The sequence below is a fragment of the Maniola jurtina genome, chromosome W (genome assembly GCF_905333055.1).
Source record: "Maniola jurtina chromosome W, ilManJurt1.1, whole genome shotgun sequence".
In the NCBI taxonomy this organism is placed as follows: Eukaryota; Metazoa; Arthropoda; class Insecta; order Lepidoptera; family Nymphalidae; genus Maniola; species Maniola jurtina.
The window spans coordinates 250,625-322,713 of NC_060057.1; the positions used below are offsets into that span (position 1 = coordinate 250,625).

Here is a 72,089-nt window from a genome sequence, read left to right on the forward strand (position 1 = left end):
CAATCTATAGGTATTTAATTACCTACTTAGTGCTTTTCGTAAGTGCCTTTACCTAAATAAACATTTATTTTAGGACTTCTTTGCTTACGAAGCTAATAAGCACTGTCTTTCAAGCTTAATTGCCTTAAAATAACAATTAAGTTAATCCAAACTGTGAACTGTGGGTAATCTATACTTACCAACCTAGTGCTTTCGTAAGTGCCTTTACCTAAATAAACATTTATTTTAGGACTTCTTTGCTTACGAAGCTAATAAGCACTGTCTTTCAAGCTTAATTGCCTTAAAATAACAATTAAGTTAATCCAAACTGTAGGTAATCTATAATTACCTACTTAGTGCTTTTCGTAAGTGCCTATACCTAAAATAATATTTATTTTAGGACTTCTTTGCTTACGAAGCTAATAAGCACTGCCTTTAAAACTTATTTGCCTAATGTAAATAATCTATAGGTACCTAATTACCTACCTAGTGCTTTTCGTGAGTGCCTATACCTAAACAAACATTTATTTTAGGACTTCTTTGCTTACGAAGCTAATAAGCACTGCCTTTGAAACTTATTTTCCTAATAATAACAATTAAGTTCCAACTGTGAACACTGAACATCTATAATTACCTACCTAGTGCCTTTCGTAAGCGCCTTCATACCTAAATAATAATTTATTTATGGTCTTCTTTGCTTACGAACCTAATAAGCACCTATCTTTAAATTTTATTTGGTTTAAAACAACAGTTAAATGCCAAACTTGTTAAAATATACCTAAGTAACTACTTACTTATTTTGTTTTACGCCTCATTTGCAAGGCTTAGATCCATTTTATACATTCTTTATTTAAATTGCTCTTCAAATGCAAACATTAACGCAATTATAAGTAAATTAAACCTAAAACTCAATTCTATCTACCTACTTATTTTTATTGTTTACGAGTTACGACTACAGTGTTGCGTAATATCAATTTCAGCGATTCAGCGCTTCCTTTCGAACAACGTCTACGCGTACGGTGCATCTACAAGCGCGCTTGCAGCGGCTGAATTTGCATCGTGCGACCTTGATCGTAGCCGCGAGCCTGCCTCTCACCGGCCGGCTCGAGTCAACGCATCGAAGTATAGGAGCGTATCGTACCTACCATTTTTATATTTTATTAATAACACAGTAACACTACTTAATTAAAATGTCGCTAAACGAACAGAGTCTTGATACTAACCTAAGAGAATTAACAGCAAAACGTAGCTCATTTAAAGGCCGACTCACTAAGTTTAAAAATAACTTAGACATTTTGTCTAGTGGCAAGTCGATTTCGCCAGTCGAAGTCAGCAAATTATCAATTAAATTAAGCCGATTTGAAACATTGTTTACGGATTTCGATGAGCTACAAACGCAAATAGAGGTTCTTAATGTAGAAAACCTAGACGCGGAATTAAATATTCGCGAAACTATTGAGCAAGACTTTTGCTATTGCATCGCGACTGCCCAGCAATTAATTGATACTAATTCTACTCCAAAGAAACAAAATAATTCATCGCATTCTTGTCATGATCACGACGAATGCGACGGGTTGTTGGGTTTTAAGTTACCAACTATTAAAATTTCAAACTTTGATGGTTCTTATTACAAATGGCTGGAATTTAAGGACACCTTTGTGTCTCTAGTCCATGATAATACTAGAATAAAAGATATACACAAGTTTTATTATTTGAATTCATACCTAGAAGGAGAGGCCGCCCGCGTGATAAGTAATTTGGAAGTAAGTGATAAAAATTATAGTAAGGCATGGCAGCTTCTCTGCGAGCGTTATGATAATAAGCGCCAATTGATAAATAATCACTTAAAGGCTTTGCTCAGTGTAGATACGGTTCGCGAAACCGAGAAATCTTTTCGTTTTATTATAGACCATGTCACTAAAAACTTACGTGCCCTTCACACATTAGGGTTGCCTACTGAAAGTTGGGACATGCTTATAATTTTTCTTATTTCCCAAAAGCTAGACCCCACCACAAGTTTGAAGTGGGAAGAAAGCAGAAGCTCATTGAAGGACATCCCTACACTAGATGATTTCTTCCAATTTCTAAAAAATAGGGCAGATGTATTTGAAACAATTAAAAGTAAACGTCGCAGTTCCATAGAACCCTCACCAAAGGGTAAAAGGGAGTTTACTAAATCATTCTCAGCGACCAGTTCACCTTCTAAATCTAAAGTTAATTTTGTCTGTCCTGTTTGTAAAGGTAAACATCGTATTTACGAGTGCTTGACCTTCAAGAAAAAATCTCCAGAAGATAGATCTGCACTCGTATCTTCTCTAAATCTTTGCCGGAATTGCCTCCGCAAGGATCACACCGTGGACCAGTGCCGCCTGCCTGGTGGTGGCTGTAAGACCTGTAACCAACGGCACAATTCCCTGATCCACGTCAACGTCTCCGAAAGTGAAGAAGAACCAGCACTAGAGACTGTTACCATGTCATCCACGTCGGTGACTGAAGTTCTACTATGCACCGCACTAGTTGATTTGTTTAATCCGTCTACTAATGAAAAGGTCACAGTGCGTGCTCTTCTTGACAGTGGAAGTCAGTCCTCATTCTTGACCACAGCTGTCAAACAAAGTCTTGGCTTACCTTCTCAAAGGATTGATACCAAGATCATTGGTATCGGTGACACCAAACTAAATGTTTTATCAGAACGATGTTTAGTCCACATAAAATCAAAACATTCCTCTTTCAATACGACTGTATCTTGTTTAGTTTTGCCTAAGCTTACAGGTCAACTGCCTAAGATTGCCTTCGATATTACAAGATTGAATATTTCCAATTTTCAGCTGGCGGATCCAACATTTAACATTCCCTCTGACATTGATGTTATTCTGGGCGCAGAGCTGTTCTGGTGTATCATTGGCACTGAACAGCATTCTCTTGGTGAGCACTACCCTATCTTGCGTAGCTCCAAGTTAGGATGGCTAATAGCTGGTCCTATAGGCCCTAGTAAAAAGGCACATAAATCTAAGCCTGATCAAGAAACTTCTTGCAACTTAGTTAGTTGCGACTCAGATTTATCTAACGAAATTACAAAAATTTGGGAACTTGAAAAAGTGCCTACTAAGTCCATCTATAAAGAAGAGGAGCATCTTTGCGAACAGCATTTTCTCCAAAACACTTACCGCTGTGATGATGGCCATTTTTGCGTAAAAATCCCGCTTCGTTGTGACAAGGATTGTTTAGGGAATTCTTATGCATTGGCAGGAAGAAGTATTTTTAACCTTGAAGGGCGCTTCAATAAACAGCCTATACTCAAGCAATCATATGTAGAATTCATGAGGGAGTATGCAGACCTTAAGCATATATCTGTATACGACAAACCCCTATCAGAATCTTCATTTTATCTGCCTCATCATCCAGTTCTTCTAAAACTAACCAGGAAATCGACTATCACTAAAATTTCTGAACTTAATTCCCATGCCCCTACATCACAGAACCCAGCTTATTTAGTTTCACGTGGTGTGCAGCCCTCTTGCGTGAATCAATGTGAGTTATGGTGGCATGGAACAAATTACCTTTTAGAACCAGAAGCGTCTTGGCCCGCACAAGAACGTGGCATTAAAAACTTACCTGGAATCAGAACACTCGCAGTGGAGGCCCAGGAACCTTTCCTTGATTTAACTAGTATTTCAAAATTGCCTATTTTACAACGCATTTATACCTGGGTGCTTCAATGTATCAATAACGTAAGAAGGTCCAAAAATAAGTTGACTGGTCCATTGCAAGCTTCTGAACTTGATAATTCCATGTGTGCTCCAGTGAAGATTTCACAAGGTCAGTCTTTTGCAAACGAATTGACTCTTTTGTCTAGCAATAAGCAGTTTAAGGCAAGTTCACTTCTATCTTCATTGGACACCGTTATTGATGCAAAGAGTATACTCCGCGTAGGTGGCCGTCTTTCTATGTCCGATTTTAATTACGACAAGATACGATAAAATAATTACGAAAAAATGTCCAATTTTATTATATGCTGACAGTCATCTAACTAAGATTTTACTTCATAACGAGCGTGATCGTCTAAAATCTGGGGAGTTTCAAGACTCTGTACAAAACTTTGTATCCAAACAGAATATTGAGTTTGAGTTCTCCCTCGTACTCGTATACGCTCTTAACTTCAGTGGTTTGTGGGAGGCCGGCACAAAGGCAACCAAATTTCATCCAAAAAGAGTAATGTGCACATCCAACTTAACTTTCGAGGAATTATCTTCATTGTTTGCACAGGTTGAGGCGATCCTCAACAGCCGGCCCCTCTGTCCTCTCAGTCCTTCCCCCAATGATCTCCAGTGTCTCACACCCGGGCACTTTTTGATTGGCAGGCCACTTACGTCCTTGCCGAGTCCACCTCAACTGGAAATCAACACCAACCGACTCGACCGATTTCAACGGCTGGAGCAGGCGCGCCGGCACTTTTGGAAGCGATGGGCTAACGTTTATGTGGCCGAACTACAAAAGCGCACGAAGTGGCGCACAAGGTGTACAACAGTACAGAAGGTACACGACCTAGTTTTGCTGAAGGAGCCAAGCGCGCCTCTGCTGGCGCCTTAGCAGAGTGACACAACTGCATCCCGGCGCTGATGGCGTGCCCCGCGTTGCAGACATCTCCACCGCTCAGGGCACTGTGCGACGGGCCCTTAATCGGATCTGCCTGTTGCCGACTTCTTGCTCTTGAAACCATCTTTCAAGGGCCGGGAGGATGTTCGCGCCGCTAGGATGTGTGCGTACCTATATATATGTGTCGAGTGACGTGCCGCGTATAAAGTGCTCAAATGAGAACCCCGACATTCGAAATGCGGCCAGAAAGACAGAGACGCGCGGCCTGTGCGTCCACCATGTTACTTATTCTCAATTCTGTACAGTAGTAATAAAATGCCTTTTAAACAACATTAGTTGTTATTCGAGCTTGTTCGACACCTATCCTGAACACACATTATAAGTAAGAGCCACATCAATTTCGCAAATCAAATTATACTTTTTATCTCAGTTCACAATCAGGTGATAGAGCCTAAATATGAAGGTTAAGTCGAAGTACATGAAGGTTGGACTGTTTAATGCAGGCTCACTCGGAACCCGGCACGATGAATTCCTAGTGGCAATGAGTGACATCAAAGTAGATCTAATAGCTATTAATGAAACCTGGCTGAGGGAGGGGGAGGAAGGGCTTGCTCCGCAAGTACCGGGCTACCGCCTTCTTCACACACCGCGGCCGCCACATATAAAAGGAGGACGAGGAGGTGGAGTAGGATTCTATATAAAGAAGGGCTTAAGGGTCACTATTTGCGAACATCCAAATCCTCATTCAGTTGAACAGATGTGGTTAAGTTTAAAAGCCGGTAGTAAAAAGATCATGGTAGGGACAGCGTATCGTCCACCGTGGCAGGATGTTGAGATATTTATTGACTCTATCACCCAATCACTGACTCTATTCTCAAGCTATGAAAATATAATACTCTTGGGAGATTTTAACATCAATCTACTAAACCCGTTAGATAGCAAAACTAAATTTTTTAATGATTTCTTAAATTACATAAACCTTAACCAAGTTGTCACAGAGCCAACTCATTTTACCGACCACAGTGAGACCTTGATAGATTTAGTCTGCACAGATGCCTCAACCCGGGATGTAGAGGTGAGTCATGTAAAAGAATTAGGTAACCATGCCATTATAACACTCTTATTAAACCTAAAGAAGGCTAAAATAGCTCCTCGATGGATCTCCATTAGACCACTAAAGGATATTATTGCCGAAGACTTTAGTGAAGATTTAAATAGAGTTCCATGGAAAACTATTAACCGGTTGGATAATATTGAAGATATGGTGTCAGTATTTCACAATTATATTTTAACTTTATTTGACATGCATGCTCCCACAAAAAAGATACAGTTAAAGGAACAATCATGCCCCTGGATAACTCACACTATTAAGAAAATGATTATGTTGCGCAATCAAAGTCATTCTCGATATAAAGCATCAAAAAAGGAGACACATAAAGAGTACTATAAGAATTTTAAAAAGATTGTTTGGGAAGCAATAGAAGCTGAAAAAAGTGCTTATTTTAAATTCTATATAAATCAATGTATTAATAAACCTATGTTGTTATGGAAGAACCTAAAAAAAAATGTAGGGATAAATAAAAAACAGGAGTATGAAATACCAACGAATTTATGTGACCCGGAGAAAGTAAATAATCATTTTTTGAACATACCATATAGTGAGAGACCCACACTGTCTAACCTTACATACTATGAATTCAACAGGTTTGGGCCAAATACTTTTAACCTAAAAACGGTAACTGAAGCAGAAAGTATAAAAACCATAAAAGGATTAAAATCGAACGCACAAGGCATTGATGAAATCTCGTTACAAATGTTGCATTGGACACTTCCACAGAGTTTAAGTACTTTAACAGCTATTATAAATAAATCCATCACAAGTAGCACATTCCCAAATGCATGGAAAACTGCAATAGTTAAACCTCTTCCAAAAGTAAATATTCCAACCAGTATGAAAGATCTTAGGCCTATCAGTATTTTGCCATGCATATCTAAGATCTTAGAAAAACTTGTATGTGCCCAAATGACATCATTTGTAGAGGAAAACAACATTTTACCAGCTCACCAATCAGGATTTCGGAAATGCCACAGTACTGCGACCGCAATGATGGATGTAATTGATAACATCCTGACAGCGCAAGATCAGGGCATGGGAACTATGCTGGTGCTGCTTGATTTCTCTCGAGCATTTGATTCGCTCGATACCACTCTATTATTGTCAAAGCTGTCTTATTATGGATTTGGAACGTCAACCTTAAAGTGGTTAAATAGCTTCCTCAGTGATCGGGCCCAATCGGTGCATATAGACCAAAGTGATGGTAGTCAATTGATTTCATCAACGTCCCCAGTTCTACGAGGAGTGCCTCAAGGATCTGCACTCAGTCCGTTGCTTTTTGCTGTATATACAGCAGACATAGTTAACTGTTTCTCCAACTGCAAATACCATCTCTATGCTGACGACGTACAACTATATTTCTCATTCAAACCACAAGACGCAGCAGACGCAGAAATCAAAATTAATGAAGATTTAAAAAGAGTATCCATCTGGTCAGATAAAAACTCTTTATTATTGAACCCTCTAAAGTTTAAGTGCATGATACTAGGAACTAATAAGATGACGAAAACGATCGAATCTCTCAATCTACAAGTTAAAATAGGAAATATTAGTGTAGAAAGAGTAACTGAGGCAAGAAACTTGGGAGTAATCTTTGACTCAAACCTACACTTTGAATCACATATCTTGAATATAGTCAAAAATTGCTTCTACAGATTAAAAGTACTTTATAAGATAAGACCTTACTTAAGTGTAGAAGTTAGAATTCGGATATGTGATTCACTAATCTTGTCCAAGTTAAACTACGCAGACACAGCATACGGGCCTTGTCTGCTTGGAAGAACCAAGAAGTTAGTACAGAGAGTCCAAAATGCATGCGCTCGATTCTGCTTTTCCATTGCTCCTCGTTCTCATATCAGTCCCTATCTCAACAAAGCAAACCTATTAAATATGTCAGCTAGAAGAAATCTGCACTTGGCTACTTTGTTGTTTGGGGTTATTTCCACTGGTAAACCAGAATATCTTTTCACGAAGATTAAGTGGGCAAGGCAGCACAGTAGGTATGCGCCAAGAAATTCGGCGTGTCAAATAGCCGTGCCAAGGCACAGGACCGCCGCATTTCGAGGGAGTTTCAGGCTTGCTTTCTCCAGGATCTGGAACATTATCCCACCGCCAGTGCAGAACCTCAAGTCAGTATTTGCTTTCAAGTCTAAGCTTAAAAAGATACTATTAGAAAAGCAAAAGAGCTTGGAAGCACTTACTTGAGTTTACTTTTTTATCATCAATCCGGTATTCTGGAAAGTAGCCTGAAAAATAGCGCAGGGAGTTTCTTAGACTTTGGATCTACAAATTAGTTGGAGATAGAGATTATAAAGAAGTAAATTTTACGGCTATCTGCGGACTTAGTCAATTTTGCATAGGGAGGTCAATCGCACAGGTCAAACAGAATAATATCTAGACTGATCCGGGACGTCGAGCTGATTTTTTTCAGGGGTTGCCTGAAAAACAGCGCTGAGGTAGTGTATCCACGTACACTACTACAGCATTATGCTGAGGCGATTCCCTTTTTGGGACAGTTTGGCGCCACAGACACGCATTCTGTTTTTTACTATTATTTAGATTTTATAATTGTTTATTTTTAGATTTAATATAAGTAGATATAAGATTCATTGAAATTCCATGCAATTCGGCTCAGAGGATCACCGTGCCTTTGCAGTACAAGTTTATTATTTATTAGAACTACGAAATAGCGGTGGTCGTCTCGGCCGAAATGCATGGAAAGCTCAGTAAGTTATGTTTTAGATAAATATTTGGGTTTTTAAGTTTAATTTATTAGTTTTTATGTTTTATCTGTTTTCATTCTATTTACTGTGTTTGCGCCTAACTTTATAGTCCCGAATAAAAGTATATTTATTTATTTTATTTATTTATTTTTTACTATTTTAATATAATTTTTTTAACACTTTGGTGTAAAATCTAGAGTCGTTACAAACTATTGCCCGAACTAAACTATTGGCGTTCCATATCCTAGCAGTTCCAATTCAATACGAGGTAAATCGCTTGGTACCGACGTTGACTACATAGGGTATGAGCATGATGATGCCTTGTCCTTGACGTGCGATGGTTCGTCAGGATGTTTTTAAAACTTCAATCCGCGTGGGATAAGCTAGTAGCCGGCAACAAGCTAGTAAGTACTAAGCTTTGTAACAGCAGGTGCGTCGAACAATTCCGTAGCAAAATTAAATATTTTCGCGGATAAAAAAATATCGCACGCAAACAGTCGGTGGAGAAATAGAGATCGTGAATATCTTCGGTATGTGAGCTCGCGCGCCCGCAAGGGCGCGGGAGAGGCACGTCCGAGGCAATGGCCTCCTGCATGCGGGATCTTCCGCCTGGCGTGACTACGCCAGGTTCCTTGGGTTGGCCCATGGGCCTACGGGCTTTCCTCCTCAGTGAGGAAGAGAGAGTTGAGAGCGGTCCTCACGCCGTCGTGGTCCGACCTAGCCGGGTGGAACCCGCTTGTGGGAAGCCCAGCTGGGTCGACGTGTGCGGAGGACGCGCTCCGAGGCATCTATGTGGCGCGGTTCTCTTCTTCCTCCTGTCTGGCGTCCTTGGTAGGCTAGGCCTCACCGGTGAAGGCGGCGAGTCGTCGCAGTCCCTCCAGGATGCGCAGGAGTGGGTCTTCCCCGCCATTTTTAATGGCGTGGAAAACGTCCTCTAGTGTCTCAAACGCCACGGCTTTGATGGCCGCGACGCTTGGTTCGGCGGTCCTCTTGGGCTGGGGCGGGATCCCCTCGGCAGGTCTGGGTTTCTGCGCAGGCGGCGGCGAGGGTGCGCGGGTTGGCGATGTCGCCTTCCTGCGCCGACGACCTCTCCTCTTCCTGGCAGGAGCTCTCTCCGTGGCCTCTCGTGGCTTCGGGTCGTTCGCAGGCGTCCGCACCCTGGAGCCGGTGGTCTCGGTGCGCGGCGGCGGTCTAGGGACTGTGGCCGCAACGGTGCCCGCGCGTCTGTTCCGTGCCTCCTTGCGGAACACGGGACAGCCCACGTGGTTTGCGGGGTGGCTGCCTCCGCAGTTTGCGCAGGTCGCCGGGTCCTCTCGGGGTCTTGGGCAGTCCCGTGCGCTGTGCTCCTGTGAGCAGATCACACAGGCCTGGCGTCTGTGGCAGTTTGTTGAGGCATGGCGGAAGCCCTGGCATCTGTGGCACTGAGCGGGACCCTTCTTCCCTCTCCAGGCCTCGACGCGGACTCCCCCCATGCAGAGCAGCTCGGTAATATCGTACACTGCTGGTATCGAAATGTATGCCACATACTTTTAGTATTCAAATTCAATACCTTGCAACAATTCTCAACTGAACTGGATGAGTGCCAGAATTCAGACCTTTGCATTAGCACAGACAACTTTACTGAATGTAGTAAGTATATTAATGTGAAAAATTCACTTAAAATAATATCATTAAATATTAGAAGCATTCATAAAAACTTTAACCAATTGTTAGTTTCCCTAGAACTTCTTAAAATAGCATTTGACATATTAATTCTCACCGAATGTAGGATTAAGCATCATACGTCCAATCACAACCTACCCGGTTATAAGTCGGTGTCCACCAAGATAAATCCAGTTCAAAATGATGGTGTCATTGTTTTTATTAGTGATACTATTGTCTATAACTGTACAGAACTAGTGGTTTTTGGGTCCAATTGCTTACAAATTGATTTAAATGATGAGCTCACTCTCATTGCCCTGTACAGATCGCCTTCTTGCAGTAACATCGAAATTTTCCTCGACTCCCTGGATCATAAACTTAAGCAAATAGGTCGGTCGAGAAATATAATATTAATGGGTGACACGAATATCAATATTATTGGCAATGTACACCCTCAGTCAAACGATTATCTAGCACTCTTAGCCCTTCATAATATAGACGTTGGCATCGATGTACCTACCAGGGATAATAGTTGTCTTGATCACTGCATGGTTAGACTAAAAAGAGATAAAACAGCTAAATTTGCTGTGTTAAAAACTGATATTACTGATCACTATCTTACTTTTTGTAGTGTGAACTCAGAACAAAAATATTCTAACCCTGAACAACGAAAGCTTCCTTTCCAGAAAAGATGTATCGACTATGAACAGCTCCTCAAAGATATAAGTAGTCAATCGTGGAGCGAAGTTTGTAAAGAAACAGATATTGACAAAGCCTTTCAACTATTTCATGATATTCTTAGTACACATATAAGCAATAACACTACATTCAAAACAATACCTCACTCTAAAGTTAAATTGAAACCTTGGATTACGGATGGACTTCTTAAGTGTATTCAAAAAAGGAACAGACTTCATAGAATGCACAAAAAAATTCCTAGTGAATCTATTGTTAAAGCCAATTATTTAAAGTATAGAAACATTTGTAATAGAATAATAAAAGAAACAAGAGAAAAATACTTTAGGAAAAAAAATTACAAACACTCAGGGGACTCTAAAAAAATATGGGAAATTCTGAATGAAGCTTCTAATCGAAAAACTAAACAAAAGTTGCCAATTAAGGAAATGTTAATAAACAACAAAATGGTAAATTTTTCGTCTGACCCAAATAACATAACAAATGCTCTTAATAGTTTTTACTGTTCAGTAGGACATGACCTTGCTAAAAAGCATCTACACAATATAGGGGTTACAGAGCAATACCTATGCAACAAAATTAATTTCTCCCATGCAGATAAAACTTTTTATTTAAGACCTACAAATCCATCTGAAGTAAGTAAATTTATTAACTCTCTAAAAAATACGGAATCCTGTGGACACGACGGCATTACCTCTAAAATATTAAAACTTATGAATCGTGAAATAGCTGCTCCACTCTCATCTATAATTAATTTAAGCTTTAAAACAGGAATATTTCCACAGACCTTAAAAACTGCTATAATTATGCCACTACATAAGAAAGGGCCAACAAACCTAATGTCGAACTATCGTCCTATTTCACTTTTGCCCACTACTTCAAAAATTGTTGAAAAAATAATGAAAACCAGGATTGTCAAGTATACTTCCGATATTCTATATAATAATCAATACGGGTTTAGAGAGGGAACAGGGACCAATGATGCAATAGCTGAATTAACAAAGCAGATTGTTGTAAATCATGAAAATAAAAATAAAACAATTGCTGTTTTTATAGATCTAGCCAAAGCTTTTGACACCATTTCACATCAATTATTACTAAAAAAATTAGAGAGATACGGTTTTACTCGAAATGCTCTTAACTGGTTCAGTAGCTATCTTAAGAACCGGAAACAATTTGTGCGAGTTGAAAATCACATTAGCGCTGAAAACAGTTCAGAAATAGCATTTGGTGTCCCTCAGGGAAGCGTATTAGGCCCTATTCTATTTAATATATATCTTAATGACTTTTGTTCACTACTGACAGACAGACAGACGGACTCTAAGTCTCTATGTTTTGCAGATGACACTGTTTTGTTATTTACAGCCTCCACGTGGGATAGTACCATCCAAAAAGCCGAATATGGCCTTCGCCTGGCTAAAGGGTGGTATGACAATAATCTGCTAACGTTAAATGATGAAAAAACTGTATGCATGTGTTTCTCTCCGACAAGTGCCGGTCTTCCGACCGAGACTCCGAAAATTAAAGTGCACTCTTGCTTGAATAAGTCTGACTGTGTAAACTGCAAAACATTATCATGTACCAATAGCACAACTTATCTTGGTATTATTGTTGATCAACATCTAAGATGGGACGCGCACGTAGACATGCTGACTAATAAAGTCCGAAGTTTGAGCTATATATACAATGATCTAAGAAATATTATGAGTGTCAACCTACTCTTAACAGTGTATTGCTCTTTAACTCAGTCGTTAATATTGTATGGCATCATAGCATGGGGTTCATGTGGATCAACTTTATTAGACAAACTCAATAAGGCTCAAAAACTCAATCTCAAAATTATTTTAAGAAAAAATCGACGATTCCCTACAGAAGAACTATTTAAGCTGAGTAAAGTACTAACACCAAGAAAAATATACATATGGCAACTAACAATGTATATGGCAAAATATATAGACGACTTTACGTTTGAGCAAACTCCCAGTCACCTCAGGCAAAGGCAACAAAGATGTTCAGTTCCCCGACGAACATCTGGATTTACGAGTAGACATTTTACAGCTGCGGCGCCAAAACTGTTTAATAATCTTCCTTTGGAGATATCCAAACTGCTTTTATATGCCCAGCGTAATTCCTTAAAGAGAAAACTAAAAATCTATATAAAGAAATTTTTGCTAGAATCCGGTTTTGAAAGTTTTAAATGCCTTTATGACAAGATCTGTTGAAACTCAATGCTATAATCTAAACTTTATCCTATCCTATCTTTATATATTTTTTGAAATATTATTATATAAACACTGTTGCACAAAAAACAAAAAAATAATTTATTTTTTTATTCTTTTGTTTGTAAAAAATGGAAATATAGGCTTAACTCTTTTTTTTTTTTTTTTTAAATCGTAAAATCATAAAATAAATTAATCTTTTTTTCTTTTTTGTCAGCCCTAGCACAGACTACGGTCTATTTGGGCTGCAAAATTCCAAACACCAGTCTGTTTTTTATCTAGTGCTTTGGTCTATAAAAAATGGTGAAAAATGTTTCTCTTTAAATTAAGTCTATTACTAAATAAATAAATAAAAAAATAAAATAAAAAAAAATCGTGTCGGCTGTGCGGCGAAGCATGGCGAAGAAAAGGCACCCTGGTCTGCCTTTCCTCGCCTTGATCTGGCGCACGTACTCTGGCTCGAACCCCAGCTGGCGGAGTTCCTCTTCTATTTCTGCCGGCTCGGTGTTAAAAGGAAGGCCGCGGATTGCGACCTTCAGACTCCTCTCAGCCGGCAGTGAGTAGGAGAACCAGGACACGCCCTCCGTCTTCTCCAGGGCGGTGAGGTATCTCTGGACGAGGCGGAATTCCTGGTCCTCCTGAGGCGTGAATCGGATACCCTTTCCGTATGGGCGGGCTGCTGGGTTTCTGCCCAACTGGAGCTTAATTTGTTTGATGTGGTGCGTCCAGTTGGGCAGATTTTCCACGATGAGTGGCGGGTAGCGAAGCTTTCGTTGTTTCGTCGGGGCTGGGCCGCTCGGTGGCGCGCCGCCGGAAGGGGCGGCGGCGGCGGGCTTCGGCGGTGGCGCTGCTCTCGCGCGGTCGGCGCAGGAGCGTGGGGCCGGCGTCGGAGCTCGGGTCGCTCCGGTGTCGTCCGACCCAGAAGCTTCGGCTGTGCGTCGGGGCATCTCGTGGCGGGAGGGAGGGGTGGTCTTCGCAACCCGTTTCGCCTCAGCGGGCGCGTCCTCCTCGGAGTCGGTGCGCTGCCTGCGGCTGGGGAGCGCACGGCGATCTGGGCCTTCCAGGGCCAGGATTGCGGCATAATAAGCGTCATCCTGCCGAAGTCTAGGCTGGACCGTTGTCTCGCTGTCCGCCACACTGTCGTCGTCGAGCAAGGGCATCGACAGCGGGCGCGGCGCGGCGGTTAACGCGGCGGGCGCGGGTGCGGCGCGCGAAACGTGCGGGGCCGGTGGCGCGGCGTACGGCGCGAGAGCGCGCGTGACGGAGCCATACGGGGCTACAACGTCGGGCGCACTCGCGGGTGCGGCGCGTGATGCGGGTGCGGCGCGTGGTGCGGGCGCGGTCGGAGGCGCGTTGTGAGGCGCGAGGTCGCGCGTGACGGAGCCGGTCGGGGCTGCAACGTCGAGCGCACTCGCGGGTGCGGCGCGTGATCGCGGATCACGAGCATGTCGATGGTGGCGGCCCTGAGAAGGGCCTTTGGAGGTGGATGGACGGTTGTCCATCCTCGCGCGGCTCTAGCGGCGCGTGGGAGCAGTCGTCACGCCACCCAATCGATCACCGGCTGGTGAGATCGGGCATCTCCGGGGTTCGGGCTTCTCCTCCGCGCAGACAGAGCGCGCGGGCGAAAACTGACTGGAACTTTTTCTCAAAAAAAGTCTTCAGTTTTCTTCGCGGAGTGGTGTAGGGTGCGTGCGCAGTGGACGACTGTAGCCAATCCGTGAATATCTGACACAGTTTCGAATGACTCTACAGTCTTCGAAGATTAGTTTTATTAGGCGTGTCATAAACGAACCGTGTGCCACCATGCCTTTGTTTGCTTTATTCCGTAGAAGCTAAGGTCCATTATTGTCTGATTCGCGATGGTGCCGACGTTACGCCAAGGGACAAAGTGATCGGTCTGTAATGCAGGGGATAAACTGCCGTTGTCTTGTCTGAGAATACGTATAAAATTAAAAATAGGTAAAAAAAAAATAGTTGTCGTCTCTATTTCAATGAATTCCAGTGGAATTCTCTAGGGCCACGGGTTTACTTTTGTTGCAGAAGTATAGGGACAGGTTTGAATAATAGACACTTTCCATTTTCACTTCACTGTATTTTTGAGAATAGGTTTCGCTTACAATTATTATTTCTCAATACCCGTCTTTATTCGATTCCTCGCTATTTATATCAGTTTGACAGATATATTTTTAAGGTAGGTAGGTACTAGTTTTCGGGAAGCTATTTGACAAATTACCACAGAGGTAAACCATGGTGATGCAATAGATAATTAACGTAACAATTATATCAGCTAAATGTAAAATACGACACAATATGTATTTATCTAAATAGTTAATAACTAAATGTGATTTATAATCCATTCCCGCCAATTATTTATAAATAATAATAATTAATCTGATATAGGTCTAGATGTCTATGACTCATGATATAAGGCAGCATCTTGAGGTAGTTGTTAACACTTTGTAAGCGAATGGCGGTTGCCCGGCATCAAATATTTGAATTCGAGTCTGGATGATATTAATCATTATCAAACATACAAGAAAACTGCACTTACTTTGAGATTGTGTAGGTATATGCCTTTCCACCTAGATGTTAGGATTCTAGCTCCTACAAGAACAAATGGCGGTGCCCTCCACTGTAGTATTTTTTATATTTTTGTCTTATTGGCTTTACACCTGTATGTTTGTAACGAATTTCATAAAATAAATTACGTATAATACTTTAGGATCATGGTCAAGAACTATCTATGTCAAAACCGGCAACAGTCTTTTTTTGTAGAAGTTCTGTCTGTATGTCTGTCTATTTTCATCATCAATCATGATCAACCCAACGCTGGCCCGCTACCTGAACACGGGTCTCCTCTCAGAATGAGAAGGGTTTAAGAGTGGTCTCTCCGTCACTCGCTCCATACAAACGTAGTTCCAATTTCATTTGAATATTATGCAACCAAAGTCCATGAAATTTTGCAGACATATTCTAGAAACTAATATCTGTGTCTTGTGGTTTTCCAAATTTCTGTTAAAATATTCGGTTTCAAAGTTACGCGGTATTAAAAATTCACATACAAATCTTTGAGCCCCTGTAATTTTAAAACTACATATTTTTAGAAAAATCTAAAACACCACAGGCACAGATATTAGTTTCTAGAATATGTCTGCAAAATTTCATGGACTCTGGTTGCCTAATATTCAAATGAAATTGGAACTACGATTGTATGGAGTAAGTGACGGAGAGAGCCCTGTTAAGTCTGTCACGCTAGCCTTAAATTTACATACTCGTAGCTCCGAAAAGTTAGAGGTGCACCGTGCATGCCCGGGATGCCCCGACTTCGCCAATAAATGGTCAACGTCTTAACCAGTAGGCTGTCGCCGCTTTTTGTCTGAGTTTGACGGAAAAACAAGTAGCCTGATTTTACACACAGTACCTATCTATAAAGCAAGACGTGAGCCACGGTTTACTCAGGAAGGCGGCGCGGCTTACCGCCGAGCCCGTGGCCCCGGGGCAATGCTGTACGTGTATGTTACGGGCAATTTGATAAGTCCGGGCACTATTAATAATGGCCGGTCTGTATTAATAATGCCCGACTCAATTGGGCGATGTGATTAAAACAGCATGATTAATCACTTTTCCCGGCCATTATGAATAATGCCCACCCTATCTTGGGCAAAGTAATAAAATATGTGAACTGTAGTGTTTTTGTTTATTAAATGAAAGAACCTAACCTAACCTAAGCTTTTCTTTTATACGTGGGAAAATCCTCATGGATACCACCGGGGAGGCGAGGTGGCTATGTCGGACTCTTACTGACTAAAACCCCACGGCTTACCGTCTCAATCGTTGTCGCTGGGCATAAGAACACGAACGTATTGAACTGCGACCCGGCTAACGGCGCCCGCCAAGGCAGGCCCAGCTCTGGGACTAAAAGGGGTCCCAACACCGTTTAAGGCTCGCCGGAAACAAGGGCTTGCCTTCCAACTCGAGGACCTACTCTCCCGCGGGTAATAGACTCCCCGTGTCTATTACTCGGAGGCCCTACTCAAGGGGGCAAGCGACGGTCGTGTGCAGCTCGCCTGCGCCCGATTCTCTTGCAGCTCATGGGATGAGAGCTTTCGGCTTCCTCTCTCAGCCGCTCCGCTGCCTCCTTCTGCGTCATTACTTCCTCGCTGAAGGAGACCATCGCTTGCCAGGCCCTCTCACTGTCCACCATGGATTTAGTCACGACGGGCAAAGAGAGGTCCTGCTCCATAATATCCACCAGTGACTGGCGAGGCTCCGACCACGCCGGGCACTCTGCCAGCGTATCTTCCAAAGCACCCGTGCGGGTGCTTTGGAAGAAGAACCTGTACAAGGTGGAACGTGAGTGCTCCATGCTTCCTCTTCGTCCAATCCTCGAGGATGGGACGGATAGCTTCGATAATCTTATGACCAGCAGTGGGTGACTCGAGCCTCCTCCGCCAATGGTTTTCCATTGGCGGAGGAGGCTCGAGTCACTTAACCTAAGCTAACTTAACCTAACCTTAGCTAACCTAACCTAACCTAAGGCCCTCCCCCCCGCACGTACGCACCCCTGCCAACGGCCGCGGTCCAATTTATCACATTGCCCGGCTACAAGTAGGGAATTATTCATACTGCCCGGTCCAAGTGATAAATTCAAGCTATCTCAAACACTGACTTATTACATGGACCACGGGCCGTCGGGAATTATTAATAATGGCCGGTCAAAGTGATAAATTAATCACTTTGCCCATCGCTCTTGGGCATTATTAATAATGGCCGGTCCTTATTAATAATGCCCAATTAATCACGTTGCCCGTAACATGTACACAAGTATTCTGTGGGAGTTACTCGTGACTTGTGTAAAATGTGAGTCATGTGATTAGCTTGGCACGTGCGATGGCCAACCAACTGGCCAACGTTTGGACCAGTGTTCTCGCGGCTTGACCGGTTAAATTATTTGTGCTGGCAGTTTTGCGCATTACTACAATATTTGCTTTTAATGTTTCACCTTTTTAGGGTTCTGTAGTAAATAAAGAACCATTATATTATTTTCGCCATGTCCGTCCGTCCGCGACTTACCTCAGAGACTATTAGCTATCAGTATAATTGGGCATGGGACGGGTATTACTTAAATTAATCACGAGGACATAGGTACCTACGCAGAGAAACTTTCAGCTTCTATAAAATAATGAACCTGGCCCTCGCTGGCTCTCTCTATAAAAACCATATGTTGAAATATCAAATTGGTTTTCAATCTATTTCAAAAGCTTCCAAAAGACGCTAAATGTTTCATATTGTACTAAGTAGGTACTATTAGGTATTGTACCTAATTAAAAAAAAAATCAAAATTCAAAATATTTTTATTCAATTAGACTTTTACAAGTTCTTTTGAATCGTCAAAAGCATCTACCACTGGTTCGGAATGTCTTTCCTACCGAGAAGAACCAGCAAGAAACTCGGCGGTTGCTCTTTTCAAAGATTTGATATACAATATTATGCCATGTATAAAAGCAACTGAAGTCCCGCGCATTGCTGGAGCGAATTGCAGGTCAGATCCACGCTCTTTTATCATCATTTACATAATCTTCGATAGTATAATATGCTTTTCTCAGGAGCATATTTTTAATAGATTTTTTGAACCTGTGTAAAGGCAAGTCCAAAATTGGCTGAGGAATTTTGTTATAAAAGATTATACCCATTCCCACAAATGACTTTTGGACCTTCCTGAGGCGGAGCGTAGGAGTCGCAAGCCTGTTACGGTGTCTAGTCAGCCTGTTGTGTAGATCGCCAACTCTCTTGTAACTAAGAATATTTTGTCTTACAAAAATTATGTTGTAAATATATTGAGAGGCTACTGTAAGGATAGCTATTTCCTTAAACTTTTCTCGAAGTGAATCGCGTGGTTTTAAGTTATAAATTGCGCGTATTGCACTTTTTTGTAATACAATAATTCTCCCAATATCTGCCGCTCTACCCCATATTAAGATTCCATAAGACATAATACTATGAAAATAAGCAAAATATACTATCTTTGCGGTCTCCACGTCAGTTAATTGTCGAATCTTTCTAACCGCGTAAGCAGCAGAGCTTAGTTTGCCAGCAAGAGTTGATATATGGATGCCCCATTGGATGTCTAAAGTAGTGCCTCTGGCCGTCCGCGTCCGGTGCTTATTTAATAATAATAATCAAACTGGCAAATATCGAATTATTTGGGGATTTTCAAAAGTTCTTCAGTAGCTTCCTAAGATATATGTCGCCGCGGAGGCTTGGCGGGCTTTTATTTCATCACTCCATTAAACTACTTTTATTATAAATCTATTAAGTTAAGGTTAAACCGTATAGTTTTTAATCAAGTCATGCAATTTTGGTGTTAATTTTAATATAAAAATGATGCACGTTGATTACTATTTATTTTTATGTAAAAGAATGTTTTTGTATGCTCAGAAGTAAGTAAGTACTCGTTATGTTTCCTATTTATTTTTGTGTAATGATTTTGCTGTTCAAATTGCTGGAGAATCTATGTTAAATAGTTAAGATAATTTTAGAAGCTTATTTTCATTATAATTTTAACCTTAGTTTATTTAAATAGTTTGCTACTATCCAAACTCTGGATAGCAACAAGAATTTCCGAGCGCGTACGACGCCGGCAGCCAATAGAAGTTGTTGATATGCAAAGCGAAACAGTAGAACCAATGGGAGCCAAGTATTGCTGTCGCTATGATGTAAAAGTGGGGGCGCTGCCGGCTTGGACTTGTTCGGAATTACGAGAATTTATTATTAATTTTTCAACACGCGCTAGAGAAAGGTTGTAGGGGTAAACTCTGCCCAATTTTAGTGTTAAAATAGAAGGCTAGGTTGGCTAGGTCTTATTATTAGCTGTAAAATAATATTTACAGAGTAGTTTCGAGTTCTGGTTAATATTAGTGAATTCTTATAATCGTTTAAGCTAAATTCACAAGTGATGTTTCGTTTAAATAATCGTTATGGTAGTGAAATGTTTGTGAAAAGTAAATAACGCACAGAATTGCAATAGCAATTGCAATTCATGCCGAAATATTGTAAAACGAGTGTTATGGTAATAAGGTTCACTTGAATTGGCTTTCAGAAGAAAGGAAACACGTCTACTTTAACTCATGGTTTATTGGCTACTGAATCATTATTTGACATGCACGATTAATAAATGCAGTTTTACACATAACATGCCGCCCGCCAAAAGGGCTCTAAGAGACCTTTTAATTAAATAATTATTCTTTAAACATATTAAATGATTTCACGAAATTAGGTCCATTACAGCATGTATAAATCATCTAAGCAACTATTTTATCGCTGACAATAAAATGGTTTTCTCGCATCATACTTAAATATAGACAAATTAATTTTTAAATTGTGTAAAACAAATAGGTATACGAAATTCATTAATTCATTACTTAATTAAATCAACTGGTATAAAACAAAACATAGAAATAGATCGGTTTACATTGCTGTATCCACTTTTCACACTATAAACTCTAGTGAGTCTATCGGGATCAGGATGTATATTAACTATCTGTCCTAAACGTCCCTTTCCTGGAGGCTTTCCTTCAGTTTTTTTTACAAACTGAAGTGATATCTACAACCTTAACACTCAGCTCAAGTACGTATCCATTGTTTTTACCTTCTCTTGTTCGGTATCTTCATTATTTAATCTTTCTACAGCTAAATTCTTCTGTTTTGGTATTGCATGTGGTACCATTTATTTTCAACTTTCTCGAGTATTGTGATCGCCCTATTTCTAACAAAGATCTGGCCCGTCTATTAGGGTCTCCTTGTAGCTCTGACAATACGATCATAGAGTTGGAATATTTGGGTCATATAGATTCGCATCGCCTCGCTGATTTGTTTCAGTGACTTGAAGAGGAGAACGGCTTCCTCAGCCTTCATCGAAGCATCACAATATTCAAGTATAGTAACCTCCTTCAAAGTTTTTTGTAAAGTGTCTAACAATCTATTCGCCTTTGTATGTGTAACGCCATTTAAACTTTCTCTGACTTCTAACCATTTATTTTTAATTTCAGGTTCCGGTTCTTCTTCCCACTGTAAATCTCGAAGCCATACCTTTTGTATAATTAATTTTGCAGGTACAAGTGAAGGAGCCAAATAACCAAGAGGAGTAACCTAGTTTGTATATCAGACAATATTTTTCTCTTTGTTATGATAAACAACACAGGCGGTAATTTTATATGAAACTTCAGCATGTCATCTCCCAAGTTAATCTGCTTTTCATCACTGGGAATTTGGTGAAGAGTTTTTACCGCGAGATATGGTGCACATGCAGTACTAAACGTCACCATAACGATACGGTGCTCCTTAACTGGATATTGGTTGTTAGGGTGCCAAAGAATGCGTTGAAAATCCTTATCTTCCTTGGTGGTTGGTTGGAGAATCTGTCGATTTATCTTTTGTATGTCTGAGACATATTCTACATTTTTCAAACGCAATTCGATGTTGAGTGTTACATTATATTTTGTACCTATATATGAGGTATCGAATATCGAACTAGTCTGCGTAGTTTCAATATCGTATTTAAAAACTGGATGATGAATCAAAAGATAAAAAATAAAATAAAAGATAACTAGATAAAAGCCTGGATTGTTTCTTTCGTCTTTAGGATTTCGTTCTATATTATGTCTCTTTTCACCGTATTCATTCATTGTTTGTGTATATTTAACTTTTAATTTCTTATCCTTCTTGGAACACCTTTCTAGCTGTAATAGTCTGTTTGATTTTGGATTTTCTGTTCGGTATCGCCCATCTTCATTTCTGTTACGTGTTTCCTTGTATATGTTTCCACAATCTTCTTTATCTTTAGTGTACATTCTTGTTATATCTGTATCTCCGTCCCTCATGTCATCTACCTTGAATTCATGATGCGTTACAAGTATTTGTTCTTGTGAAGTTTCTTCATGTATATCTCCGAATAAAATCCAGCCGAGGCATGTATACTGAGCACATGGAGAGCCTGGAGGACCATTCAGAATATCAGCCTTCAATATCTGAGCATAAACTTCAACTCCTAACAACATGTCGATTCGCCCTGGTGTGTTGAAGCTTGGATCAGCTAGAGTGATTCCTTGTATATGTGACGTATAGACTGTACTTGTAATAGGTTTTGATGGCAATTGGGTCGTTAATCGCGTCGGCATTATGTACGCATTTATGCTAAGCTTAAATTCCTCCTCATATTTAGATAAGATCTCGAGCTGTGCCATGTGATTAACTGTTGTTTGTGTATTACCAACCCCTGTGATTGTTCTCTTAGCTTGTGTTCTTTTTATCTTCAATAGTTGTGCTGCTCTCTCGGTAATAAAGTTGGCTTGGGAACCCTGATCCACTAAAGCTCGTAAAATTGTCTTATGACCCTCATCATCCTTTACTATGACTAAGGCAGTAGGTAGTAGTGATGTCGACTTTCCGGAAGCAAAGTGTGTAGATATTGCAATGTCTGATTCCTCTGGTTTTTCTGATTTAGGTTCTGCTTCTTCTTCTTCTTCTATTAGACTGTGATGTAATTCTACATTTTCAGCTGCTCCGTCGCTAGTATGTAATAATGTGTGGTGTCGGCGATGGCATATCTTACAAGATGTCGGTACCCTACATCTTATCACTGAATGTCCCATCATCATGCAATTGTAGCAAAGCCTATTTTTCTTAATAAATTCACATCGTTCTGATGGTTGTAAGCTACAAAATTCTTTACAGTGACATAGATTGTGATCAGCTTTACACATATAGCACGTTCTTGGTGGTGAGGCAAAGTCGTTATCTTCTGAAGTGGTCACATGGAAAGATTTCGCCTTAATAGTTGTGGGGTTCACCATCTCCAATGATCGGAATTTTGTCTCCAGAAATGTCCTTAGCTCAACCCAGGTAGGTAATCTATTCGTGTCTTCTCGGAATGAGTACTCTTCCCAATCTTTGTGAGTGTCCGTATCTAATTTTTGAACAACTAGATAAATAATAATTTGATCCCAGGAGTCAGTAGGTATGTCTTGATTTTTAAGATTGTTCAGACACTGAGTGGTGGTATCCAATAAGTTTTTTAAGTGGTTAGCGGAGGGTGAAGTGAGTTTCTTCAAATTAAATAATTTGTGCAGTAAGGAATTTACGATTAATCTTTTGTTACCATATCTATGGTTCAGTATGTTCCAAGCCTGTTCGTAATTTGACTCCAATACGTAAACATGTTTAAGGAGTTCAGCAGGTTCACCGACGACACTTGTCTTAAGGTAGTGTAACTTTTCAACCTTACTTAATAATGAATTGTGAACTAATGATGTAAATAGGTCTCTGAATGTAGGCCAGTCTTCATAAGATCCGGTGAACTTTGGTATTTCTATTCGAGGTAATTTCACAATAGATTCATTGTGTTTCATACTTGCTGTTGGTTGTGAGAGCTGTGACGGCGATGAAAGCATATCCCTTAAATCCCCCACGGTGCAAGTGTACAAATCTTCGACGACAAAGAAATCTTCGTTGAGGAAATACGGAATTTCGTTCCTTTTGCACTTTGGTGTACATTTCACCAGTTCTTGATGCGTAGTCTTAAAACTTTGCCAGTATCCTTCAATACTTTGCAGACGCGCCTCAATGTATCCTCGCGTTAATCTCTGCTTTGAACATTTCTTTAAGTTGGTTTGTGCCTTTTGTAATAAGTTATACGTGTCTTCCAATGCATTTACCAACTGTTGTTGCTCATTACTTAGTGGTACACTCATTGTATTTCACTACAAACACACGTTCACTTTAAATTATCTTCTAAAACAGCATAATTTTTGTATAACTTCGCAAAGTAATGAATGATAGATTACGTAGGTAAGTAAATGTCCACGCGTCGAACAAAAATGTATTATCGCCGGTCACTCAGGTAGGAATGTATTATTAGAATCGTAACTCGCGAATTCGATCCGGCTCGATTTCAACCATATGTTATGGTAATAAGGTTCACTTGAATTGGCTTTCAGAAGAAAGGAAACACGTCTACTTTAACTCATGGTTTATTGGCTACTGAATCATTATTTGACATGCACGATTAATAAATGCAGTTTTACACATAACAACGAGTCTTTTCCTTGAATAACCAATTAATAACGTAATAAAGTGATTGTGATAAAGTGATAAATAACGCAAGGGATTTCAGTTATTTGTATTCATGGCATAATATTGTAAATCGAATATTTGAAAAGAGCGACCGCCGAGTTTCTTGCTGGTTCTTCTCGGTTTAAGGAAAGGCATTCCGAACCAGTGGTAGATGCATTTGACGATTCAAAAATACCTCTTAAAAGTTTAGTTGAATAAAAATAATTCTGCTCTATTCTATTCTAAATCTACCTACAGTTTCGTAATAAAATAAATTCAATTAGAACGTGTTTGTTTGCAAAATCCCCTTATAGATTTCACCCAGAGTTTTAAGTGGGTAGGTAGTGAAGTTATTGCAGGAATTGGTAATTCCTGACAATTATTATAAATCAAGATCTAAAATTAAATGTTTCATTTTCTTGATTAGTTCATTAAAATATTACAAACAACAATCTTAGTTCATTGTTTGGTTTTCTTGAGCAAGTACCTCCAGTACCTTCCAATACCTTCAGTATTAAAATTATTTTACTATCTACATCAGTGTTGTTTTAAAAATAATTTATGGTGAAATTTAATCGTAACAAAATGCTTTGATTCTACCTACGGTGTTAAATAAGTTGACTACCTACCTACCTTTTCAATCCAGTGTTTCTTTCAATTAATTTAGTTCTTTCTTTTAGTTTCTTTAGTTGTTCCGTTAAGCTTTGTGGGTAGAGATTTCATAACAACAATTTATGAGTAAAATTGATGGTAACGTAAAGTTAAATTAGTTTTAGATATTCAGATCAGGTTTTGTTTAGCTTTTGCTCCTGGCTTCTATTGTGGATAGTGATAGCAGAACCGGTGACCCAAGTGAGATCAACGGTTCTGCTCTTTTAAAAAATTAATAACGAGACCGCTTTTCCGATATCAGAAGTGGGATCGCTCCAGCGATCCCTTTCTGCCGCTCAGTATGTTACAGATCCTGGCCTTAACGATGTGAATCCAGAGGTACTGCTTGGTGGTGCGCATGGCCGGAGTTCGCCTGCGCCTGTTATGCAGAGTACGAATAGCCCAGCTGTCCTGCTACCGCAGCCGCTCCAGACAAGCCACAACTAGGTGACAAAGTGAAGATAACCGATGTCTTACGACTCGGACGGTAACGTGGGAGTACGTGAGTGTGTGATTATATTCCTACAGCTAAAAGTAATTGTCACCACTGTGACTACGAGTCTTTGCTCAAGTCGTGCTAAGATTTGGATAGACAACCGGCTATTTACTACGTTCGAGCCTAATTACCGTAAACTCACAACATACTTAGGTTTAGAGAGTAGTGTGTTAGTAGTTATTTTACAGATTTAGCACAAACACGTTCGTAGCTCATAATGACATTGCATCACTGAGCAAAAATTGGTAATATTGATGCCGTCCAGCCAGGCATCGAAACAGTAAGTGATGAACACTAATTGTTATCTTCTCTACTTGACTACTCACACTAAACCCTCTAGTAAATCAGATGTTTTAAACCAGCTCCCAAATTTTAAATTTTTATAAAATAATTCAAAATTTTTATTTTTGACAATCATCAGAATAAATTTTTCTATGCAATTTAATAAAATAAATTTAAACAAAAAAAAAGTCTGGGACACGATACCTATAAAACTTTTACTGGACACATCAAAGATGCTTTAAATATTAATTTGAATGATTAGTGGGAACGCCAATAAATTGACAAAAGTAATGAATTTTTAATATTTTATTTTTAATTATTTTTCAAAACCTGGTACCTTCTTTGGAAGCGTGCATTTATCATGAAGTCCTGATTATCATGAGTACTCTTACTTTAATTTGAGTTGCAAACGTTTCTGATGTAAAACCGATTTGTGTAACAATTTCGTCTCTATTACGCGTCTCTTCCTTTCATTGGAGATCAGAGCAAATCAAATCAAATCAAATCAAATTTCTTTATTGCGAATTTGGGTAAACAGTGGAGATGTTACAAAGACAAAAAGGTACAGCCAAATTCTGCTTATATGCATGCAATATGTTACATTAAATTAAATTACATAAATTTACATTAAATAAAAACAATTTAGCAACCAAATTAACCATCAATATTCTACAACGTTTAACTCAATTCCTGTCAGCTTCTTCCTCCAGTCGCGAGGAAATCGACTTATCTCTATCAACATCTCTATTGGCTCTAGCATCTCTATCGGCTCTAGCATCTCTATCGGCTCTAGCATCTCTATCGGCTCTAGCATCTCTATCGGCTCTAGCATCTCTATCGGCTCTAGCATCTCTATCGGCTCTAGCATCTCTATCGGCTCTAGCATCTCTATCGGCTCTAGCATCTCTATCGGCTCTAGCATCTCTATCGGCTCTAGCATCTCTATCGGCTCTAGCATCTCTATCGGCTCTAGCATCTCTATCGGCTCTAGCATCTCTATCGGCTCTAGCATCTCTATCGGCTCTAGCATCTCTATCGGCTCTAGCATCTCTATCGACTCAGAACCTCTATCGACTCTAGAGCCTCTATCAACTCTTTAATCTCTAACGACTCTAGAGTCTCTATCGACGATAGAATCTCTATTAACTTTGGAGCCTCTATCGACTTAAGTATCTCTATAAACTCTAGAAACTAGCATCTCTATAAGTTATCTCATCCAATTTTTACTTAGAAAGTCATAATTTATTTTAAACAACCTTTCATACTCGTATAACTGGTTTGTATTATTTAATACCAATAGTTATCTTTCTTCTGATCACTGCTGAAATATCGTGATAATTTAATAGATGATTTCGTCTAACTTAGTTCCAAAAGATTGAAGCTCTCATATCCTTTCGATCGATGCCTCATTTGATAGCCTAGCCAGATATTTTCTATTCTTTATTGCTCTCCCTTTTAACTTATTTAAGAAGAGATTATTCCACCCTTACACCAGCGTTTACAATACCAAATTCAAAAAGGTAAGCTATTGGATTTTACATTCGTGCCAGAAGCGCAAGTCTTAGCTTTGACTGACCCAAAGACAACAATGGTTATCAGCACGTGATTACGGATGCTAAACATCAGCTGTACCTTTGGTTTAGCACTTTTTGTTCTTGGGCGTAAGTTCACGGTAATAGGTAATTGGTAACTGACTGTAAAGCGCTGAAGGAGTCCAAGCAAGTTCCACTACGCTGGGCGTATCTTCAAAACTTCGAGTATACAATACAGGATGGGCGAGCGTACCAACATGCTAAATTTTTAAGCACAAATTTAGAGCAATGATTACAGTTAGCGTCAATATTAAGCAGCAGAAATGTCTTATTTATTCTCTTGTCATGAATATCTCCGTGCTATCCTAAAGTGTAAAAAAAAAAGAGAAAAGAAAAGAAAATTAATTCAATCGTGGGCACTTGGCACTAGAAGGCTTCTAACTGACCTTCAAATCGTCGGAACTGTGTACCTAGTACCGGGACCCCTGAAACTCGTCAAGTTGTGTAACTTATCGGTAAATAGTCTGCCAAAGGTTTGATAGAGCGGGCAAAAAAAATTATAATTTAAAACAATTGGACTATATTAGTGCCAAAATAGCTGTTGTTACTAAACAACTGCAAAAACCAGGCTTCGCTTGGTTTCAGATTTAGTTTATTTATTATTCTTGCTTAATAATAACCACAGAAACAAGGCCTCGCTTGGCCTCGGGTTTAATGAGTTTTGTAAAGATTTACAGAGTTTTCTCATGTGCTGTACCCAATCAAGATTTAATCGATTGTCATGGGCGGCTAACCAAGGGCAACCCTTCAGGCGGCCGTGTCGCCTCAAGATGATCAGCAGCAACTGGCTTCGCAACCCTCAGCTGTGTCATCAATCGTTGTGCTGGGTAGATGACCTACGCGATGACCAAAGCAAGCTTGGATTTTATGCCCGGTGACTGTATAATTTACTGTCTTTCTCAAACTCTTTTTCTTACTCATATCACATGGCAAATTTAAAATAATAAGTAATAATAAAATAAAATAAGTTATGATGATATTGACATTCCATTTTGATGTTGACTTAGACTTTGACCTTGACTGAAAAATAAAACAAAAATGTTAAAAAAAAAACATAAAGAGGTACGTTGACGTGTGGAGCCGATCAACGACCAATCTATTTAAAATAACTATTGACGTGTGGAGCCGATCAATGGTTAATCCTATCCGAAAAGAAATATGGTCCCCTGTGATACACGGCGCTCAGGACCGCTCAGAGGCACAGCATCGACCTTTCCAACTTCCTATCCATTCTTCCTTCTTTTAGAGCCTTCTTCGTGGACCTGTCCCCCTCACATCCTGCCCCTTAACACTTCATATAACTGTATTCATAGCAATTATGAGCAGTGTTTTGAGTGTTAAAAAAAAATCGCTGTTGTCATGTGGAATGAGCAGCTACGCATTATGAAATAATTTATTTACTTAACTGTTGTCATGTGGAATGAGCGGTTACACATTATTACATAATTTATTTACTTAGCTGTTGTCATGTGGAATGAGCAGTTACATTTTATGAAATAATTTATTAACTTAACTGTTGTCATGTGGAATGACCAGTTTAGACATTACATAAAAATAATTTATTTACTCAACAAATGCCATGTGCTATGTGTAAGATTATTTATTTCACTGTTGTCATATGAGTATGAACAGTTAAACACAACTTAATTTACTTTGATCTATTTTCGCGTAGAGCGAGCAATGTTAATATTATGCAATAATAACTTCTTTCAAAAATATGAATTAAGTTTCTTAGGGTTTCCCTTGGTCTAAGGAAATCCTACATTGCAAAAATCTTGCTTCTAAATAAATAATAAATGAGAATTTATAGGTATAGGTTAACTGTGGAAGTGCCTAGCCTCAAAGCTAATTTCTTTGCCTACAGAACTGAACCTCAAAAGTAAAGCGCTGCAGAGCACGCATCGCGCGCAGAATGGCCGTGTCGCCGCGGAGGCTTGGCGGGCTTTTATTTCATCACTCCATTAAACTACTTTTATTATAAATCTATTAAGTTAAGGTTAAACCGTATAGTTTTTAATCAAGTCATGCAATTTTGGTGTTAATTTTAATATAAAAATGATGCACGTTGATTACTATTTATTTTTATGTAAAAGAATGTTTTTGTATGCTCAGAAGTAAGTAAGTACTCGTTATGTTTCCTATTTATTTTTGTGTAATGATTTTGCTGTTCAAATTGCTGGAGAATCTATGTTAAATAGTTAAGATAATTTTAGAAGCTTATTTTCATTATAATTTTAACCTTAGTTTATTTAAATAGTTTGCTACTATCCAAACTCTGGATAGCAACAAGAATTTCCGAGCGCGTACGACGCCGGCAGCCAATAGAAGTTGTTGATATGCAAAGCGAAACAGTAGAACCAATGGGAGCCAAGTATTGCTGTCGCTATGATGTAAAAGTGAGGGCGCTGCCGGCTTGGACTTGTTCGGAATTACGAGAATTTATTATTAATTTTTCAACACGCGCTAGAGAAAGGTTGTAGGGGTAAACTCTGCCCAATTTTAGTGTTAAAATAGAAGGCTAGGTTGGCTAGGTCTTATTATTAGCTGTAAAATAATATTTACAGAGTAGTTTCGAGTTCTGGTTAATATTAGTGAATTCTTATAATCGTTTAAGCTAAATTCACAAGTGATGTTTCGTTTAAATAATCGTTATGGTAGTGAAATGTTTGTGAAAAGTAAATAACGCACAGAATTGCAATAGCAATTGCAATTCATGCCGAAATATTGTAAAACGAGTCTTTTCCTTGAATAACCAATTAATAACGTAATAAAGTGATTGTGATAAAGTGATAAATAACGCAAGGGATTTCAGTTATTTGTATTCATGGCATAATATTGTAAATCGAATATTTGAAAAGAGCGACCGCCGAGTTTCTTGCTGGTTCTTCTCGGTTTAAGGAAAGGCATTCCGAACCAGTGGTAGATGCATTTGACGATTCAAAAATACCTCTTAAAAGTTTAGTTGAATAAAAATAATTCTGCTCTATTCTATTCTAAATCTACCTACAGTTTCGTAATAAAATAAATTCAATTAGAACGTGTTTGTTTGCAAAATCCCCTTATAGATTTCACCCAGAGTTTTAAGTGGGTAGGTAGTGAAGTTATTGCAGGAATTGGTAATTCCTGACAATTATTATAAATCAAGATCTAAAATTAAATGTTTCATTTTCTTGATTAGTTCATTAAAATATTACAAACAACAATCTTAGTTCATTGTTTGGTTTTCTTGAGCAAGTACCTCCAGTACCTTCCAATACCTTCAGTATTAAAATTATTTTACTATCTACATCAGTGTTGTTTTAAAAATAATTTATGGTGAAATTTAATCGTAACAAAATGCTTTGATTCTACCTACGGTGTTAAATAAGTTGACTACCTACCTACCTTTTCAATCCAGTGTTTCTTTCAATTAATTTAGTTCTTTCTTTTAGTTTCTTTAGTTGTTCCGTTAAGCTTTGTGGGTAGAGATTTCATAACAACAATTTATGAGTAAAATTGATGGTAACGTAAAGCTAAATTAGTTTTAGATATTCAGATCAGGTTTTGTTTAGCTTTTGCTCCTGGCTTCTATTGTGGATAGTGATAGCAGAACCGGTGACCCAAGTGAGATCAACGGTTCTGCTCTTTTAAAAAATTAATAACGAGACCGCTTTTCCGATATATATATCTATATCAGGGGGCACGGTAGTGCCCCCGCCAAGACGAGCCAAACGGCGGCCGGGGCGATACGTAATGTAACGCCACGCCGCCTCAGCCAATCGCAACGCGCCAACGCCAACCAGACTATCCGAGTCAAGCCAAGCTGGCCAATCACCACCTGTTACAGCCGATAACCGCCAAGACGGCCAATCATAGCCTACTGCCGCCATGACAGCCAATCAACGCCAGCGCCATTGACAGCCGAACGCAACTCCGCCACCACTGCCGAATCCCTTCGGTGGGGATAACGCCATATAAAGCTATGCGAGCTCATTTTTAGGATTATTGTTCTATCGTACGCATTGTAAGCTGAAACTATGTCCATTTGTGTAAACAAGTGTAAATTATATAAATAGTAACAAAGTAACATGTAAGGTTATTTTTAAAAATTGATTTGAGTTGTCAAAAATAATATAAAATTATTAATTTATCTAATGCAGGTAGTTTGATAAAATCGATATTTCGCTCATTCGATGTCATACAATCTGTTGCTAGGAGGCCAACAAGATTGAACTTGCATAAATACGGGTGTTTCGAAGGTTTTAGTGCAGTCTCCTTCTGAGATTCGGAGCGATATCGCATATTTTCGGTATTTGGATTGTGAACTGGATAATTAGATGTTGTGATAGCAATCACGCTCTAATTAAATTATTTATTTTGGCATTAATTTGTTTAGATTAAAACTCTCGGATAACCTCTACACATTGAACCTGGTGTTTTTTGTGTTGGTTTTGAGAAACATTCCAATAATTCGATAAAAATATTTAAATAATACCTGCTTTTCTGAGTGACGCCAATAATTCAGAAGCGGGACGTGTCTCACGTTGCCTTAATTTTGCTTTGGTATCTTTTTTTAAACAACCCACATTTGATTAAAATTTTAATTGAGTTTGATTTGGTGATTAAATTTTTTAGTTTTTTTTTAAGAATTTAGTCTTTTGTGAAGTGGAAAGTAATTTGCAATAAGTGGTTCAGATTTTGTATACATCGAATGAGAAGTTAGTCGTTAGGATTTATTGTTGACTGGATATTAAAACTGAGAGTTCGGCAGTTCAAGGGTAGGTTTTAATGATTTGACGGAGGGCAGGATAGCCCATGATTTGGATTTGACTTAGGGCAAGGAAGCCCGCGACTGACATGACATGATTGATTAGAAACACGAGGACGTGTTAAATTCAGGACGGCCGAACTGTAAGGTTATTTTTAAAAATTGATTTGAGTTGTCAAAAATAATATAAAATTATTAATTTATCTAATGCAGGTAGTTTGATAAAATCGATATTTCGCTCATTCGATGTCATACAATCTGTTGCTAGGAGGCCAACAAGATTGAACTTGCATAAATACGGGTGTTTCGAAGGTTTTAGTGCAGTCTCCTTCTGAGATTCGGAGCGATATCGCATATTTTCGGTATTTGGATTGTGAACTGGATAATTAGATGTTGTGATAGCAATCACGCTCTAATTAAATTATTTATTTTGGCATTAATTTGTTTAGATTAAAACTCTCGGATAACCTCTACACATTGAACCTGGTGTTTTTTGTGTTGGTTTTGAGAAACATTCCAATAATTCGATAAAAATATTTAAATAATACCTGCTTTTCTGAGTGACGCCAATAATCAATAGTAATAAAGCAATGAGTGATTTGTATTAGTGTGTTTAGTGAAGTGATATAATAAATTTGGGCGATTATACTGATTTGCTCTTTTTATTTAAACCCACTGTTTCATCTCAGAAGTGGGATTAATAAAGAAAGTTATGATGCATAATCGCGCCAATTAACGAGTCGGCAAAGACATGCCATCTACTTTGTTCATCCGCAAGGATGAAACGAATCATCGTGTAAAAATCAAGCGACAATGAAGATCGTCCACTTCTGGGGCCCGGAAGGTCCTTAGAAGAGTTTTGAACCGGAGGTACATTCATCTGCAGCGTGCATGGTTTCTACGCCCGATGGCAACCTACCCTCAACTTCTACGCGTAATAACTGAGGTATGATCCATCCATTATTCCATTTCAAATAATCCCGTTTTTAATGATATTGATGCATAGTGTAATGAGGTTGATCGTGTTTGTAACCTCTATTGATGAGATGACCGTGAAAGGTTAATATTGCTAACACCCTGTTTGAGGTTATGAAATTAGTATTAGAGCACGCGGGTTATGATAGGTGGTCATTATACGCTCGCGGATAGTGAATGGTTTGAGTGATAGCTGAAGATAAATATAACTATAATTTGTGGCATATCTGACCGTCAAATAAAGGTTTAGGTTTAAAGATGTTTAATTCTCATAAAAACAAAAAAGTCATTTACATAAGAACTTAATTCTAAGAAAATAAAGTTTACAATATTCGCCATTTAATTAAGTACTCATTCAGCGCATTTGTTGAAGTAATTCGCATTACTCATAGTGTGAGCAGCTAATTCAGTTTTAAATGGATTGAATGAGTGTACATTTTTTTTTATGTGTGCAGGTATTTTGATGTACAGTTTAGCTCCTTCATAGGTAAGGGTTTTTCTGCCATAAATTGTTCTAGTTTTGGGTAAGGCAAGGTAACTAGCTCGACGAGTTTTAGTTTTAATTTTTGTAAATGTGATATTTGTGTGTATTGTTTTATTTATAGTTTTCCTAACAAAAATACACGTATTGTATATATATAACTGATAAAATAATGGCGGTGAATACTAATGCTAAAATTGCAACCGATTGATTTAGTCAACTTTTTATCGAATCAGGTAAAAACCCGCTCAACCATCCACTTTTCACGTTGCATCTCGCCGAGATACCCGCAATTTGAATTCGCAGTTTAATTCTAGAAAACGTACTTAGTGGGTTAGTAGTAGTGCTTTCCAGTATGTGGAAATTATGACCAAGTGCTACCGGTACGAAAAAGTTAACAAGTAATTCAATAAGTTAAATAATAAAAAATAAAAACTCCCGACTGCAGTTTGCGCTGCATATTTTTCGGCTCTTACATTAAATCGTATAAAATCCACCACATTGATTGTTTAAAGAATTTTATATATCCATTGACACAGACGCCATCAAGACGAATGACGTATCATTTATCAAAATCGGTTAAAATTGTTGAGTGGTTATGAACTGACACAAATACATACTGATCAGGAATTAATTAAAAAAAAAAAGATCTAGTATATCGGATGGTAACAATAGTTCTCAGACTACCCGCAAATTTCAACCAGAAGTTTTCAAGAAACAAGCTTTGACGCTATTAGTGTTTTTATTTGCACAAGGCTCAGTTATAGTATAAGGTTCTATAAACCTTTAAGGTTATTTTTTTCGCGTCGTCGGTGATATTCCCGCTGCAGTCATACAGACAACACGGGGTACGTGTGGGGTACCTGTGAATTATTTTTAAGGGTACAATAATATCATTTACGTCAGAATCGGTTGATGAACACTTTCAGTGTGCTCAAACCCAGTTTTGCATATAGCATGGCGATCGCAATTTGAATGTAAAATCGAATTGTTTTATGATGTTCACTTTTGAGTTTCTTGTGAAATTGATTTTCATGTGGTTATATGATTGTTATGTAATATGAATATAGATCTTCATAATTGGGGCAGACGTACTTTATAAATCGACTGGGAGCTACTTGTAGTCAAACAATAATATTGTGTTTATCTTTCTTTTCTCGGAATTTTTGGTGAGTTCGTGTAGTGCAAACGTCATCGCCTACGATGGTCACCACTGATGCTTTGCTGTGTGCTGTGTGCCTGATGCCGAGCGCGTCACTGCGAGGCACCACATCGTGGCGCGCTAACGATGCAGGGTTGCAGCCAATGGGTATCTATAAGCCGCCGCATTGTTGCCTATTTGGGGTGACATAAGCGCTGTTAAGCGTTTATGCTGTATGGTATGACTGTTCTTTTATTTTTAACCGACTTCCAAAAAAGGAGGAGGTTCTCAATTCGTCGGGATCTTTTTTTTTTTTTTTTTTTTTTTATTTTTTTTTTATATTTTTTATGTATGTTCCCCGATTACTCAAAGGCCCCTGGACCGATTTGGAAAATTTTTTTTTTGTTTGAAAGGGTATACTGTGCAGGTGGTCCCATATAAATTTGGTGAAGATCTGATGAATATCTTCGGAGATGGAGAACAGAACTCCTCAATGGATAAGAGCAAATTGCTCGCGATCACTGTAATAGCTTATTAAACAGTAGGGTTTTAACTGGGCATAGCATATTATAGTACAGTGGGGCCACTAAAAATTGTGAAATAAAAAATTTTCAAAAGAAAAATAAAACCGACTTCAAAAACCAAAAACACTAAAAAGTAGAAAATAATTTTTGTTTAGCTACACATGTAATGTACCTAGGTATGAAGTCGGGCGAGCTTCACTCTTGGATTTCTAATTTTGTTTTAATATGCTCGCTCGACTTCATACCTAGGTACATTACATGTGTAGCTAAACAAAAATTATTTTCTACTTTTTAGTGTTTTTGGTTTTTGAAGTCGGTTTTATTTTTCTTTTGAAAATTTTTTTTACTAAAAGTTAGTGTTTATGAAGTCTGTACGTGTTGTAACTTGTAGTTTAAATCACATTCTTTGAATGATTGAGAGCATAGTAAGTAGATCTTACTCACGGCTTTGGAACTGTCTCGTATAATATACAAGCCAGTGGCACAGCGTATGAGTAAATACAAATAGGTAGTGTAATGTAGGCAGAATTGGGCACTTGGAGGAAACGTAATAATAACTATTACCAGTTAGATATCCTTATGATTTTGATAATGCTTTTGTCATTTTAGAAAAAAAGTAGTGCTTGTAGGCAGCATGTATGTTACGTACTTTTGCCAACAAGCTTTCAATCGAGTCAATTTCATCATTCTACCTTAAGATTGTCGGTCCAATCATAATGTAAGTAGAAAGTTCAAGTGGCACTTTTAATTATAACCATGATATAGCTTTGTGCCGTTCATTGTTAGTCAGGTGGACCGGACGTACCGTAAGAATTTTCACTAAGCCGACTAGACTGACGTTTTACATAATATCTTGAGTTCAGTTGGTGTTAGTATGCCTGCCTGGTTATGTAGCTTACATAGTAGGGAATAGGAATGGAATAGAAAACTGTTATTTGACTGATGATCCTGTATTACTTAAATTCAATCGTGAACTGTTTTCGGAATTACATAGATGCCGAAGTGAAGACAGTAGCCAAGTCTTACTTTCTGCAGCCAAGTCTTACTTTCTGCAGCCAAGTTTTACTTTCTGCAGCCAAGTCTTACTTTCTGCAGCCAAGTTTTACTTTCTGCAGCCAAGTCTTACTTTCTGCAGCCAAGTCTTACTTTCTGCAGCCAGGTCTTACTTTCTGCAGCCAAGTCTTACTTTCTGCAGCCAAGTCTTACTTTCTGCAGCCAGGTCTTACTTTCTGCTGCCAGGTCTTACTTTCTGCAGCCAGGTCTTACTTTCTGCAGCCAGGTCTTACTTTCTGCAGCCAGGTCTTACTTTCTGCAGCCAGGTCTTACTTTCTGCAGCCAGGTCTTACTTTCTGCAGCCAGGTCTTACTTTCTGCAGCCAGGTCTTACTTTCGGTAGCCAGGTCTTACTTTCGGTAGCCAAGTTTTACTTTCGGTAGCCAAGTTTTACTTTCGGTAGCCAAGTTTTACTTTCGGTAGCCAAGTTTTACTTTCGGTAGCCAAGTTTTACTTTCGGTAGCCAAGTTTTACTATCGGTAGCCAAGTTTTACTTTCGGTAGCCAAGTTTTACTATCGGTAGCCAAGTTTTATTATCGGTAGCCAAGTTTTACTTTCGGTAGCCAAGTTTTACTTTCGGTAGCCAAGTTTTACTTTCGGTAGCCAAGTTTTACTTTCGGTAGCCAAGTTTTACTTTCGGTAGCCAAGTTTTACTTTCGGTAGCCAAGTTTTACTTTCGGTAGCCAAGTTTTACTTTCGGTAGCCAAGTTTTACTTTCGGTAGCCAAGTTTTACTTTCAATAGCCAAGTTTTACTTTCGGTAGCCAATTTTTACTTTCGAAAGCCAAGTTTTACTTTCGATAGGAGTACTTTCATCTCGTTGCTCGTTGAGAGATCTCCCTGCAAGGATTTAAGTGAGATTCCTTTTCAAGTCAGAGTAATAGCATTCACAGCTTCACGAGAGGCTATTTACAAGCTATTTTCCTTTCTACAAGCCAGTCTGTTGACGGTTTTTCTTTCAAAAATGTCTCTAAAGTAAAACGTGGAAAAACAGTACAACTGAAAACGATAATAATTTATAAATTAAATAATGTTCTTTTGTTTCGTCTTGGTTTTAAAGTAGATAAGATTGCCGCTTAGATCACAGACCAATGGCATTGGATTAGAATTTTGTAGAGTTCATACAGACCACATTTTGTAAAACCATTTTGTAAGACAGCGATAGGATATCGCTCATCAGTAGTGTAGGTACAATTTGATTATTACAGATGCTTTTGCAAAATTTGTTATTAGCCGAAAACGATCAGTTTCGTAGAATATTATACATAATTTGCCTTATTTGGACATCCTAGTAAACTTATAAAGTGAGCATAAGAATGCTTTTACTAGTAGACATTTAAGAGTTTCCGAGTGTCGACTGATTAATAGTTAGGTATGTTTTGACCTTCATGATACTACCACGAGTCAAGTGCCTAGTCAAGCCAATTCAAGCACTAACCAGACCATGTTAAACGCGTTGTGCCACAGGTCCTAGCGAAACTGCGAATAAAATGATTGGACAAACTGTTAACTGATATTATTTGGACTACTGACAATACTCTCAATTAATGTGATATCCATAATTTGGTATTTACCTAGGTCACGATGCCATGTTACTATTAATGTAAAATTAGCGAACTCGGGATGGTTATGCGTAACAAGGCAAATGCTCGGTAAAGGATAGCAAGCGATAGGATAAAGCTAACTAGATAATGTAACTGACAAAATTAATATTTCATTTAATTATAACAAAGGAATTTAGTTATTTAGTGGCAAGTTCCCACAAGCATTGCGATAGAAGTAAACACTGATAGCATTTACTCAGGTTCATTTTCGTAACCAAGCTGGTAGGCATTAAGAGAACTCGAAGTGTTAAGGGGTTTCGAGGCTACGAAGCTTGTACATGCCTGAGCAGACTCTTTAAAGCCATATCACAGCGCCTACGGCTCTTATATCCAACAGTGCTAACTGTTCCGATAAATAACTTGAAACCGAAGACCTTGTTGAGCTATTGTCTACCAGAAAGCTAACCAAGCATTTTCCCATTGCGGGAGCAATTCATTGTTTCAGGACGGCCGAATGTAACGCCACGCCGCCTCAGCCAATCGCAACGCGCCAACGCCAACCAGACTATCCGAGTCAAGCCAAGCTGGCCAATCACCGCCTGTTACAGCCGATAACCGCCAAGACGGCCAATCATAGCCTACTGCCGCCATGACAGCCAATCAACGCCAGCGCCATTGACAGCCGAACGCAACTCCGCCACCACTGCCGAATCCCTTCGGTGGGGATAACGCCATATAAAGCTATGCGAGCTCATTTTTAGGATTATTGTTCTATCGTACGCATTGTAAGCTGAAACTATGTCCATTTGTGTAAACAAGTGTAAATTATATAAATAGTAACAAAGTAACAATAGTAATAAAGCAATGAGTGATTTGTATTAGTGTGTTTAGTGAAGTGATATAATAAATTTGGGCGATTATACTGATTTGCTCTTTTTATTTAAACCCACTGTTTCAGTACCTTTTTCTCGAAGTGTTTCGCCGTATTTTCGACCCGTCATAACTTCGGTCTGGATGACGCTAGAAAGCTGAAATTTTCAGTATAAGGTGCCCTCAGCAAATTTACCAAATATACTAAGTATCAAATATCTAGCTTTTATGGTTACAGATTTATTGATACCTAAAATACGCCGTTTTAGTCCCTCACTGATGATCATCACAATTCATAGTCTGTAATTCTAGGGTACTTCCAGAAGTCCTAGAAGGCTGAAATTTGGTATGTAGACTAGAAATTGCATACAAACTACAGGAAAATTGAGAAATTGGAATTTCCCCCCCTCTACGCCTCTTATGAGAAAAGCAAATCTGTAAATTCTGTCGCTAGAATGCTGATATTTTCAGGATAAGATGTCCTTAGCAGATTGATTAAACGCATTGAGTATCAATTGTCTAGCTTTTATAGTTTCAGATTTATTGACTGTCAAAACTTCTAGTCTGTAATTCTAGGGTACTTCCCGAAGTCCTAGAAGACTGAAATTTGGTATGTAGACTAGAAATTGCATACAAACTACTGGAAAATTGAGAAATTGGAATTTCCCCCCCTCTACGCCTCTTATGAGAAAAGCAAATCTGTAAATTCTGTTGCTAGAATGCTGATATTTTCAGGACAAGATGTCCTTAGCAGATTGATTAAACGCATTGAGTATCAATTGTCTAGCTTTTATAGTTTCAGATTTATTGACAGTCAAAACTTCTAGTCTGTAATTCTAGGGTACTTCCCGAAGTCCTAGAAGACTGAAATTTGGTATGTAGACTAGAAATTGCATACAAACTACTGGAAAATTGAGAAATTGGAATTTCCCCCCCTCTACGCCTCTTATGAGAAAAGCAAATCTGTAAATTCTGTCGCTAGAATGCTGATATTTTCAGGATAAGATGTCCTTGGCAGATTTATTAAACGTATTGAGTATCGATTGTCTAGCTTTTATAGTTTCAGATTTATTGACAGTCAAAACTTCTAGTCTGTAATTCTAGGGTACTTCCCAAAGTCCCAGAAGACTGAAATTTGGTATGTAGACTAGAAATTGCATACAAACTACAGGAAAATTAAGACTTTGGAAATTCCCCCCGAATTCCCCTCTACGCCTCTTATGAGAAAAGCAAATCTGTAAATTCTATCGCTAGAATGCTGATATTTTCAGGATAAAATGTCCTTGGCAGATTCATTAAACGCACTGAGTATCAATTGTCTAGCTTTTATAGTTTCAGATTTATCGACATTCAAAACCTCTAGTCACAAATTCTAGGGTACTTTCTGAAGTCCTAGAAGACTGAAATTTGGCATTAAGTAGGAATTTCAAGAATTATGAACAACAGATAAATTAAGAAATCGGGTCCCCCTTCATCCCCTCGTATATGAGATGCATAATTCTGTAAAATCTGTTGCTCGAATACAAAAGTTTACGTGATAAGATGTCCGTGGCAGATTTATCAAACGTACACAAAGCAAAACAAATCGGTAAGCAGGCAACACAACGAAGCATTATGTGTGTGCATAACTCGTTTACTTATTATTTTACACCTATCTCTCTTTAATGAATTGTCGGTCTCTTTTCACCATACCTACTTGCAATAATTACAAATTACATATTTCGCTGATTTCCCCACAGCAGGCACTAGGTAGTATTGCCGCTTACCCACGCTGATAGAATCCGATCGTCGAAGCACAATTATGTCAGAGTAAAATGGCCTTAAACCACCTTGAGATAACGTCTAAAATTCACGACTTTAATTAGCAGTTTTCACTTGCAGTGCTGGCTGTAGATATGTGGACGAATTTAAGCTTTAAAACAAGACAGTTAAGGTCTATTCATCACTGAAATGTTTCGAACCCACAAAACGATAAATTATGCGGTGTAGGTATACCTATAGATTACAGAATGGCAATATCAAGTTGATGTCCCATTTTTTAAATCTACCCTACCTATTTTATAAATTATTGTCAAATAGAACTTGAGCACGCGGATTAATAGATCCTAGTAGTGAATTCATTTATGGTGTATTGTGTTATTTTTCACACTGAATAACTACTGAACTTCTCACCACCATGGAACATTTATTTATCTTTGTTTAAAAAGCAGAGATTGTTATTTGAGCGGAATATTTCGATAACCGAAATCGATGATATCGGTAAGTAAACAAATATAACCTACTCGTATTGAAATTATGTTTATGGTTTTACTTATGTGCATTTAGTATTTTCAAAATGTTAGCGTAATGTTTTTAGTCCATTTAATACTTTTAATCAGACGCATTATAATATAACAATGTAACCAATATACTAAATACTAGTTGATGCCCGCGACTTCATTCCCGTGTATATAGGTTATTAAAAATCCCGTGGAACTCATTAATTTTCCGGGATAAAAAGTAACCTATTGTTGCAGAAGTATAGGGATAGGTTTGAATAATAGACACTTTCCAATTTCACTTCACTGTATTTTTGAGAATAGTTTTCGCTTACAATTATTATTTCTCAATACCCGTCTTTATACGATACCTTCGCTATTTATATCAGTTTGACAGATATATTTTTAAGGTAGGTAGGTACTAGTTTTCGGAAAGCTATTTGACAGGAACTTTGCTGGCGTTTGTGTTATTGAAAACACGTGTTAGTGAGGTTTTGCATAATTTTAACTGTTGTGTCAATTTATTAGTTGGTGTCTGGACGTGAGTATTTAGATTAAGTGTTGGTGAAGGGAGAAACCCGAGTATGGAGGTCGATCCTCCGCCTGAACCTCCTGATCCGGGTGAAAATGTAACCGTCATGTCAGACCCCATTGAGAGCCCGCAGTCCATATCTATGGACTCAGAATCAACCCATCGTGGTACTAAACGAGCAATCCCGATAATTGATAACGATCAAGTTCCATCGTCCACTAAAAAAACTGTAATAGGGCCAAGCTCGACAGCCCCTTCAATGCAATCCGTTTACCTCCATCCTTCACTCTCAGACTCCCCAAAAAAATATACAAAAGATGATAAAGGTCCTTTCGTAGTGTACGTATCCCGTGAAGTGTCCGACCCTTCAGCCGGCGCTTCTATGAGAGCGATCAAATTCGGCCAGTTCCTTCACAAGAACAAAATAAGGTCAGTTCTTAACGACGGCGTGAAGAATGTTGGTAGAAACAAAGTTTCAGTTGAATTTGCAAATGGTCAAGCGGCTAATGAATTCTTAGAAAACCCTATACTTACCATATCCAAGCACATTGCATATATACCCACATTTAACATCACTCGCATGGGATTAGTCCGAGGTGTACCTGTAGACTGGCATCTGGACGAGTTTATTGACTCTGTGGAGCTCCCTGTAGGCTGCGGGGAGATCCTTAAAGCCCGACGCTTAAATCGCAAGAACATATTAGACAATGTTATGACCTGGGTTCCAACCCAATCCATTGTTTTAACATTTAGAGGACAAACTCTCCCTCCTAGAATTTTCTCCTATCATACATCTCTTCCCGTGGAAACCTACCGTCTCCCCACCATCCAATGTATAAATTGCTGCCGGTTTGGTCACATAAAAACTCAATGCAGATCAAAACCTCGTTGCTTTAAATGCTCCCAGCCTCATTCAGGTGAAACTTGTGAAGTACTTATTGAGAATGCAACTTGCTTACTCTGCGGTGGTAAACACATGGCTACAAATAAGAGCTGCCCTGAACACTCTCGGCAGCAATCTATAAAACTTGTCATGTCCGATGAAAATTTGTCCTATCAAGATGCCTCCTCCCGCTTCCCTCCCGTTTGCCGCTCATATGCCGATATGGCTAAAGAAATGTTTACCGCTCCTGCATACTCTCCCATTTTTAATCCTGTCAGACCTCGTCCTACACAAGCCCCGTCCAAATCTTACAAACAAACTGTCACCCGCTCCCCTCGCCCCAGACCCCAACCTGCAAAGGGGTACGATAGGCAAGCCCATCAGGACATCATCCACAACTTTCCTTCTTCCACACCTAATGGTTGCGCTCTGAATGCAGAACGTGATCACTCTTATGCTCAACCACCCAATGATAATAATATATCTCTCACCAAATCCCTCACCAATATTCTTGAAAAGATAAACCAAAACCCTCCACCGTCCAACGTTGCTGAAATTATCATCAAAATCGCTTCTGTATTAAATAATGGCCTCCCTGGAGATACTCCAGTGGAATAGCCAAAGTATACGACGGAAAAAACATGAACTCGTTCATCTCCTTAATAAACATAAGCCCGCTGTCGCTGCCATCTCTGAGACATGGCTCCTGCCGGACTCTCGTTTCAGGGTGTCAGGCTTTGCCTGCCTGAGGGATGACAGGGATGACGGATATGCAGGTAGTGCTATTCTTGTTAGGCGCTCCCTTGCATACACTTCTATTTCCCTCCCGCCTCACTCTCATCAGCTCAATGCTGTTGCTGTGAGAGCCCTTGATGTCTCCTTTCTATCACTCTATATTCCACATCCTCATTCCTCTCTTATCCCTGAATTAAAATCTATTCTCTCCTCTCTTCCCCCCCCGGTACTAGTGATGGGTGATTTTAACTCCCATCACACGTCCTGGGGTTCCCATTCCTGTGACGGATTTTCCACTCTCTTGCTGGATGTTTTTGATGAATTAAATATTTGCATTCTTAACGATGGCTCTCCAACAAGAAGAGTGTATCCTTATCAAAATCCTAAAACTGCTGTCGATCTATCTCTTTGCTCTCCCTCTTTGGCTTCTCTTACCTCCTGGAAAACCCTCCCAAGTACCCACGGTAGTGACCACTTCCCTATTTTACTCAACATAGCACAAAAATCCATTCCACAGTATAATCCTAATCCCCTTCTTAAACACAAACTTAACAAGGCCAACTGGTCTGCTTTTGCGGAATCAGTTGACCTTCTTATTGATAACTTATCAGATGAAGACAGTACAGTCCTTTACTACGATAACTTTGTCAAAATTTTGAAATATTCAGCCGACCTCCATATACCACTCAAAACTACTAAACGTGATTTTATGGCATCTCCTCCCTGGTGGGATGAGGAATGCACCAACCTAATAAAAAAACGTAAAGATGCAGAAATTTCCTACACGATGTTAATGTCCCGTGAAAACTTTTTGGAATACCAGCGCACCGATGCCAAAGTCAAGAGATTGGTATCAAAAAAGAAAAAGCGAGGTTGGATTACTTTCTGCGAGTCTCTGGATCCCCGATCCCCATCTACCTTGGTATGGGATAGAATGAAAAGATACCGGCAATCTGTCTCCTCTAGTGACCCAACTTCCAATAACGCATCTGTTTGGTTAGATGCTTTTGCTGACAAACTTGCTCCACCATTTGTTCCATGCGAATATTCCTGTCCTCACCTAACTCCACTTACTTCCTCAGACACTATGGATGCCCCATTCAGTTTCTTGGAGTTGCAGTGTGTTCTCTCGGACCTTAAAGACTCAACTCCAGGGGAAGATGGTATCCCATATTCCTTTATTGTAAAACTTAACAATAAAGCGAAACACTGCTTTCTTAACATGATAAACAGGTTTCTAGAATCAGGAATCATCCCGGGACCTTGGAAAACGCAAGTAATAATCCCCATTAGGAAACCTGGTAAAGATCCTTCTGACCCAAATGCTTACCGCCCGATTGCCCTATCTTCAACTTTGGCCAAAATTATGGAGCACTTGATTAAAAACCGCTTGGAATGGATAATAGAAAGCAGAGGCTTAATTGCCAAGTCTCAATTTGGCTTTAGAAAGGGCCTTGGTACAATGGACAGCCTTGGAGTTCTTTCAACAGACATTCGAATAGCCCTAGCTAAAGGAGAGTACCTTGTGGGTGTATTCCTAGATATTGCAGCAGCATATGATAACGTTCTTCGTTTCGATCGGGCTTAATACTAAAATAATTAAAACTTGCGCAAAACTTTTAGCACCACCTCTAAGCCATATAATTAATTTGTCCTTTACAGAAGGTGTATTTCCCAATAATTTAAAAAAGTCCATAGTTAAGCCCTTACATAAAAAGAATAATAAGGATGACTTAAATAACTACCGCCCAATAACGCTTATCCCTATTTTGTCAAAAGTGTTTGAGAAAATTATGTTTGATAAGATCTATAAATTTATAATAACAAATAGTATTTTAAAAGAGGAACAATACGGTTTTCGAAAACAAAGTAGTACTACTCTTGCTTGCTTTGCCTTAACGAAGTATGTATTAGAAAGTCTTAACACTGGCCATAACGTTGTGTCAATTTTTCTTGATATGACCAAGGCTTTTGACCTAATAAGTCACAAAATACTAATTAATAAACTAGAAAGCTATGGAATACGAGGCCAAGCACTAAAATGGATATCTAGTTACCTTTTCGAGCGTGAACAATGTGTAGAAGTCTCTAAACCTACTGGGAAAATTATGAACTCATACCGTTCATCATTTAAAACCCAAAATCCATATGGAGTACCTCAGGGGAGCGTACTTGGTCCTTTACTGTTCCTCTTGTACATAAATGACCTCCCCAATACAATCTCACATAAATGTTTTCTATACGCAGATGATACAACAATTGTAGTTAAAACAAAGGACAAACAAACTCTTGAAAAACAAACAAATGAAGCACTTAAATCTGTTGTACAGTGGCTAAATGAAAACAATCTTAGCATTAATATGAAAAAAACCCACTATGTACAGTTTCAAACACTTAACTCTCATCCAGCAGATATAACAGTAATGTATGAATCGTATAACATTGATAAATCTGATACATCCTTATTTCTTGGACTGACTTTAGATAAGTTTTTCAATTGGAAAGTTCATATTGAAGAATTATGTAAGAAAATTGACAGATTCGTGTATGTCTTGAAAAAGCTTTCGCAAGTCAGTAATAAACGAACTGCCCTACTAGCATACCATGGGTATGTATCGTCGATTTTGCGATACGGTATTTTACTATGGGGAAATTCTGTAGACGCTACAAAAGCATTTATCAAACAGAAAGCTTGTGTTCGATCAATATGTCGAGCTGAAACTTTGGACAGCTGCAAACCATTGTTTAGGGAGAATAAAATTCTACCGTTACCATGTCTTTATATATACGAAGCACTGCTATTTGTAAAGAAAAACCCTAATCTATTTCCCACATTAAAAGAAAAATATCCTAATAAGAGAGGCAGGCCATATCCACAATTTAAACTCTGGGCTCCACCACAAAGGTTGGCTGTCTTTTCACACAATTCGCCATGCATGGCTGTTGCCTTGTATAACAGACTTCCAGACTGTAAAAAAAAATTGCCGCTTTTAAAATTCAAGCGAGAAATTTTTGACATGCTCAATCAGAAAAATTATTATAGTATAAAAGAATATATTAACGACAATGACATACTAAAAATAACTAGTTAACCCCACTATTTTAATGTATCTATAATATTGGATAATTTGACTGCGTAATTTAAAATTGAGATTAAGTTTTAGTTTTAAGTTTTCGATTGATTGTAAATGTTAATTTTAACTTCAACTTAAATATTTGCACACTGTCGGTGACAGTCGATTGTGTAGGGACTATACTGATTCATTGTAAACTTGTTATGTACCCACAATCTGGTAAATAAAATATTTATTATTATTATTATTATTATTATTATTCTTCTCCCGGTACTCAGGCAGAAACTGCAACAGCTGAGCATCCCACCGAGATCAACTCAAATAATATGCAATCTTCTCTCATCTAGAACCATTCTGGTGAGAACTAAATCCCTAAATCTTCCCCCCAGAATGGTCTGGAAAGGTCTCCCTCAAGGTTCTGTTCTGAGCCCACTGCTCTACAATATTTACACCTATGATCTTGAAATGTCTGTTGAAAGTTTTTGTAACATCCTGCAATATGCAGATGACATAGCTCTGTACGCCAGCTCCAACTCCATGGACGAAATTTCTACCTGTTTGAACTCTGCTTTGTATTATCTAGGCCAGTGGTTGTCAGATCATGGGCTTACACTGTCAATCGATAAGTGCAAGGCAGTCATCTTCACAAGAAGAAGACAGATTCCAATACCCAATGTTATGTTTGAGGATCAACACATTTCTCTCGCATGCAAAACCAAATTTCTTGGCGTGGTTCTAGACTCCAGGCTGAACGGTGTAGCTCACTCCGACTATGTTACCCGTAAATGTGAAAGCAATATTAATATCCTGCGAGCCTTGTCAGGGGTATGGTGGGGTGCCCACCCTTACACCCAAAAGTTATTATATAACGCCATAATCCGTAGTCATATGGACTATGGATTATTTATTTTAGACCCTATAAATAAGTCGGCTTCAGAAAAATTAAATAAAATTCAATATAAATGCCTAAGGCTCATTCTTGGGGCCATGAAATCTTCTCCCACCAATGTATTGCAAGTTGAATGTGTTGACCCTCCTAGACTTCTACGGGCTCAATATCTCAGTGATCGCTTTATCTGTAAAGTATTACAACTCTCTTCCCATCCTTTATTGGACAAGCTTCATAAGCTTTCCTCCGTCTTAAGGCCAAACCATACCCGTCCATGCCTTTTAAAAAGTTTTGTCAAATATACTCAACTGCCACATCCACTCTACTCTTCTCCCAAACTCCCCTTGTTCTCCTCCTCATTTGCAGGGTTAACATATAACCCACCGATTGCCAGTCTAGGTCTTCATAAAGACACAAGTGAGGCAAATGCAAAATTTAATGAAATACTTCAAAACAACTGGTCCGATTCCTTAGCAATATATACAGATGCCTCCAAGTTATCCAACAATGGTTGTGTTGGTGCTGCCTGCTGGATTCCAAAATACAAGATAGTCCTTCAATACAAATGCCCCCCTGAAACATCGGTATTTACAGGAGAGTCTATTGCTATATTAGAAGCTACCCTTTTTATAGAGTCCCATAACGTACAACAATCAATTATACTGACAGACTCTTTAAGTTGCCTGCAAGCACTTAAAGGAAATCCCTTCCGTAGTAAAGCTCTGATCTCCATCATCTTTAAAATCAAAGAAACTCTATACTCCTGTCATCAAAAAGGTCTCTCTGTTACATTGGCATGGATCCCAAGTCACTCTGGTATAAAAGGTAATGAGAGTGCAGACTCCTATGCAAAGCTCGCCACTGAATCAGGTTCTCTAACATATTTTAAAAATCACTCCCAGGATCTGTGTGCTCTTGCAAAAACTGACCTTATTAATTCTTGGAACACATTGTGGATTGAATCAAAATCGGTTAAAGGTAAATATTATGCTTCTTTGCAATCTGAAATTCCTCGAAGACCGTGGTTCTTTTTTCATCAAAATATGGTTCGTTGGGTTGCTTCAACTATCACCCGGTTACGTATTGGGCACTCTTGCACTCCAGTCCATTTGGCCAAACTGAGAATTAGAGATCACTCTTTGTGCGAATGCGGTTTGGATGAAGGGTCACCCTCCCATATCCTCTTTTCCTGTCCAAGACTTGTATATAAACTTTATGATGTTCTCCCTCCTAAGATCCCTCGTCCCCTAAGTGTTGAATGTCTCTTAATGTTTGTGTTTAGTCCCTATGTAAAATTTTTGTGTAAATATATTAAGTCTAACAAAATAAAATTGTAAATTAATCTATTAAGTTTAAAATATTCTGTATATATTATTGTTTATGTAAGTACATGTACATAATATTTTTTTTTGTGTTGTTGTAGGTTATTTACTAACATCATAACCCATCTAGTCCAGTTACCTACCACAAATCGGACTGGGATTGTCCAGAAAAGACTTGGATGTAAATAAACCGTTCAACCTCCTTTGTGTTTTCTCCAAACAACGCGTCTTTGGCGAAGTGAATTGTGCTGTGTGGCACAACAAAAAGCCTTTAAAATAAACAACAACAACAAGCTATTTGACAAATTACCACAGAGGTAAAACCATGGTGATGTAATAGACAATTAACGTAACAATTATATCAGCTAAATGTAAAATACGACACAATATGTATTGATCTAAATAGTTAATAACTAAATGTGATTTATAATCCATTCCCGCCAATTATTTATAAATAATAATAATTAATCTGATATAGGTCTAGATGTCTGTGACTCATGATATAAGGCAGCATCTTGAGGTAGTTGTTAACACTCGGCCATCCTGGAAAGGCCGTGCCCCACGGCCCGCAGATAACATCCCGGCTTTCGCATCATTGGCCACCTGGCAAAAGAAAAACACCGAACAGTAATATGCACTTAAGAGGTTACCTAAAAAAAACGCTTGGTCAATCTGTTTCGCCACCAAGTGATCAACATTAAATGGCTAAATAATAATAGTGTCTCACTTAGTCAACCATGATCAAGTAGACATTCATAATTTAAATTAGAAATATGTACATATGATATAATATTCAATAGATTCATTTTAGTTATTACCTACTTCATATTAAAATTGTTATTGATTTTCTTCTTTTTTTTTTTAATGATTTGCTATAAGATTTAGGTATTAAATCAGAATAACTTTTGATTACCAGTGGGTATGTGATTAACATTGACGAAATATAAGTAACAGATTTCGTTGTAGCTTCCTACTATCCAAAATTGTAGGTACTTAAATGACTATCAAGATAAGTTCTATACAGCTGACGTCATGACTCATGAGACAATTTTATTAAGAAGTTAAAATTGGTTTAGAATTATGATTGGCTCAGCACTTATTAGTTGCTCATTGTGGTGCACGGGAAAAGTTAGGTATCAAATTGTAACATCTTGCAGGTTTCGGTGGTATCTTTCGAGGTCGCTAACATAATACTATTATCATGTTAGTAACTAGGTAAGTAACTGACTTTCGATGCTTTAGCGTTTTCTATTATAAAGATGAATTTGCCACGGGGATGACACCTATAAACCTGGAAAGCAAAACAGTGTCCATATTTATACGAAATTTCATTTCTAGCCCTTTTTCTTTTAATCCGTACTAAACGTTTATTGAATTTCATACTCATTTTTCTCTAATGTATATGTAATTTTCAATTACTTCATATTTTTATAATTATACCTAGATATTAACAGGTCGGCAGAGGGTTTTGTTTTAGCAGAGTTTATTTTTGGTACTTTCAAATTATGTTGTACATACGTAGCACATATACCTATATTTTTCCCATTTTGAATAAATCATGCAGCATAAATTTTTATCATTGAAAGGTCACACAGATATTATAATAGGTATATATAAGTAGTAAATAGACTAGATAAGTAAATAGACTCGTGGTGTAGGTCACTCAGACTCGTTCCACAGGTCACACAGACTCGTTGCTTGGGTCACACAGGCTCATTATGTAGGTCTTATAGACCATTTGTGCAGGTATCCCAGATTATTTGCGTAGGTGACAGAGTGCGTCAAATAAGAAGCTCATTCAGATTCGTTGCATAGGTCATGCAGTCTTCTTTGTGATTTCATACGGACTATTCATAGGAAGATCTCACAGACATATTCTAGGGGTATGCCACAAAGTAGGTACAGACATTGTACTTAAAATGCATTTTTTTACTCAGAAGGTGAATTTCTATGAGGAATAAGGAACAAAATAAAGCATAAGTACAAGGGAACAAATCTTATTTCCACAAGAAACAGAAACAGGGTTGATACAAAACAAGGCATCTAGGAGAGCAATTTCGAAAATGAAAGAATGTCTTTTAGCACTTATCCGCACTATTTGAGAATTTATAAATTTACCGAGGTTGGAGATAGTTGGCAATTATTATCATGTCTCAGTTTATTATATTAGATACCAGAATGCAAACAAAAGGAATTTTTTATTTTATAAAACACTATCACTCCATTAATGGGCCATCCATGTCAAAAGTTAATTAGTAATTAATTAGGGCATATAGCGCTTTAGACATAAGTTTAAAAAAATATTTTAATTTATTCATGACTTTTGTATTTTTGAAACATACTATATTTACTCAAGACAACCATACTGTTGGTCCGACAACATCACCAAGCTTGCGGGGAAAACTTGAAGGAAGCTCACCCAGCCTTCAGAAGAATGGCGTGTACGTGAGAAGACCTACTTATGTCTAACAATGGATAAATAGGGGCTAACAAGAAGAGGAAGTTATTTACTGTAATGCTTATCAACGGTAGTGAAAATAAAGTAAAGTAGTCTTGACTCCTGAGTCTACTAGCCTCTTTTACTACATTATCTATTGTTGTATTTTATCAATCTTCACTCTCGATGTTGACATATTTTTTTAAGAGGAAGAGGATTTCGTTACGGAAGTCACGCAGACGTTTCATTAGGGAAGTCATTCAGACATCCAGATAGGAAAGTCACTCAGATGTTTCGTTACGGAAGTCACACAGACGTTCCGTTAGGGAAGTCACTCAGACATTCAGATAGGGAAGTCACTCAGATGTTTCGTTACGGAAGTCACACAGACGTTCCGTTAGGGAAGTCACTCAGACATTCAGATAGGGAAGTCACTCAGATGTTTCGTTACGGAAGTCACACAGACATTCCGTTAGGGAAGTCACTCAGACATTCAGATAGGGAAGTCACTCAGATGTTTCGTTACGGAAGTCACACAGACGTTCCGTTAGGGAAGTCACTCAGACATTCAGATAGGGAAGTCACTCAGATGTTTCGTTACGGAAGTCACACAGACGTTCCGTTAGGGAAGTCACTCAGACATTCAGATAGAGAAGTCACTTATTTCTTTAAGTGAAGATACTCAGAAATATCTTTAGCGAAGACATTAAGACATTATCTTGATGTTAATCAGCATTTACTGTTTTAGTAATATCATAAGATTTTCTTTCGATTCAAAATTAATAACTGTTGTTTTTAGTAGGTTATCGATATACGATATTATCTAGGTTATATATTCTATAATCTGTGTATTTATGGTATTATGTATTTTATTTAATCTATTAATAGCACTTAAAAAAATGTTTCTGCATATAAAGATAAAGACAAAGAAATCTCATAAAGAATCTTAAAGTAAGCGCTGCCAGCTTAATTTTCTGCATCAGACTTTCATCAATTGCATTAATTGTCATCAGTTTAGTAATTTTGTATTTGTTAATTTTAATATGTAATTGTGAAATAATAATTAATACTTGTATTTATTTAGTTTTATCGTTCTTCTTGCTAACTACCCACCATAATATTAAGTTTACTTGGCACAATAAATGGCAAACGTTGTGTACACTTATCATTGATATTCATATCAGTGTATGTTATAGTGCGTAAGTATTTAATAAATGTAGAATATGTATATTTTAATTGTTTCTTATTAAATAAATCAATAAGTTAAATTTTATGCTTGGACGTTACGACGTCCTAGCTCGTTTACGGCAAAATAAGGCCATAATGTCACAATCGCAATCACCTCTAATTGGTCGACGCTCACTCATTCCCGGCTATGTCAATGCATTGTTGAGATAAGAATACCAATCACAGCGATTGAGATTGTAATAATGATTGATACAGTCTTTCAGCAATCGAACAAATTGTCTTCCTATAATTTGTAAAATAAAATAAAATAAACCTATCATACTGTTACTTATAAACTTTTGACCTTTACATAATCCTATTATTGAATTCTATGTACTATACTAGCCAATAGTTAACGTAGTTTGGTACAATAGTCTCTTTTGTATAAGTACCCATTTTTATTACATATGATTTGTCAAAAACAAATAAAATAAAACTAGTAGGTAGCTCAGTTTGTTGTAGGCTCTACTCAGACCTAGCCTAGGCGCGTTTGGAATCCTCGCTTAGTTTTGAATTTAAGCAATTAATTGTCACCATTACATCATTATCTTATAAATTCAATTGACGATCAAAGTGTTCCCAATTGTATAAATGATTTGTTTTTAACTATGAAAATAGTAGGTAAGTATACATTTATCTAAAAAAAGTTCAGTACATACTGGCACTATCAAAAATTAAGTTTCCGATATAGGTTAATCTGGCTCTATTTTCTGGTCTTTCTGGTTAGGTATCATCTAGTAATCTCTATTATAATTAATTTTATAAATTTAATTATGTATATTAAGATTATTTGGCTGGAAGTATTGCTGTTTTTCTTACTTTCATTGGGTTTGTCATACAGTCTTTAATTTGCATAATTCACACAGACTTATTTATATAGATATTTGGCGAGTCATTCACCCGTTAACATGAATAGGTCACACAGTCACTAAAGTTAGCTAAGGATTAAATTATTAACATATTATCCTCACATTTTAAAGTACCATGATGAACTGATAGCCATCGCTAGTTGCGGTTTATCCTAACAAATCAGAGTAATTCCATTTAGACATGAGCCTTTAATTTTTGTACTAGTACAGAGTCTGCTACATCACCTATGTTCATAAGTTGTATACCTACATATTTCAATGCGGTTAAGACCTCCAGAAATGAAATAGCTTAAATTATTTTGTCACAAGTTAGAATGTTACTTACTAGTAGGAACTACTCATTTATTTCAATTGTAAAAGATGTTATGGAAGAGCGGGGCCGTCTGCCACAAGTACTAGTAGCAAATCTAGGCACTTACTGGGATGGTCCTAATTTCTATGTGTTCTCTGTAAAATTATTTTAACGAAATAAATATTTTTGTATTTTGTATTTGTATATAACTACTTTATTAATCAGCACACTGAGCTATGGCGGTAGAGGCGGTTGTCAGAATTTTTGTGATTCAATTCATTCCACAGGATTAGCGGTGTTTGGAGTATCTACTTAATAACGCGTATACAGGTTATTTAATTTGTAAATAATAATCTCACAAAAAAAAAAAAAGGATTTGATGATATACCTAAAATTATTAATTTATCTAACGAAGGTAGTTTGACAAAATCGATATTTCACTCATTCAATGCCATACGATCTGTTGCTAAGGGAATTGTCCTATATCGCAGAGATCACAGTTAAGTAGATACTTATTTTTTTGCTGTTATAAAAAAAATACACACATGCACATTTTTTTACATAATCTGCTAAGTGATTGTATGTATGCGCACCCAAAACCTCCTCTATGATGAAAACTTTAGATACTTATGGTATTATCAAATCATTTGAAAAATTAACTTCCAGTATCAATGTGGGCAGGCAAATATTCTATCTGCACTATTGTTAATATTTTGAGAGGCATTTGCATATGCTCAGAAAATTGATGGTTAGAGTCAATATACCTAAAACGACTCACCGGGTGCGGGTATGCTCGACTTTGTTGCTATGGCGACACAGGAGGACGAGTGGCGGCTGGCACGGTGCGGCAAGTGGTTCCTGGCACGATGCGACGAGTGGCAGCTGGCACGGTGCGGCGAGTGGTGGCTAGCCCGTCAGTAGATTACAGCTGCGCTTCTTGTCCCCGCGTGGCGAAGACGTAGTAAAGTTTTATTCCCCTTTTCTTCATCTTGAAGCCTGCGCCGAAGTAGTAGATTCTTCTACAATTTTTCGATGATGATAAGTAGGTACCCTCAATAAAGTAAGTAGGGCTTCTGGTATTGGTAGACCGTAATTTTGCTCGTAGGTATTTCAACTTCAAGTCCTCTGATATTATAATACACAGGACAGTCCTCGGGTCGCATCTTGAAGATGAGTTTGCGTCGATATAGGCCCATGATGTTATTTTCTAAGAGAGGCGTGGTGTCTTCAGAAGAGAAGAAAAAAATATTTTATTTTCACGTTCTTCAATGTTCTGCTCTCTTCTCTTCTTGTGATCCCACTTCTGACTGTTGCAGAAGTATAGGGATAGGTTTGAATAATAGACACTTTCCAATTTCACTTCACTGTATTTTTGAGAATAGTTTTCGCTTACAATTATTATTTCTCAATACCCGTCTTTATACGATACCTTCGCTATTTATATCAGTTTGACAGATATATTTTTAAGGTAGGTAGGTACTAGTTTTCGGAAAGCTATTTGACAAATTACCACAGAGGTAAAACCATGGTGATGTAATAGACAATTAACGTAACAATTATATCAGCTAAATGTAAAATACGACACAATATGTATTGATCTAAATAGTTAATAACTAAATGTGATTTATAATCCATTCCCGCCAATTATTTATAAATAATAATAATTAATCTGATATAGGTCTAGATGTCTGTGACTCATGATATAAGGCAGCATCTTGAGGTAGTTGTTAACACTATGTATTAATCCAGGATATAATCATTTACAGATGAATACCGTGCGCTTGTGGGTCTGTCACTACGGAGAAACGGGGCATGTAGACAATTGTTGACCTGGGCCCAAACCATCAGCTTATAAGATGGAGTCACATCACCACCAAGAAATCGTTGCAATGCGTAGCGTGGATTCCTTTTTAAAAATTTGGTTGACAGCGACCAAGCACAATGTAGTTCTACAAACTGTGCGGAAGCATTTGCGTGCGGCCGGAATACATTACGAAGAAAATATTACGAATGGTTTGCACCAGGACCATAGACTTTCATTTTGCAATGAAATATATAAACTTTGACTGATGTAATTACGTTGTTATTTTTAATAATGAAAAATCTTTTGAGTCGGACAAGGATGGACGTAAAATACTATAATAATAGAACAACAGGTAAACGATATATTATACTTTGAATAAAGTGGTAACTTCAACCTGGGAGTCTCTGTGGGGCAGCATAGACTTGCTGGAATATGGTTACTAACATGACGAGTCGATTACAAAAAGTAATAGCTTACGAGGGTGGCCTACCTTTATACATTATTAAATAAAGTATAGGTAATTAATTTAATTCTATTTGTGAGTGATGTTATTGTTATTGCAGTTAGAAGTTATAATTGATTTTAATTTCTAACTAAGTAATTAACATGTTGATTCATCTCACAAACCTAAAAGTAACCCAAAACGTAAATAAAACATTACGTTCATACTTGACCGACTTTTAGTATACTTCACATCGATATTGGTTTTAAATTACTATAGGAGTAATAGGAGTAGATAAAGTATGTCAATTTTTTTTCCTCTTTTGTATACCTTTTGTTAACTTGATGTGTTAATTTTTTGACAAGCGTCTTATTTATTTCTTGCTTATTATAATAATTTATGAACTGCACAAAAGACAAATAAATAACTTCTAAAATAGAAAAGTGTTATTATTTTTGTTTTTTCTTGCTTATAATTATATTGTTTGAAAGTATGATAATTTTGACTGTATAAAGAAGACAAAATAAATAATTGCAAAAATAAAAAAGCAATCCCCCACTAGGATTAGAACTCACGCCATATTTAAGAACTTCAACACTATTACCACTCGGCCATCAGAACTATGTTGACGAATGTGAAATTTGCAACCCTATACGACTGGTAAGGTTATCTAGAAGTGTGAGTGAGTGTAGTAAGTGTGAGTGTATCTATTATCGGATAGCATCGGGTCGTATCTTTGTGTGTTATACATACGCGCGCATTAGTATGCTCTGCCAAGCGAATTATTTTTCCGAGTGTACCAAGTATCTGTGTTTCCTGAAGTCCTAAAAGACTGAAATTTGGTATATCTGCTTCAAAATTGAGTTGCAAGATTCCACCGGAACAAACATATTTACATACGAGTACAATGCAAGTTGAATAAAAGCTTTTAAAAAAAGGGGTAACGATAGAGAGTGGGCCATTGAAAATGGTGTACCTACAAAAAATAGATCCAAAAAAATCTAGGACACCTGCCAAAAAGAAATGTCATTTCAGATAAAAAATCCACGAACTGTAAACGGCCAAGCCGTCCTTTTTTTACCGAGATATAGGGTTTGTAGAATCAGAGCTTGTAAGTAGAGTGATTTGTTATTTATTGTTATAAATGTGATACACTCAAGAACATTTAAGAGCTGTATTACTTTGGACTTGGGATAGCTCCAATGGCCAGCACAAATCTAAGCTCAGCTAGGGGCTTGGCTCTATTAGGGATCTCATAACTTTTTAACAGTGAAAACATTATGAACTTGTGTCTTGGCTACCTTTTTACATGAAATGTTTTTGGTGGGATTTTATTGACAGCAACATAAGAGTTTTTTTAATAAAAAAAAACTTTAATCTAAATTAAACTAAAAAAATTATCTATACTAATAAAATAAAATAATGTGTGTGTCTGTATTTCGAAACAACTAACTAATATTAACCTCATATAGTTATTTGAACGATACTAATTTAACTGAATCACACTTTTTAAATTTTTGTCTGTCTGTCTGTTCGAACGGGCTAATCTTCGGAACGGCTGGACCTATTTTGACGAGACTTTCACTGACAAGTAGTCCAGTATTGTGGGGTGCCAGCCAGGTAACCTCCCAGTGTGCCTGAGTGCTGCTGGTCCCTTTTGGATACGTCCGAGGGGAGGAGCAGTATTTGGGCCGGTGCGCCCCGGTAACATGGCTAACAATTTTCTGTTTGGGGATATTGTTAGCTATGGCTAATGACCTGGCAGGGGGGGAAGTCTCTCCACGTGTCCTTCTGACTAGCAGAGGGCACAGTGGACGAGACGTGAGGGTGGATTTGAGGGAGACATCCTCGTGGAGGGAGAGGCGAGTTCAGTGTGCACTTACCCTGCCTCTGAGAAGGCTGTGTGGGAACTAGTCCTGTGCGGCCCTCGCCACAAATCGTAATCCCGTAGGAGCGTCATGGTCATGTCTCACGACCTCATACTGGGACCGAGGGTCTTGGCTTGACCGCCCGGACTGCGAGGAATAAACCTCTATAAAAAATTATCCAAATCTCAAGTTTGGTGCGCGGCGAGGGGATGAATGGCTGATGGATTATGCTTCTATCCTCAGAGGGGGATCAGTTTTTAGCGCACCCCCAGCCAGAGTTTTCGTGGACCCTCTGGTTGGGTTACAAATTTACACCTTCTTGGGCAATGACGGCTCTGCCCCTGTTAAGTTGTAATTCCGTCGTACTCGTGGGATTTATTATGGATAAAAACACAAACAAACCTAAGATGAACGAAGTGGAGACGAAGGAGGTGGACATATCTGGGTCTGACTCAGACTCGGCGGCGAGCTTTATGAGCGTAGGTGCGGAAAGCACAATGAGCACTGCAAGAAAAAGGCCGCTTAGCGGAGAAGAGGTGGCGGTGGCACCCAAAGAAGGCCCTGCCAAACGCGGTCGAGGCAGGCCACCTACAAGTGGCAAATATGTAGGTCTGGCACAGGCTAAGAGGAGTTTAGAGGCTGCTAAGCGTGCCGCAGAGCAGGCAGAAATAGAAGCCACCGAAAACAAGGAGGTTGCCGAACTGACGGCAGAAATCTTTTGTGGGCGGGCACGTCAACTGTCGGAAACCTCTTCTGCGGCTTCGGACGGCATGGAAGTCGAGGGCTTGACGGGAATGGAACTGAATAGCAGGGTCCATTCGGCCGTCAATACTATCAAAACAGTGGCAAAAGCCTCCAAGGGCCTTAAAGGCACGAACCAGAAAGCCCTTCAAAATGCGGCAGCAGCGATTGAGGAAGCCGCGGAGGTACTGCTGAGGCGTACCTCAACGGATGAAGTCAAACGTCTGCAGGCTGAGAATGCTAAGCTTACAAAGGAAATGGCGGAGCTTCGGTTCGAACAGGAGAAGTTACGGGCAGACCTACAAAAGATCCGTCAGGGGAAGAGGGAGAAGGAGGGTTCTTCTAAGCCCGCACAAGAGGAGTACCAATCGGAGCAGTTTCGCCTGCTCCTAAAAGAAGTATCGAGCCTGTCTGCTCGCTTCTCAGTGATTGAGGGCCGGGTTTTGCGCCCACCATTGGCCGCGGACAGAGGAGTAGCAGGGAATGCGACGTCTTCTTTTGCGGAAATGGCTGCAAAGCCGAGTAAGTCGGCTACACAAAGTCGGAAGGCGGCGCAGAAGTCCTCCAGCCAGCCTAGTCAGAAGACACCCGAGACTGCCACTTCAGGGAAGGGAAAAGGCAAGGGGAAGGCCTCTGCTGCCACGCCAGCACCTGATGCAGAGCAGCCCTCCACCTCCCATGGAGGATGCAGTGCCCCCTCTGATGCAGAACATCAGAGTCACTCAAACACACCGCCTAACGGTGGTCAATGGCAGACCGCGGGAGCCAAAAAGGAGGCCAAAAAGGCCAAAACAAAGGCCAACAAGGCGGCAAAACAGGCGGCCCAAAAAACCGCCAAGCAGCAGGCACGGCTCCGCACCCCTAGGTCTGCGGCTGTCGTGTTAACGCTGCGGCCCGACGTCAAGGAGAAGGGCCTCACGTACGCTACGGTCCTTGCTAAGGCGAAGGCAGAGATCGAACTCGGTGAGCTTGGCATTGCGGGTGTCCGGTGTAAAACCACTGTGACTGGTGCCCGCATGCTGGAAGTTGCGGGTGCCAGCAGCGGTCCACAGGCCGACGCTCTCGCTGAAAAGTTGAAGGCGTCTTTGGAGCCTATGGGAGTCAAGGTGTCTAGGCCCACCAAAAACGCCGAATTACGCATTTTGGGCCTAGATGACTCAGTAAGCACTGAGGAGTTGGAGGCTACCATCGCCAGGGTAGGAGACTGTTCTCCGGCCCAAGTGAAGTCAAGTCCAATTTCGTCGGGCTTCAATGGACTGGGAACAGCAGTCGTCAGCTGTCCAGTAGCGGCAGCCAAGAAACTCGCTGAGGGTGGCCGACTCCTAGTGGGCTGGGTGTTGGCACAGGTCAAGATCTTGCAGCCCAGGACCATGAGGTGCTACCGATGTCTCGTGGAGGGGCATGTCGGGGCCCAATGTTCCTCGGAGATAGACCGCAGTAACCTTTGTTACCGCTGTGGCAAGCCAGGGCACAAGGCAGGGTCATGCGAGGCCACGCCGCATTGCATGTTGTGTGCGGCGGCAGACAAGCCGGCGAATCACCGGGTAGGCACAAAAACCTGTACCGCGCCCAAACAGAAAGGCAAAGACAAACCTGGGGTTAACCCTTCACAATCCCGGGCTCAGGAGGGAGAGAGTATGGAAACTTAATAATGGGCCCACATCTCCGCCTCCTCCAAGCGAATATCAACCACTGTGCCAGAGCTCAGGACTTGCTCCTCCAGAGCATGGCGCAGTGGTCAATCAATATCGCGGCGGTCGCTGAACCGTATTTTGTCCCTCAGAGGGATGACTGGGTGGAGGATTTGTCGGGCACAGTGGCCTTGATTTTGCGGACTACCATTGAATCTCCGTCCTTTGAAAGTGTCGTTCGGGATCGGGGCTTCGTAGTGGCGAAGATAGGTGGATTTGTGGTCGCAGGAGTATACTTTTCACCCAACAGCACTCTCGCCAACTTTGAGGACTTACTTGGGAATTTGGGCGTCGTCGTTGGTCGAAGCCGTCCTAGTCCTGTGCTTGTTCTTGGAGACTTCAATGCCAAATCTGCGGCTTGGGGCTCCTCAACGACAAATGCGCGGGGAAGAGTACTAGAGGAGTGGGCTGTTGAGCAAGGCCTGCTTCTCCTGAACCGAGGTTCTGCTCACACGTGCGTGAGACAGCGGGGCGGGTCTATAGTGGATATTTCGTTTGCTAGCCCTGCTGTAGCAAGTCGTGTGCAGGGTTGGCGTGTCATGGAGGAGGTGGAGACACTATCGGACCATAGATACATTTGATTCGATATCTCCCCTTCGGCTTTGGACGTTCATGTACGCACCGCCTCGGGAGGGGGCGGCCCGCGTTGGGCATTGAAACGCCTAAATAAAGAGGTACTCCTGGAAGCCTCTATCGTACAGGCATGGGTCTCTGCACCAGTTAGGCCAGTCAGTGTTGACGAGGAGGCAGAGTGGTTCCGAGAGGCGCTGTCACAGATTTGCGATGCGGCGATGCCGCGTATCAAGCACATTCCTGCCAGACGTCAGGTATACTGGTGGTCGCAAGATATCGCGAACTTGCGTGCCGCATGCGTTGAAGCAAGGCGCCGGTACCAAAGGCACCGCAGGAGGCGTCGCCAAACTCAGCTTGGGCCGGCTATAGAGGCGGAGCTATATGAAGCATATAAAATGGCAAAACGGGCCCTTCAGGCAGCTATTAAATCAGCCAAAATCAAGGCCCGTGAGGAGATGCTGGAGACTCTGGACACTGATCCATGGGGGCGCCCTTACCTCATGGTAAGAGGCAAACTTCGCCCTTCGGCGCCTCCGCTGACCCAGAGTCTTGATCCGCAGCTCCTGGAGGACGTGGTCTGCTCCCTGTTTCCATCTAGAGAGGAACACAACCCGCCACCGATGGCTCCGCCTTTTGCATTGCCTGACGCGGGCAACGACGATGACGTGCACGAAGTGACCCCGGAAGAATTGAGAGCAGTGTTGCGGAGACTTCAGGCCAAAAACACCGCCCCAGGACTCGATGGCATACCTGGCCGTGCCCTGGTCCTGGCCTCAAAGGCTCTTGAGCCTCGATTGTTAAGTCTCTTTAGCGCGTGCTTGGAGCGGGGCCAGTTTCCACTTAGTTGGAAGGTCGGAAAGCTGGTCTTGCTGAAGAAAAAGGGGCGCCCGGCAGATACTCCGTCTGCATATCGGCCCATTGTGCTGTTGAACGAGATGGCAAAACTCTTCGAGAGAATTGTAGTGGATCGCCTCGTCCAGCACTTGGCGAGTGTGGGGCCGGACCTGGCGGACAATCAGTTTGGTTTTCGCCGGGGGCGCTCCACAGTGGACGCAATCATGCGCGTGAGAACCTTGGCGGAGGAAGCAGTTTTCCGGGGCGAGGTGGTGTTGGCGGTTTCTCTCGACATCGCGAACGCCTTCAACACCTTACCCTGGAGCTGTATCAGGGAGGCGCTTGTTTACCATCGCGTACCAAACAACCTCCGTCTTGTGGTTGGGGCTTATCTGGCGGATAGGGCGGTCATGTACCCGGGTCGGAATGGCTGGGGTCGGCGAGAGTGCTTGTGCGGTGTTCCGCAGGGGTCTGTCTTGGGACCACTCCTGTGGAACATTGGTTACGACTGGGTGCTGCGCGGGGCACTCCTGCCCGGCGTCGGTGTCACTTGCTACGCTGACGACACGCTGGTTACGGCGTGTGGCGAGACACACCGGCAGGCGACATTGTTGGCAACCGCTGGGGTTGCACAGGTCGTAGGGAGGATCCGGCGCCTGGGTCTCGAGGTGGCGCTTAACAAGTCGGAGGCGATGTTCTTTCATGGCCCTCGACGCGCGCCACCTTCGGGATCCCACATCATCGTGGGTGGCGTTCGCATCGACGTCGAGTCAACAATGAAGTATCTGGGACTCATCCTCGACGGCCGGTGGAATTTTGGGCCACATTTCAGGCACCTTCTACCCAAATTGATGGGAGCTGCGGGAGCGCTTGCTCGGTTGCTGCCCAATCTCGGTGGTCCAGACGCCTCCTGTCGGAAGCTCTACACTGGGATCGTGCGTTCAATGGCCCTTTATGGGGCTCCTGTGTGGGCGGAAGCTCTGACGGACCGCAACGTCGCAATATTGCGGAGACCGCAAAGATCGATGTCCGTCAGGGTAATAAGGGGGTACCGCACGATCTCCTTCGAGGCGGCGAGCCTCCTTGCCGGATGTCCACCCTGGGATCTTGAGGCAAAATCTCTCGCCTCCTTGTACCAGTGGAATAAGGAGGTGCGCGGGCGGGGTGAGTTACCGATGCCCCAAGAATATGCGCGGCATCGCTCCCAGCTCCGAGGGGTCTTATTAGTGGAATGGAGGGAGCGGTTGGATAATCCCAGCGCAGGGCATGCCACGATAGCGGCGGTAAGGCCTGTCATGGAGGATTGGCTGGGGCGCCAACATGGCGTCCTAACCTTCCGGCTGACGCAGATACTTACCGGACATGGTTGTTTCGGTAGGTATCTACATCGCATAGGTCGGGAGCAATCGCCCGATTGCCACCACTGTGAGGACCGCCTTGAGGACACGGCGCAGCACACCCTGGAGGAGTGCCAAGCTTGGGCAGAACAGCGCCGTACACTCGATGCGGCAGTTGGTGTTGGTGGTCTCTCGCTCCCAAACATCGTGCAAGCGATGGTTCGGAGTGAAACAGCGTGGAGTGCCGCTGCCTCCTTTTGCGAGGAGGTGATGTCTGCAAAAGAGGCGGCGGAACGTGAGAGGGAAATTTTGATTGTGGATCCCTCTCGCAGGAGACGCAGCGGGCGCCGAAGGGCGAATGATGACCTCCGGCCTCCATGAGTTGCCGACCTGCGGTTGACGGGCGTAAGGGGCGTTCGTCAGCCGATACATAATCCAGGTCAGGAGGTAGCGCGCCGTGTTCCGGGTGCGCTTCTGAGACGGAGCTGGTAGCAGCCAGCCTAGCGAAGGGACCCGTCCGCTTGGCGGCGGGTCAAGTCCTGGCGGGAGTGCGGTGAATACTACATTAGTGATACCCGCGCAACCGCCAGTCCGTTGAGGAACAAACACAGGTTTTAGTGGGTGCAAGCCCCACATAACCCCTCCGTTTCCCCTGACGGAAGGGTATGCGTTAGGCATTTCCTGTGTATAAAAAAAAAAAAAAAAAAAAAAAGTCCAGTATTGTAATGAAAAAAATTTATATTACACAATTAGTTTGCCATATTTTTCTAACAAAACAGTGTTATAATGATTAATTTTTTTAAATATTAAAGTATAATAATGTAAGCTTGTGCCATATTAATTATCTATAAACGTGTAGAAGTTACTGATTAAATAGTTGGCGCCACTCAAATCATAACAAATCATAACATCATATTAGAAGGCGTCATTGATTGGCTGAAGTTGTTCAACATCTGATCGATAAACGTACTGTATATAAAATTCTTATAGTTTTTAGTTGATGAATTGTAGTATAATAAAGGATAATATTTGTAATCAATATATAAGATGAAAACATCTTTATTACTTAGATGATTTGTTAAACAAGCTTGATGATTTGTATATTAGTCACTAAGTTTATTCATTGTACAATTTGGATTGGCCGATAACGATAAAATAAAAAGGGGAGTGGCTAATAAACGTGGAGAGGTTACTTGGTAAGAGTGGTTTTTAAACTAGGACATTCGAAAATATACTAACGTAAGAGGAACAACATTTATTTGACAAATGTAAAAGTTAATAAATTTAAATATGTAATAAAAGTATAATAATTTATCATAAAGATTGTGTTTGTGATTTCGTCAGACCTTACCCAAAAATAATTAGTTAATAAAGTAAACCAATATGTGACACATTTTGGAAGTCTGTTTTTTAATATTTTGTAGTGTTCCGTACCTCAAAAGGAAAAATGGAACCCTTGTAGGATCATCTTTGTTGTCTGTCTGTCCGTCCGTCCGTCAGTCTGTTGTGTCTGTCAAGAAAACCTGTTGGGTACTTCCCGTTGATCTAGAATCATGAAAGGCAGGTAGGTAGGTCTTATAGCACAAGTAAAGGAATAAATCTGAAAACCGTGAATTTTTGGTTATTTTAAATACTATACCGATAGTTTGTGAGCGTATTTGATGTGGTGTTCACTGGTACAGGCGGCGGCAGGCGGGAACTTACAATACCTTGCTGTAGAGAGTAGCACGAGAGTAGGCCTGTTTCCAAAAGTGCTATTTGAAATACACGACAATTATTTCGACACCTCCCACGTAAGTTGTTGTAAGCCACAAAATTGCCATTTTGCGTTTTTTAACCGACTTCCAAAAAAGGAGGAGGTTCTCAATTCGTCGGGATCTTTTTTTTTTTTATTTTTTTTTTATTTATTTTTTATTTATTATGTATGTTCCCCGATTACTCAAAGACCCCTGGACCGATTTGGAATTTTTTTTTTGTTTGAAAGGGTATACTGTGCAGGTGGTCCCATATAAATTTGGTGAAGATCTGATGAATATCTTCGGAGATGGAGAACAGAACTCCTCAATGGATAAGAGCAAATTGCTCGCGATCACTGTAATAGCTTAGTAAACAGTAGGGTTTTAACTGGGCATAGCATATTATAGTACAGTGGGGCCACTAAAAATTGTGAAATAAAAAAATTTCAAAAGAAAAATAAAACCGACTTCAAAAACCAAAAACACTAAAAAGTAGAAAATAATTTTTGTTTAGCTACACATGTAATGTACCTAGGTATGAAGTCGGGCGAGCTTCACTCTTGGATTTCTAATTTTGTTTTAATATGCTCGCTCGACTTCATACCTAGGTACATTACATGTGTAGCTAAACAAAAATTATTTTCTACTTTTTAGTGTTTTTGGTTTTTGAAGTCGGTTTTATTTTTCTTTTGAAAATTTTTTTACATAACAATGTCTATTTTTATCTATTTCATATGTTCAATTAAAAAAAATCCTAAAAATGTTTGTTAGCAACACTGGCTAAAATACTGTTTATTATCAGCAACACTGACCAAATTACTATTTTTATGTAACTTTTGTGTAATGAAACAAGTGTAGCCACGTCAATACACCTTATTAATTAATATGTTATTATACCTTTGTCAATATACGTTTCATGACAAGACGTATATTGACAAAGGCAATTATTATTGTCCGGAAGTAGTTGGAGTTTTCTTCGAGAGTCGGGCCAGCCCGCTCAGGCAGTGTATTTTTGTACTCCAATCGAGAAAGTGTGAAGTGGAATATTGTCAAGTGTTAAAGTGTTAAAGTGGCAAATTGTAAAGACAAGTGGTAAAGTATAAGAAATACAGCATTAATTATGAGTAAGTTATGTTTTATTTCACTACTATTAATAATAATAAAATTAAAATCCTGAGATCACAAAATGTAGGTATCTGTTGGCGCGATCTGAGATAGCGCCAACATTTCAGAAGTGGGATGAATTAACGCAAAATCCACTAAGATATACAACATTTAAACTTTAAAATTTCTTTTTATCAAAATAAAATAAAATGAAACACACATTTTGTGATTATTTCATTTTGTGATACTAGTGAAACAGTGGGTTTAAATAAAAAGAGCAAATCAGTATAATCGCACTAATTTATTTTATCACTTCACTCAACACACTAATAATTACTTTCATATATTTGTTACTAATTATACAATTTACACTTATTTACACAAACCGGCAGTATTTCAGCTTATAATGCGTACGATACAATGAATGTGAATGTCTGGTCCTCCACGCGGACCCTTACGGGTCCCGGGGTAACTGATCAGGGCGATGGCCCTCTTCAGTGGTGGCCACGCCGCCTGCGACTGCGGGCGGGGCACGGGGTTGGACCACTGGTCGGGGAGTCGAGTCCGGGTTGTCATGTCCGGTGGTGGCCGCACGACAGTGCGATCGAGCCCGCGGATGTTCGCGAGCGATCGGCTACTGCGGCGGCGTGGGATGTCCATGAGGCTAACGCCCGCGGCTCGGCGAGGTCGAGCCCGCCGGCGATGTTCCGGCGAGCGCCCGTCAGCCAGCGGCGGGGAAGCAGTGGTGTCTATTCAGGTGGTCAGGTCACGTGGCAGACCTAACTTGTCCGGCGGACGCCGATGGTATGGCGCGATGCCCCGCAGGTGCTGGGCTTGCGCTCCATCAGCGCGCGCGAACATCGAGGTGCTCAGGCGGCGAACGTGGTCGTCGAGGCTCTCCATGCGCAGGTCCCTGGAGATGACCGCGTTCCGTACGAAGCGTGGAGCTCCGGCGATGGTGCGGAGCGCTAGCGACTGCTGCGCCCGCAGCGACTTGCGGTCCGTTTCGCTTAGTAGCGCGTACCAAGCTGGGGCCGCGTAAGTGAGTCGCGTGCGGACGTACGTCTTGTAGACGCACAGCCTCGTACGGAGATGCAGGTGGGACGCCAGCACTGGGCGCAAGAGAGCCCGTGCGGCGCGCGTCTGCGTGACCACGTTCTTCACGTGGGATCGCATCTTGAGTCCCCTATCGATGGTCACCCCCAGGTATTTAGCCGAGGGCGTCCACTCGATGGTTTCTCCTAAGAGCGATACCCGTGGCGGCGGGGCAGTCCGCCCGAAGGATACCGCCTGAGTCTTCGCCACGTTGACCTTCAGCCTCCAGTCATTCAGCCAAGCGGGAAGTGCATCCAGTGCACGCTGCATTTTGATCGCCGCGTGCGGTCCTTTGATCGACTTTGTTATGAATGCAGCGTCGTCGGCGTATAACGCCAGCATGGCGTCGCCGACCACTGGGATGTCGTCCGTGTATCTGCCATAGCAGACGGGCGACAGGCAGCTTCCCTGAGGCACACCGGCTCGGATGGGGCGCTCCGTGGACAGGGCGTCTTCAACCGCCACTTGAAAACGTCTGTCTTGCAAAAAGGTGGCCACAGTCTTGACTACTCGGCGAGGAATAGTAGACGTGGACAGCTTGTAGATGAGCCCGGTGTGCCAGACGCGATCGAACGCCTTCTCCATGTCGAGGAATACTGCAATGCACCGCTCTCGCTTGTTCATGGCGGCAGCGAGATGGTGCAGTACCCTCGAGACTTGGAGCGTGGTGGAGTGTTCGGCACGGAAGCCGAACTGTTCGTCGCGTGGCTGAATATGAGGCGTGATGTGCAGCAACAGCAACTTCTCGAAGACTTTCGAGATCGTCGACAGCAGCGTGATGGGACGGTAGCTCCCAGGCTGCATGATGTTTTTCCCCTGCTTCGGTATCATGATGACTCGGCCGAGCTTCCGCGACGATGGGAAGTGCCCGGTACGGAGTATCCCGTTGAATAGCCGCGTGAGCGTCGCGATTGCTCGCGGAGGTAGGTGACGCAGGGCTTCGTTGGTGACTCGATCGGGGCCGGGCGCTTTGCGCAGTTTAGTTCGTCGAATCATCCGAAGGACTTGTCCAGGGGAAAATACGACGGGGTCTTCCGTCGGCACTATCGGCGACTCGAAGTATGCCTCCAAGTGTCGTTCGATGGCTTCTTCGTGCTGCACATCTGTGGTCGGATTCGGTGTGAACTGCGTCTCCAGGTGGTCCGCAAAGATCTCCGCTCGGTCCTCGGCACGGTAACATGGGGTTCCGTCACCGGCCAGGAGGGGCCTAATCGGAGGCGGTTTCCCGGAGAGTCGGCGGCAAAGGCGGTGGATGCCGGACCAGTCGTCGCCGGCTCGCTCGATGGTCATATGCCAGGACTCGTCAGCGATAGTTTGTAACGCTTCCGAGATCTTGGCGGCCAGAGCGTTGAGCCGCATCTTCATGGTCGGGCACCGCTGGTTTTGCCATGTCCGGCGCAGTTTCCTCTTCTCCTCCAGCATCGCTTGAATGTAGGATGGGAGCTGGTGTGGTTTTCGCATGGCTGCAGCGTCGAGTCTGGACTCTCGAAGCGCGGTGGACATAGTCGCGCTGAGGTCCTCGGCGAGTCGGTCGACGTCTGCAGGGCTCTCCACTCTGAAGGACGGCGAATGCTTGGCCATGTGTTCGGCGAAGATTCGCCAGTCCTGGCGATGCTTTGGCGGAGGGAGAAGAGAAGTCATCGGCGTTGTCTTCAGCGTCAAGAGGACTGGTTGGTGGTCGGAGATGAGGTGGTCATCCAGTACGTCTAACGTCGGCGTGGCGGAAAAGCCACAGGTGACGGCTATGTCAATGACGTCAGGCGTATATGTTGCGGCGTACGGGTAGTGCGTCGGGACCTCTGGCCCCAGCACCACGTACCCGTGGCGGTTTGCATCGTCCAGGAGGCGTCTGCCGTCCGGACACACGTGGTTGGAGTTCCACGCCGTGTGTTTCGCGTTGAAGTCCCCGGCGATAATCGTGGGCAGTGGCGAGTCCAGCAAGGTGTGGACGTCAGTCACTGCAAGGCGATTCGTCGGCGGCTTGTAAAAGGCGAACACACGGGTGGGTTGGCGGTCAATGCAGACCTCCACGCCCAGTGCGTAGGTCGTCTGCAGCTGAGGTACTGGCAGCACTTGGTGGATGACATTCCGACGGACCAAAACTGCTAATCCCCGGTAAGCAGTCCCGATCGGCGAGGCGTGGTCCTCCCGGTAGACGTGGTATCCCGGAAAGTTCAACCGGTCTACTGGTCTGAGGTGAGTCTCGTTGATCAGGCCGATGTCCACTCGACGCTGAGACATCAGGTTCTTGAGGAGACGGGCTTTTTGTGACGAAAGCCCGTCGGCATTCCAGAATGCCACACGGAGCTCACTCAGGGCTACAGAGCTCCATGATGCAGGCAAGGATCAGCGGGGCTGGGTCCCGCTGATCCTGGATTGCCATCAAGACCTGGTGTAGGGTGCCGATGACTTTGGTAAGTCTGGAGTCCAAGTGGCCGGGGGCCGGCTGAGGTGCCGGGCGCGGCGCGCCCTTCCGCTTCGCCTTCGTCTCCCTCGCGGGAGCGGCGACCACGGTGGGCTTGGACTGGGCGGCGGGCGGCGCGGGTGCAGCCGCCGTCGGGCGCTTGGTAGGAGGCTGTGGCGCGGCGGGAGCCGCGGATGCGGCCGCCGTCGGGCGCTTGGCAGAGGGCTGTGGCGCGGCCGGCGCCGTGTCTTGGCGCGGCTGCGCGCGCTTGCCACGTCTGCGGCGGCGCTTGCGGCACGGTTGCTGCTGTGGCTGGTTGGCGGCAGCCATGAGCGAGCCGGGTGCGTCGGCCTCGGTTGTCGAGGCGGCGGCGGCGGCGCGCGCGGGTGCGGTGCGCGCGACGGTGCCCGCCCTACGGTTCTCCTTGCGGAACACGGGGCAGTTGGCGTTGTTCGCCGTGTGCGCGTCGCCACAGTTGGCGCACGTCGGTGGCTCCTCTTTGGGGCGCGGACAGTCCCTGGCTGCGTGGTTTCCCTCACAGGCCACGCAGACTAGGGGTCGGTGACAGTTCACCGAACTGTGCCGCCACTGCTGACACCTGTGGCATTGGGCGGGCCCCTTCCTGCCACGCCAGGCCTCAATGGTGACGTCGGGTGTTCGCTGCAGCTGCGCGAACATGAGGCATCCAGGCCTGCCTGGACGCGCGGGGATCGTCCTCACGTGCTCGGGGACGTATCCAAGTTCGCGCAGCTCTGCCTCGACGAGCTCCGGCTCTGTGTTTGCCGGGAGGCCGCGGATCGCGACTTTGAGGCTCCTCTCAGCCGGCAGCGAGTAGCAGAACCAGGAGATTCCGCTGACGCTCTCCAGCTGCGTAAGGTAGCGCTGGATGGCGCGGAACTCCTGGTCCGACTTGGGTATGAAGCGGACGCCCTTGCCAAATGGGCGTCCGTTGGGAGCATGGCCGAGGAGCCTCTTCAGCTCGCGGAAGTGAGTGGGCCAACCCTCCAACCACCCATGGCCCCACCAACCTCTCGGTTATATGGGCCGAATCGCGGGAGAGCCCCCCGGTACTTGCTCTGGGCGTGTTTCCCAGGGGCGCATTCTTGACTCCCTACAAATTATTTATCTCCTCCTTGTCCCTTTTGTCTTTCTCCCCTTTCTGGGGCAGACGAGCACAATACACAGATCCCCGCGTGCCACGCGGTCCGGATCCGTTCTTCTCCTTGCGCAGGTCCCTGATCACGGCTCCGAGCTGTTCCGCCTCTTGTGCCAGTGGTGCGTGAACTCCCGTAGCTTGCCGAAGTTTTCCGCCGTAGCAACGAGGTCCTGGTAGTAGACCGGACCCTCCTCCTCACGAACGATCCCGTCCAGCAGGGCGCACCGGAGGTCCTCGTATACCGCACACTCCCACAAGACATGGTGAAGGTCATCCTCCGCCAGTCCACACAAGCACACACCACTATCAACAAGACACATGTCATGCAGGCGCTTGTTGAAGCACCCATGGCCTGTCAGGATCTGCGAGGTCTCATAATCCGGTGCGACCCAGGTTGACCTGAGCCGACCGGCCACGTCCGGGAAGAACCGACGCAGCTCACTCCCTTTCGTCTCAACCGTCCAGCGTGCTTGCCACTCCGCTACAATGGCCGACCCGATTTCACGCTTACGCCTGCCCATTTCCGCTTTGGCCACGGTCCTACGCGCCTCATCTACCCGGGCAGCACGGATCACCTCCAGGTCCGCCGGCAACACCCCTGCCAGAACGGCAAGGGCGGCAGCACTGTTCGATCGATACGCCTTGGTCAGAAGGATCAAAGCGGGCCTCTGGGACCGGATCAACGACGTCCGCACGACATAGAGCGTCGCCCTCTCGGCCCAACACGCCGCAGCATACGTGACCGATGCTACATAGGTACCGTAATAGAGAATGCGCAGCGCTGGATATCGAATGCCCCAGGAAGAGGTCGACACGCGCGACATCTTCCCAAAGCAGTTAGCGGCGCGCTCTCCGATCGATCGCGCGTGCTCGGCGAAGGACAGACTTGAGTCGATCGTTACGCCCAGTACGACGGCAGACCGCACCGCCCCGATAGACGCACCACCGAGTTTGATGACCGGAGCCCGCTGGAGCCTACCCCTAAGCGTCACCGTCTGCGATTTCGCAGAGGCGAAGGAGAGGCGGTTCCTTTGGGCCCAGCCCTCAAAGAGGGAGATGGAGTCGGCCGCAGCCAGCTCGATCTTCCGTCTCGTGGCGGCCTCTATCAGCACGGTGACATCGTCCGCGTATGCAACAATTTTGACCCCCCCAGGGAGCGGCAACCGAAACAAGTCATCGAGCAGGACGTTCCACAACGTAGGACCCAGCACTGACCCCTGCGGACAACCCATGGTTGACACCTTCCACTGTACCCGGTCGCCGATGAACATGCCTACTCGCCGTCTGCTGAAGTAGTCAGCGAGCATGCGGTAAATGTTGGGCGGGCACCCGCCACGCTTGGCCTTCAGCATAATCATCGGCCACCAAGCGTTGTCGAAAGCACCAGAGATGTCCAAGAAGATTGCCTGCACGTATTTCGCTTCAGTAGTTCTTGCTGTGCTTAGGATCTCGCTCAACGCCGTGACGGTCGATCTACCCGGAGTGAACCCATGCTGACAGGGAGAGATCCCCATTGCGATCTGGGGCGCACACAGTAACAATACGCGTTCTAAAATCTTGCCAAAGACGGGAAGGAGCGTGATCGGACGATACGCTTTCGGGTCGGTCAGTGGTTTACCGTTCCCCTTGGGTAGTACGATAAGTCTGCCGTCCTTCCAAACATCGGGAAAAACCCCCTCCACGACGCACTTACCGTACACCCAAACAAGCTCCGCGGAGGCCGCAGCCCACACGTGCTTGACCATTCTCGCCGTGATGCCGTCGATTCCCGGAGCCGTGTTAGGCAGGGACCTAACTATGGCCTGCAGCCCGTCTCGAGTGAGTGGAGGCGCGTCGCAGCCAGTCGGGAAAATGGAGGCCGCTAGCCGGACCTCTCTGTGATACGCCGTATCCTTAGACGGGTCGTCGTCCGGACACAGGGCATGCAACAGATTATCCACGGCCTCACCGACACTCTCCGAGTGGCCGTCGGCATACTTAATGCCGTTGATGACGTTTGCGGGAGGTCGGTACCTCCCACTGGCAACCCGATACGCCTGACCATAGGGGTCGACGTTACCCGACTCAGCCTCTCGGAGGTGATAACTGTTCTGCGTCTCCACCATAAGCTGTCGGTACCTCCTGCGTTCTGCATGGAATGCGTCCCTAGCCCTCTCTTCTCTGTCACCACCCACTCTCCTAGCGCTCTGCCATGCGCAGCGAAGTCTGCCTACTTTCCTGCGCATGGCATCCAGCCTCGGGCTCCACCACTCGTAGCCGGTATCCCGGCTCCGTCCACGCACACCCAGACATTCATGCGCAGTGCGCACCACAACATCCGTGAGCTCACTGGCCAGGGCGGAAGCATTCTTCCGC

The 72,089-nt window shown here is 41.6% G+C and overlaps 2 protein-coding genes and 1 pseudogene across 2 annotated transcripts; 2 read left to right on the forward strand and 1 right to left on the reverse strand.

The window, feature by feature from the left end:
- The first annotated feature begins 374 nt into the window (after positions 1-374).
- On the forward strand, positions 375-4,835 carry LOC123879889 (annotated as a pseudogene).
- Positions 4,836-20,090: 15,255 nt separating this feature from the next.
- LOC123879875 lies at positions 20,091-25,810 on the reverse strand. The gene is made up of 2 exons (XM_045927761.1): positions 20,706-25,810; positions 20,091-20,616 (listed from the first exon to the last, which is right to left on the reverse strand). The coding sequence occupies exon 1, from the start codon at positions 23,714-23,716 to the stop codon at positions 21,068-21,070; it is 2,649 nt and encodes an 882-aa protein (XP_045783717.1). The 5' UTR covers positions 23,717-25,810; the 3' UTR covers positions 20,091-20,616; positions 20,706-21,067.
- A 20,493-nt stretch (positions 25,811-46,303) lies between these two features.
- On the forward strand, positions 46,304-48,417 carry LOC123879877. Its single transcript, XM_045927763.1, has 2 exons — positions 46,304-48,135; positions 48,226-48,417. The coding sequence occupies exons 1-2, from the start codon at positions 46,304-46,306 to the stop codon at positions 48,311-48,313; spliced, it is 1,920 nt and encodes a 639-aa protein (XP_045783719.1). The 3' UTR covers positions 48,314-48,417.
- The last annotated feature ends 23,672 nt before the right edge of the window (positions 48,418-72,089 follow it).

Bases quoted from the DNA above. Each gene is read 5' to 3' on its own strand.
- LOC123879877 (XM_045927763.1), top strand. From the start codon at position 46,304: ATGGTCTGGAAAGGTCTCCCTCAAGGTTCTGTTCTGAGCCCACTGCTC. The intron at 48,136-48,225 runs GTAAATTAATCT...GTGTTGTTGTAG, and splicing joins AAGTCTAACAAAATAAAATT to GTTATTTACTAACATCATAA.
- LOC123879875 (XM_045927761.1), bottom strand. From the start codon at position 23,716: ATGAGTGTACCACTAAGTAATGAGCAACAACAGTTGGTAAATGCATTG.